This window comes from Microtus oregoni, unplaced genomic scaffold, assembly GCF_018167655.1.
Source record: "Microtus oregoni isolate MIOR12 unplaced genomic scaffold, Mior012 000073F_001, whole genome shotgun sequence".
Classification (NCBI taxonomy): domain Eukaryota; kingdom Metazoa; phylum Chordata; class Mammalia; order Rodentia; family Cricetidae; genus Microtus; species Microtus oregoni.
Window position 1 is genome coordinate 2,223,230 of NW_024543981.1, and position 72,089 is coordinate 2,295,318.

The window sequence follows — 72,089 nt, forward strand, 5'->3', positions numbered from 1 at the left end:
TGTTACAGCTTGTCTGCAGAGCTACATGATCAGCTCAGACTGGGCTTATGGCTCTTGTGCCATACAGAAATATGGGCCTACATGTGTGTTTGAGTGAGTGTACACCACATGTGTTTGGGTGCCAGCAGAAGCCAGAAAATGGGGTCAGATAACCTGGAGCTAGAGTTACAAGTGGTTGTGAACCAACCAGCATGGGTATTGGGAACTGAACTCAGGTCCTTTGGAAAAACAGTAAGCCCTCTTCTCCTGAGTCATCACTCAATCCCTCATTCATCTGTAACTTTATTATAAATCATAGTCTTCATTTAACAGATTTATTTTGTATTGAATATTTTTAACTCATAATCTTTTAATGAATTGCATAAATGCAGATGTTTGTATTTATTATTTAAATTTAAAAAATTAGGCATTTCAATGTTTCTCCAAGAAGCAGTCATTATTTGGAAAGCCATCATTCTCAGAGTTAAAATGATAAATTTGCTACCCTCTATTTCTGTGAGTGTAGGGAGGTTTCTTCTTTTTCAGCTTTAAAGATTGTCTTTATTCTATTCAGGGTGCCATTACAAAGGATCAAAGCTCGGTGGCTTCAAAGCACCAACAGGTATTCACTGTTCTAGAAGCTTACATATTCAAGATCAAGCTTCTAGATGGTTCAGTGCCTGGCAGATAGATATCTTTACTTTTAAATAAATGCCACCTTTGGGTATATCAAGGCTTTCTTTATAAAAGGGCTTTAATCTCAATCATTACAGCTGGACTTTTCTGGCCTTGCTTCTGAGTGACTTGCCTTTGCGCTTGACATTTCAAGATATGAACCCGTACTTAGCCACTCATGGCTGTGTAATTTGGGGTAAGTGACCTAACTTTCAGGCCTCAGTGCCTACAAAATGGGGATAAGAAGAGGACTTACTTCATCAGGTAATTTATAGTTCTGAATGAAACGATGCATGAAAACACCAGCATATTGCTTGGCTCATAGAATACATTAACACTCGTGAAGAGTTAGCATCCTTACGCGTAGTCTAGTCCATGCTCTCTTCCACTGTCAGGGTTTAGGATGTTTTTGGTGAACAAAACACATAGTAAAAAATAATTTTAAGGATACTTTTGTTAAGAGAGTCTGAAGACCTTCAGTGGTGCTGGTTTCCTGTTAATTACCGCTAATTCTCTAGCCCCAAAAAACAGAAACTATAGATTCTTTGCTTGTTTGTTTGTTTCTTTGTTTATTTTGAGACATTTTCTCTGCTTAGACCTAGCTGTACTGGAACACACTTTATAGACCAGGTTGGCCTCAAACTCACAGAGATTCACTTGCCTCTGCCTCCCAAGTGCTGGGGTTAAAGGTGTGTGCCACAAACCTCTGGCTAGAAAACTGTAGATTCTTAATCCAAACTATCATAGGAACACCTCTGCTAGTCTTGCTTCCCTCTGAAACTTCACAAGTCTGGCTTCCATCATCTATATTTCTTTAAACATTCTTAACTCCCGAGCTCCGTTAGAACATCTCATTATGCTCTAAGAACTCAATGTCCCTTCCAGCACAAAGTTCCAAAGTCCTTCCATACTCCCCAAACATGTTCTGGTCTGCCACACAATACCCCTGTCCTAGTTAGGATTACTATTGCAAAACACCATGACCAAAAAACAACTTGGGAAGGAAAGGGTTTATTTGGCTTACACTTCCATATCATTTATCGCCACAGGAAGTCAGTACAGGAACACAAACAGGGGCAGAACCTGAAGGTAAGAGCTGATACAGAGACCATGGAGGTGTGCTGCTTACTGGCTTGACTTGCTCAGTCTGATTTCTTATAGAACCCAAGACCATCAGCCCATGGATGGCACTACCCACAGTGGCCTGGGCCTTCCCACACTGATCACTAATTGAGAAAATAACTCTAGTTTGTGTGTCAAGTTGACATAATTTTAGCCAGCACAACCCCACTACATGGTACTAATTCCTGCTTTAGTTTTCTTCCTATGACCGTGATGAAACATCATTAGAGAAAAAAAAAAAGACAACTTTGGGAGGAAAGGGTTTATTTGGCTTATATGCCCAAATTGAAGCCCAGAATGAAAGGAAGTAAGTGCAGGAAATCAAGGCAAAAACCTGGAGGGAGGAACAGAAGCAGAGTCCAAATTATCTTGTTCCCCATGGCTCCCTCAGTTTGATTTTTTTAAATACAACCCTGGAGCACCTGCTCAAGGTTGGCACCACACATAATTGGCTGGATCCTCCCACATCATTCATCAATCAAGAGATTGCTCACAGACATGCATGTAGGCAATCTGATGGTCTGATCCATCAATTATGGTTTCCTCTTTCCAGATGACCCTAGCTTGTGTCTCATTAACAAAAATGTACATAGCATAGTCCTTAATGATTTTCTACCTGCTGGGGCTACTCATTTTTTTTAACTTTTTTTTATTGAGAAAAGAAAAAAAAAACAAATTTCCTCCTCCTCCCAGCCTCCCATTTCCCTCCCCCTCCTCCCACCCTTCTCCCCTTCCCCCCACTCCTCTCCCCCTCCCTCTCCAGCCCAAAGAGCAGTCAGATTTCCCTGCCCTGTGGTAAGTCCTAGGTCCTCCCCCCTCCGTGCATTTCTAGGAAGGTGAACATCCAAACTGGCTAGGCTCCCACAAAGCCAGCACATTACGTAGGTTCAAAACCCTGTGCCATTGTCCTTGGGTTCTCATCAGCCCTCATTGTTCGCCATGCTCAGAGAGTCCAGTTTTATCCCATGGTTTTTCAGTCACAGTTCAGCTGGCCTTGGTGAGCTCCCAATAGATCAGCTCCACTGTCTCAGTGGGTGGGTGCTCCCCTCGTGGTCCCGACTTCTTTGCTCATGTTCTCCCTCTTTCTGCTCCTCATCGGGACCTTGGGAGCTCAGTCCAGTGCTCCAGTGTGGGTCTCTGTCTCTGTCTCCATCCATCATAGCAGTATTATTTGTAATAGCCAGAACCTGGAAACAACCTAGATGCCCTTCAATGGAAGAATGGATGAAGAAAGTGTGGAATATCTACACATTAGAGTATTATGCTGCGTTAAAAAACAATGACTTCTCAAATTTTGCATGCAAATGGATGGAAATAGAAAACACTATCCTGAGTGAGGTATCCCAGACCCAAAAAGATGAACATGGGATGTACTCACTCATAATTGGTTTCTAGCCATAAACAAGGGTCACGGAGTCTACACTTGGTGATCCCAAAGAAGCTAAGTAAGAAGGTGAACCAAAGGAAAAGCATATAGTTGCCCTCTTGGCTATGGGAAGTAGACAAAATTGCCGGGGAGAAAATTGAGATCTTGGGGGTGGGGTGGGATGGGGGTAAGGGGAGATGGGGAGAGAGGGGGGAGAGGGGGAGAATGGGGGGAGCTTGGGGAAGGGGGAGGATTGGGATGAAGGAAGGTTGGATGGGGGAGCACGGAAGCACGGTTCTTAGTTAAGGGAGCCACCTTAGGGTTGGCAAGAGACTTGAACCTAGAGTGGCTCCCAGATACCCAAGCCAAGGTCCCCAGTTAGTTCCTTGGGCAGCTGAGGATGGGGAACCTGAAATGACTCATTTCTTATACACAGGTGTTAGAGTTTCTATATAGAATGAGAATCACAGATCCATTTACTTCTTTTTCCCTGTACTTTCTCAGTGTTTGTTTTTACATATATTGAAGTTTTTGTATTATTTTTGCATATTTTTATATTATTACATATTCAGGGGTAATTGACTCCATTACATAATGCCTAATAACTTTACTGACATGGATTTTCTGTAATTAATACAACTACTGTTTTTATTTCATTGGGTATACAGTATATCTTTTCTAGTTCCTTCCTTTCCCATATTTTATTTTTTAAATTTGTTTATTTTATGTATATAAGTGCTTTGTCTGTTGTATATATTTTTGCAGCACATGCATACCTTTTGCCCACGGAAGTCAGAGGAGGGCATTAAATCTACTAGAACTGGAGTTACAGCCGTATGAGGACACAGATCTTCTACAAAAGCAGAAAGTGTTCCTAACTGCTGAGTCATCTCTCTGGCCCCTCCTATTTTCTTTCTTCTACTTATGTATTTTTTAAAGATTTATTTACGTATTTTATGAATATTAGTGCTCTGTCTACATGTATACATCTACACACCAGAAAAGGGCATCCAATCCCATTACAAATAGTTATGAGCCACCATGTAGTTGCTGGGAATTGAACTCAGGACCTCTGGAAGAACATTAAATAATCTTTAACTCTGAGCGATCTCTACAACCCTACTTATGTATGCTTAATTCTACTGTACCAAGAAACTTTGACAAAAGGAGTGTAAAGAGACTTTTAAGTATATATTATAGTGTTGCTATAGTAAGATATATTGTTATACAAAAGATCTTTCCAATGTATCTTGAGTCAAAGAAAATGAGTATTTTTTTTTTGTATAACATCTGTATTAGTCATGTTTCTCAAGTTTCAGGAGGCAACAAAAGGGCAATGACAATAGCCTATACTATTTGAGGGGTCTCTTAGATGTCCCTGTCCCATAACTCGAAGAGGGGTTTCCTTTTCCTGGCACTTGAATTTGATAGCCTTTGGCTCTAGGCTATAGAGGGCATGAGGGTGTTGTATTCAAAGATAACCACTAAGAGAACCAGGAATATTAATCATATTGAGGTGGCTCTTTAAATGAAGGAAATAAAATCAAACACCTGCATTCCATCTAGAAACCTGAAAGAGGAGGTTGTTAATGACCTGATGACCTTTTTTGCTCTCTGTAGGGACAGACCTCACCCTGATTCCCCAAAATGATTATCCCAAACTCTTCTCTCCCTACACTATTCCCCATCCTTAGTGGAGATGTCACGTGTACTTTATGGCCTGCTGACCTCTATGCTATCAGGCAAAGACCACACTAGATTCTAGGTCCTTTAGCCATAGAACCTACCATCATGGTCACATGTACTTTGCAAAAGATTTTCTATGTAGTCACACATTAAGCTTTATTATATATATGCATGGAATTGGACTGATTGTTGCCGTGAAACCTTTACACAAATTGTACTGTGTTCTAAATATTCTGACAATGAACCATCTGGCTTTAAACTCCATGGATCTGATCCAGGTTGAGGATGTCAATCTGTACCAGGTTTTTATTTTCACCTCTCCATGCTGTTTGCTTCCCTGTATAACACTTACAGGAACCCCCTCCAAGAGAAATGACAAGGAAGCAGCAACCATGAAGTCTCAATAATATGGTTGCCTAAACAAGACCTATATAATGACTATATGAGAAGACATAACAAGGAGGATGAGAGAAAATTCACATGGCCCTGCTAACTCCCCAATTAAGAACTAGAGGCAATCAATGGCTGCTGGCGGAGGGAGAATCAGTTTTCTCCATGAATAAGCTCACTGACAGGTTATCCCATCCCTAGTGGGTGGCCCTAAACACAACATAAGTACATATGAGAATGTGAGGGAGAGACGACAGGCACATGCACATGCGTGCGTAAAACAATTACAGAAAAGGTCAGGAATTTGAAAGAGATTGTGTGAAGGTGACATAGGAGGAGATGGAAGGGAAGGAAAACAAATGATGTAAAACCAGTAATCATGTATGAGAGATATAATGTTTTAAATAAGAAAAGAGAGAGAAACACCAGTGCTTTCCTAGTTTTCTTTTTATTCAAGCTGGGATCTCAGTCCATGGAATGGTGTCACTCACATTTGGGGTGCATCTTCTCTTTTTAGTTATTCCCTCCTGCAAACATCCTCATACACACACAAAATAGTAGGTTTTCCATAAGAACATACTACTATAATAAAAGAATAAGATATTCTTGACCTTAGAAATACTATATGTAGCAAAATGATCCGTATTCAGAATATAAATAGTTCGTGGTCCTGGAACTTTCTACTGTATCCTGCAACATTCTTATTGCAAATTTGAGCCTTCTTCCCTTAAAAATCGAGAATCATTCTTGGATGAACAAAAGCGACAGTAAGAAATTTATTAAAACAGCTGGGCAGTAGTGGTACACACCTTTAATACCAGCACTTGGGAGACAGAGGCAGGTGGGTATCTGTGAGTTCAAGGCCAGCCTGGTCTACAAGAGCTAGTTCTAGGACAGGCTCTAAAACTACAGAGAAACCCTGTCTCAAAAAAAGAAACACAAACACACACACACACACACACACACACACACACACACACACACACACAAAATGATTAGATCAATGCCTTCATGAAGGATGAGGCTAGGGATTGTACTCTTCCCACTCGACATGCTGCTAGATAAGAATGATGAAATTGTCAGAAGAATAACATCATCCGTGACCAATTTCAGAACTACAGCCTCAAATGCCCATGAAGTTTAGTCAGAGACTGCTCGTTTGTTTCCCAGCCACCCAGATCTGAAATAATCACACAGAAACTGTATTATTACATTACTGCTTGACCTATTAGCTCATACTTCTCATTGGCTAGCTCTTATATCCTAAATTAATCCATTTATATTAATCTGTGTATCACTACGTGATTGTGGCCTACCAGTAAGGTGTCATACAGTGTCTGTCTTCTGCAGTGGCTACATGTCTTCTCCCTGACTCCACCTACTCTCTTCTCCTCTATATGCTTGGAATTCCTGCCTTGCCCTATTCTCCACTGCAATAGGCCCAAAGCCTAATACACATGTATTCTTCATGTGTAGCTGTTGAAACCATCTTATTTCAGTCCTCACAACCTTAAGTCCTGAAGTTATGTTCCTTAAATTCTCTGTACCATAGCACCAATCCTGGAAATTTTCAGTACAGCCATGTTTTGCCAAGTACTTTCCATATTCCAAGAATCATTTTCTTTTTCTGGACCTCATTAGCTGATCTAATTTGAAATCCTGACCTACTAAACAAGTCAAACTTGAGCTAACTAAGACAGATCTCTTCTTTTGCTTAGGAAGGAGACTGAGGTGTATCTTATGAGAACTTCCAGTAATAGCTTCATTCATTATCAGCCTCAGAAACCCTACGAATGTGAAAGCTTCCTAAACCAGTTCTCTCTGAGAAATCAAGATTTAAATCAAGATGTAAAGACTTCCTGCTTTAAATGGATGGAAATAGAAAACACTATCCTGAGTGAGATAACCCAGACCCCAAAATATGAATATGGTATGTACTCACTCATTAGTGGATTCTAGCCATAAACAAAGGACATTGAGCCTATAGCTCGCGATCCTTGAGAAGCTAAGTAATAAGGTAAAGCCAAAGAAAAACATACATAGAACCTCCTCAGAAATTGGAAGCAGACAAGATCACCAGACAAAAGCTGGGAACATGGGGGTGGGGTTGGGTGGGGTGGGGTGGGGGAAGGGAAGAGGGGGAGAAAGAAAGGAGAAGAAGAGGGTTGGAGAGAGCTTGGGGCAGGAAGGAAGTGGGAGGAGGGGAGGAAGTGGAAATTTTGATTGGTGTTATCTATTAAGTAATAAAAAAAATAATCTGCTTTAAAAAAGACTTCCTGCTTTATGTATTTCCAGTTTCATGAAAAGGAATGCTGATAAACAGAAGTGTCTGAGTCAATGAGTTCCAGTCAACTCCAGTGTCTTCTGATGCTTCATCAGAACAAGGCCCACACCTATAGAACTCAAGACTGTATCCCAGGGCCCAGTGTGATGCATTGTTCCAAGCAGATTATTCAATAAATGTGTTCAATGAATGGGTCAATAAAACAAGTACAAAAAGAAACTATTTATTGTTTTGAGACCTGGTTTGAATGAAGCTTCAAGGAATAATGAGGACATAGAAAGACTAATTCATTTTTTGTTTGGTTTATTTCAGTGCCAAGGATGGACCCTGGGTTGCAGCATGCTAAGCAGTTGCTCTACAGCTGAACTATGCATCTTGCCAAAGGCAGTCATGGCAAACTGCTTTAAAGTATGTGTGGGCTTTGTTGTCTAAACTTGGTATAGAGAGAAGGCCTTACAACAGCTTTTGATAACTGTAGAAGAGTAGGAGGTCTCAGGGGACAGGGGTAGCATTATTATCCTAATCATTTTGTTGTGTGTTAGATAAGGAACTAGCTATTTTTTGTTGCTACTTTTCACTAAGTCACCACAATGTGCTCATCTTAGTTACTTGAGCATATATATAAATATTTATACTTTTTTGTCTATGGTCCACATTGCTTTTCATTGGATAGTCTGTGCATGGTTATATACTGAGACATAGAATGAGATGCTATTGTGCTTTGTACTACTCTAAGATGTGCTGGTTTACTTTTATATCACTTTAAACTCTTGTATTAGTCAGACCTTATGTTGCTGGAGGAATAAAATGTCATGACCAAATGCACGTTGGGGAAGAAAGGGTTTATTTCATCTTTCAGATTGTAGTCCATCATTCCAGAAAGTCAGGGCAGAACCTCAAGGCAGGAATCTGGAGGCAGTAACTGACACACAGGCCATAGAGAAGGCTTGTACCTTTTTATAGTACTCAATACCACCAGCCAGTAGTAGCATTGCCCGTAGTGAGCTGATCCCTCCCACATTAATCCTTATCTAGAAATCTGAGCACATGCTTAGCCCCATGCCAGTCTAGTGGGGGGGGTCATTTTCTCAGCAAAGTTTTCCTCTTCTCAAATAAATCCAGCTTGTGTCAATTTGAAATAAAAACTAGCCAGCATTACATTATTGAGTTATCGTGATTCTGCATTATGTTTAGGTTAATTTCAGTTCTCACTTTTTAAAAAAGGATTCAATTTGTTATATATTTATAGTTATGTGTAGGTTTCTGTATTTGTAGGTGCGTCTGTGAGTGTAAGTGCCAGAAGAAGGTTTCAGATTTCCTTGAGCTTGATTCACAAAAGGTTGTGAAACACCTGACATGCACGCTGGCAACCAGACTTGGTTCCCCTGGAAAAGCAGCAAGCTCTCCTACCCACTGAGCCATCATCTATTCAGACCCATTCTTAATCTGAGGGAAATCTAGACACTAGGAAGCTGGACATGAAGGGAAACACACAGTAACCAAACCACAACTGAACATCTTTCATGTTTTGTACAAGTCGATCTGAAGATGACTCAAAAGAAATAAAGGCAGAAGCATTCAGAGTTTATCCATTTCCAAATCTGTGAAGTCCATTCTGTTTCTTCCCCCCACCCCCTGAATCTCACTTATGTCCACTCATTTCAGTTAAGGTTGAGGGACTATCTTCCTGTGCTTCTAATACCCACTTAATTTTGTAATTTCTTCAGTTCCTTTCCCAGGTGTAGGCGTATGAAGAAGATATAAATAGTGGATGAGAACTTTAGTGTGGTGGCACACGCCTGTGATATCTGTACGCTGGAGGCCAAGGCAACCATACTGCAAGTTCAAGGCCAGCCTGGGTAATATAGCAAGATTCTGTCTAATTTTTTTTTAAGGAATAGAAGAGAAATAAATGAAAAGAGTATTTTCAACTTTCCTCTAAACACTTAAGCTTACTTAGCCTGTTACATTTTCATAAATTATTGCTAAAATAAATGTCAAGTTTACAGCTAAACATATGAACATTATAGGAGCTAAAAGACCTTTACAACAAAATATTTTTATCTTAAAAAAGGGGGAATTTAATTTCCAAATTAAGTCATTTAAATTGTGTCAATGTTCCAAATGCTGATGGCTGAGTTTCAGTATCTATAAAGCACCTTCCAGCTCAAAGAGTCTTTGATATTAATCTAAAATATGAAATGTGGACTTGGCTAGGGTAAACTTGAAATGACAAATAGTGTCCAGCAAGGAAGGGCTTATGAAAGGGTGATGGTGTGTGGTCTGTTCGGGTTGATGACACAGTGTGCAGGCAGGAAAAGAGTGGCACCATGCCTATGTGTGTGCACATGTGTTTTCAGAGTTTCCACTCAGGGGTTTGTTCTGTTGTCCAGATAGAAGCAGACCTATTACTCTAGGCTCCCACTGATGTCATTCAATATATGGAGACTTCTGCCAAAGGACAAAGTGTTCCCATAGCCTCATGGAAAGGACAGACTCCTCTCAGTATACAGTTTCTTGTCTGAACAGTTACCAAGCACTTATTCACCTGAGCAGCTTTGGGGGATGAAAAGCATTCCTGAGGATTCCTTCCCTTTCACTAAAGCCAAAGGCCCAGTGGTTTCATTTTTCTCTCATCCACATTTGAGGCTTTATAGACCTATTAAGGTCAGGATTAGCAGAATATTCTAGCAGACGGCAAAGGGCCTGACAAGATTTTCCTTTTTCCCCTTTCATGAGGCTTCCTTGCTCACCTCAAAAAAGCTTTGGGCTTGGCTTCTTTTCTTATGCCCACTGCTTTTTCAATTTGCTCATAAATTTTTCAACTATGAAAGCCAAGTTAAAATTGGGATCGACAGGGAATTAAATGTGGCTCCCTGTTTAGACTTCATAGAATACTAATTTTAAACTAGAGGACATTCAAACAATAGACTAGAGACGTCAACATTAGTTATTTATTTAGTGCTGTAAACTAATGCTCGGACATGTTTCTTCCATTGTATTTTCTCTGGTTTGAAACACTTTCCCTTCTCCACTGCTTTTATTTGTTCAAGTTTGCTGACAATCACACATTTGAATAGTGCAGTTCTTTATTGAATTATTGTCCCCTGCTTCTATCTCTGCTTTTCTTTCTTTCTGCTCCCGAAATGAAGTCTAAGAAATTGACTTCTGAGGAGAAGGGGGGCCAATGTTTAGGAGTGAACTGCTGAACCTTTGCCTTGCTCGCTCTTGATTTATATATTTAAAACACGTCTCTGGCCCTTTTAAAGAGCAGATCTGGAAATGCTGTTGAGGATAACTTTGGCATTAGCACACTCTTCTGAGGCAGCATTTGCAATGACCTCACTTCTGGAAAATGTGGCTCTTAGGATAGCACTCACACATGCCTTAGGTTGCCTGAAGGAAGCGTCCTAGGATATTCAATAAACAATATGTGCTTTCTCTATCCTCATGTCTCCAGACACTTCTTGGTGCACACAGTGTTTACAAAAGTGACTTCAAGAAGGCTTGAGTAGCTGAATTGTTGAAATAAGAGACAATTAGTGTGTGTGTGTGTGACAATGTGGGGGATTTTTTTTTTACATTTTTATTTTAGGAACATGCCCTAGCATGCCCAGTTTCTTCTTTAATTCTTCAGTGTTATCAGAGCGTGTGAAACATAATCTGCCAGTTGTTATAAAGTAGACGAAGCAATTCTAGGCGTCATTTTGGAGAACTTATTTTCTCATGTCTTTCTGGCTTTCTCCATGTCAGGTCATTCTGTTAAGGAGCAAGAAAAGGAGAGAAAAGTAAACAAATTAAAATGTCTAAATTATATTAAATTAGCTATAAAGTGACTTTCTTTTGTGCCAGGAAGAAGCAGAGGTTCTGGGATAGCCATGGATACACATACAATTCTAAATAGTAAAAATAATATGGAATTGGTTTGTTGTTGTTGTTGTTTTCTGTTTTTTGTTTTTGTTTTTGTTTTTTTTGAGACAGGGTTTCTCTGTGTAGCCCTGGTTGTCCTGAAACGAAACTCACTCTATAGACCAGGCTTGAACTCACAGAGATTCACCTGTCTCTGCCTCTCGAAGACTAAGGTTAAAGGCAGGTGCCTGGTATAATATGGAATTGCTAATCATAATAAATATATAGAATGATTAGGGTTTCTAACTTCAAAATTCCTTACTATATGGAGACGATGCTTAAACAAGGCATCCCCAGAGAAAGGCAAAGGGCAAGCTATTGCAAATGTTAAGTATGGATCTGGAGCTTAGCATTTTAATGTCCTTAGATGCTGACAACAGCCCTGGTAGTATAATTTTAAAGACTAAGCATAGCTAATGCTTGGTAAACTAAGGCACGGAGAGGTGAAGTAGCTGGCACTGAGCTGGAAAGCAACAGAACTCTGATCCAAGTCAAAGTTGTCTTCCTGTCTAATATTCTACCTTCCAATTGTTTGTTCTTAGGAAATACCTAAAGTGTGATCATGTGTTCGAGGGTGCCCACGTGTGTATGTGCATGTGGAAGCCAGAGGCTGATGTTGGGGATTTCCTCTGTGGCCTTCTACCTATTTTTTGGGCTAGTCTTTCATTAAATCGGATCTTCATGCTTGTAGAGCCTGAACTTTAATTACTGAGCCTCATCCCCAAACCCTGCCCGTCTTCTCAATGTTTTGACACCATAATTCTTGTGTCATGATGTTACAACGTGCCACATCATTATTTTAAATTTTTCTTGTATAAATTTTAGAAAAGGTACAAGACACAAAATTATACATGGATCCGGAGGGTTTTATTTTTTTCCTTTTTTAGTTAAAACAATTTACTTTTCATTTTACATACCAACCCCAGTTCCCCCTCCCTTCCCTTCTCACATCCCCATCTCCTTCCGTCCCAACCCCCATTCACTCCTCAGAAGGGGTAAAGCCTTCCTTGGGGAGTCAACAAGGTCTGGCATCCCAAGTTGAGGCAGAAGCCCCTCCCACCCTCTATCAAGGCTGAGCAAGGTATCCCGTCATAGGGAAAGGGCTCCAAGCAACAGTCCATGCACCTCGGATAGGTCCTAGTATCGGCCCAACAGATCAAGCCACATAACTCTCACTCTCTCACTCAGGGGGCCTAGTTCGGTCCCAAGCAGTTTCCCCGGCTGTCAGTCCATAGTCTGCAACCTCCTACTAGCTCAGGTCAGCTATCTTCACACCCCTTGTTAATATGATCCCTCCTCCCTCTCTTCAACAGAACTCCAGGAGCTCAGCCCAGTGCTTGGAGTCAGAGGTTTAACTTAGTGGTATAGCCCTTGCCTAGAGTGTGTGAGACCCGGAGTTTAATTCGCAGTGTGTGTGTGTGTGTGTGTGTGTGTGTGTGTGTGTGTGTGTGTTAAAGAGAGAGATCGTACATACCATGGCTCAGTCTTATAAAATATGTAGACAAAAAAATGAAATTGTACTCCAAATGACAGATTCCTTTTTCTTAATCTTGCTGATTTAATGACTTCTGCATCTATTAAGGGCTTCTTCACTTAGCAACCGTGACCTTATTCTAACAGCCAGTTTGTAACCTCAAGAATAAAAGAAGTCCAGGCATGGCAAATACATGCCTTTAGTCCCAGCACCCCCAGCACTCTAAGACGTGGGAAGATCTCTGAGTTCGATGCCAGCCTGGTTTACATGGCAAGAGGTCAGCCAGAGCTACATAGAGAGAATGAGCCTGTCTCAAAAAAAGAAAAGAGGAAAGAGGAATGTTTTTCTTGTTTCCCCCTCCTCTCATGTGGAGGAAGAGGAGTGTTTTTCCTTTGCACGTGTTTGTGTATATGGTACAAGTGTACTATGTGTATGAATGTATGTGAAAGTGGGTGCAAAATAGAAAACATGAGTACAACAGGTACTTGTGCACATTAAATACTTGGCCATGTCAAGCACCATGGGTGATCATGGGAATCCTCCTCCTCATTGGCTCTTCTACCTTATTCTTTTGAGTCAGAATCTCTCTCTGTCTCTCTCTGTCTCTCTCTCTCTGTCTCTCTGTCTCTCTCTCTCTCTCTCTCTCTCTCTCTCTCTCTCTCTCTCTCTCTCTCTCCCTCCCTCCCTCCCTCCCTCCCTCTCCCCTCTGTTGATATTTTGAGACAGGGTTTTTTCTGTAGCTTTGTAGCCTATCCTGGAACTCACTCTGTACATCAGGCTGGCCTCGAACTCACAGAGATCCTCTGGTCTCTGCCTCCCAAGTGCTGTGATTAAAGGCTTGAGCCACCACCGCCTGGCTAGTCAGGGTCTCTTTATCAAACCTGGAGATTGTAAACATGGCTCCTTTCCTGATCTACCTCTCTGCCTCCCAAAGCTGGAGTTACAAAGAGTTGTTGGTCTCACTTGGCATTTTCATGGGTTCTAGGAATACAAACTCCAGTCTTCTTGTTTGCACAGCAAGTGCTTTCTCTGCTGAACTCCCCTCCCCGCTAATAGAATTTCTGACCTGTGAACTTGTGTGTGTGATTCTTCCCTTCTTTTCCAGACCTGGCAGCAGGATTCCGTAAAGGGCACACAAACCAGGAATATTTAATACTTCTTTCTTTTCCTAATCGTGTAAACTAAATTACTTAGCAGTTTTTACCTCAGCCTCTTCATTTGGAAATGACGTTTCTTAGGTTTTCATAACAGTGATATAAGAAAGCCTATATTATTAGCAAAAAGCTGCAAGATGAACACAATGTGAATTGCTATTGTTCACTTCTCTTCCAATATTGGAAGGAAGCTTGAAGATTTTGATTTCCACTCCCTTTCCAAACTTGCAATCAGTCACATTTCCTAGGTCATTAAATATTATTGTGTTAGTAGTTAGTAATGACAGGTAAATCAATTGCCTTGGAGGCAGGATCGAGACTGTAGCTTTGGTGTAACTTTGTTGCCTGTCCTGGAACTCACTCTATAGACCAGGCTGGCCTTGAACTCACAGAGATTCACCTCCCTCTGCCCCTCGAGTGCTGGGATTAAAGGTGTGTGCCAACACTGCCTGGTCAAATTGATATTTTTAAAAATATGGTTCAGAGAAAGTATGTATGAAAATGCCACAATGAAATCCATAACCTTCAAACACATTACTTTTTCACTAACCATAAAAACTAATAAAAGAAAAATATCTAATATAAGGGTAAAGAAATTGTAGGAATAATTGAACTGTTCATTCTTTGACATATATTAATTTCCCTTGAGGATCAGAGACTAAGTATATTGTTAATATCATGGTATTTATGACCAGGGGAAATGATGAAATAGTTACAAATAATTTATGCTAATTACAAAATCGTGATTCTACTATTCAACAATAGAGAAATATCCAATACTGGTAAAGAAAGATTTTCAAAAAAATTTTCCTATGTACACCTGCATCTAGTAGTGCATACTGTCATTCTACCACTTGAGGAGGGTGAGACAGGAGGATTTCAAGTTCAAAGCTTGCTTAGGGACCTCAATGAAACAGAATTTAAAAAAAAAAAAGAAGAAAAGGAAGAAAGAAACAGAGAAAGTAAGCTTATACACCAAACGACTTTAAGAACGAGAGAATGAACCCTCCCCAGGATGAGCCCTCTAAATTGTTATCTAATACCTAGTGGTCATCCCTGAAATAGTATACATGCAAGTGACATACAGAATGAGCAGGAAAGGTTTGAGGGAGGAAAGGGAGGGAAACTTTTTGTAATGATACTGTAATTTTAAAAACTAAGAATCTAAAACAAAGCAAAACAAAACCCAAATTAAAACAAAAAAAAAAAAAAACACTGTCAAAAAGAAATAAACCGAGAGAGAGGAAAAAAAAGTAGTAAAGGAACCTGGGTTTAATCTTCATTACCACAAAACCAAACAAAAAGATTCCTATGCTCTAGTCTTGCCCTTTTTACCAATTTGTCAGCAAACTTTAGGTGATTCTTTTCAGTTCTGTGTCTCCATTGCCTTTCTCACTAAATCAGGAAGTCATCTAGCTTACCTTACAGGGAAGCCAATACACATAAAAAGGCAAGAATGGTGATAAAAGGACATTAGAGAAGAAAGACGCATATCATTTACTCCTTACAAGTAGGTCTGATTAGTTTGTGTGTTTGTGTGGCTGTGTGTGTGTTTGTGTGTAACACTTATGTTTCAGTCTTTTTACCACAGCGCCACAACTTAATTTTAAAAATTGGCAATATTCAATGGCAGACACTATATGAAAACCTCTTTGGTGTATTGCAAGATAAGTCTGCTTTAGTTGATGGACTGATATGTTTTGAGTAGCCTACCAAAGACTTGGTAAGAAAGGTTCTTCTCCTAAGCATCAGGGTTGTTTGGTTTTGAGACAGGGTCTCAGAAAGCACACTGGCTTCCAATTTTTCATAAAACCACCAAGGCTGCACTTCAAATACCAATCCTCTTGCCCTCAGTTCCCATGTTCTGGACTTACAGGCAAGTGCCACCAATGTTCACAGTCACAGTTGGGTTTTAAATGATCTCAAACAAGCTGTCCAGGATCATAGATTATTTTTCCCATTAAACCTGTCATCTGTTTCAAATGCACCAAAAAAGATCAGTAATAGGTTCTAAATTCAGGAAAGCATCCATGGTGCTCATGGCTGAGTCTGAGACATCTTTTGTGAGAAGCAATAGAAGAAAGCACTATTTCTGCCTCAGCTCAAGTGAGAGCTTATGTTGAGAAGCATAAATGGAAAGACTATGAAATAGGTCCCCCTACTTTCTGAGTAGCTAGAGATACACACAGGGAATGGTCATTATGTAACGTAACTGTCTTTGTTTGAGGGGTACAAAATAACATGGCCCGGTGGCGAAGACTTTAACAGTCCTCGATTCCTGTATTATTTTTGTCACTTACAAGGTATGCCACTTTGTTGACTAATTTTGTGTCAGTTTGACATGGGCTAGAGTCATCTGAGAAGAGAGAACCCCAATAGAGAAAATGCCTTCATAACATTGGGCTGAAGGCAAGCATATAGACCATTTTATCACTTACTAATTGATGTGGAAGAGCCCGGCCCATTGTGTGTAGGGTCACGCCTGACCACCATGGTTATCTTGGGTTCTATAAGAAAGTAGACCCAGCAAGCTATGAGGAATCAACCAGTAAGCAGCACTCCTCTATGGCCTCTGCATCAGTTCCTGCCTCCAGGTTCCTGGCCTGTCTGAGTTCCTGCTCTGATGAACAGCAAAATAGAAGTACAAGTCAAATAAACCCTTTCCTCCCCGACTTGCTTTTATCATGGTGTTTCATCACAATAACAGTAACCCTAATTAGTTCCCTTATCAGTAAAATAGAGGATAATCAATCCCAAAGGGATGATTTGACAATTACATAATTCATGTGGATAACTTTTCTTTGCTTGGGACACATAGCAAGTGTTCAGAATCTCTTAATTCATTACTTTTATGTTTTATCATTATCATAGTGATCACTGCCAGTTTAAAATTTGGAGTTTCTCCAGGTAGAATTTTGGTTTGGCTCTCACCAATTTTCTCAGAACCAAAATGTCCCTAACTACACCTTATGCCTTCCTTGTATCTTTTAGTTCATACCTCTTTAGGGTCTTCTGGAAGTATTTCATCTCGGACTGACTTGAATCACCATTTTTTTTTCTATCATGAAGCTTATGTGATATTAAGTAATTCCTTATGCCTGGGCACTGCTGGAAGTCACCAAGCAAAGGGCTGAATTAGAAGACCTCCTGGACTCCTTTTCTGGAGGAGAATCTGTAACTCTAGGAGTCCGTATTGGGGGGAGGGGGGTCAGGACTGCTCAGTGATGAGTGACAGCTCTGTCTGAAAAGAACAAAGAACTCACTGAGTGTGCCAGAGCCCATGTTGAAGATCACAGGATCATGAATTACAGCTCTACTACCCTCTGGCAGGACAGGAAAGGAATCTCAAGACAAATTTTGCTGGGACAGACATTATGGATTAAAGGCTCACATATTTGTGACTTGAAACTAGTCAGCCCATCAGACCTTCATAAGTGCCATCAGCCACCCCGGTTAATTTGGGGGAGTATTCTCAAAGAGAAACAAAAGTGGGAAATTTTAGTTAGACAGTGCTTCTGAATCTTACACCCTTTTCTGGCATCTATGATAAACAGTTTACCAGATGATTGAAGCTATCGTATTTCAGAATTTTTTTTTAGGAAAAAAAAATCATGATGGAATTTAAATGCTATCCTGTCTTACTTCATTTACCATCAACTGGGGGTTGCCCAGCAGGAGAAATGAGATCATTTCCCTCTGAGTGGCAAGCTGAGCTTGCCCACATTCATTCTTCTTCCCACGTCACGTTTTAGCATCAACATGTCAGCAGCTTCTGAGATGTGCCAAATCTGGGGAGACAAGGGACTGTCACCACTGTGAAGGAGACCCTCCCATCTCTGTAGCGACTCAGAGCAGCTGCCTTTTCTCTTGTTTTGTTGTCAGATGGTGGGAGGAAGTTAAATAAGTTTTTCTGCTTTATTGCCTGGCACAGGGCTTGGCTAACATCTGAAGCTGAGGAGCCCAGTAGCTAGCCTACCTGATGCATTCCAAACAGTCATTTCTCCTATGTATTCTTTTTAATAAAAGTACTCTTTTCCTTCCTTCCTCTCCCACCCCTTTGACAAGGTCTCATGCCACTTAGACTGGCCTCAAACTTGCAATCTAGCAAAAATGACCTGAACTTCTGATCCTCCAACCTCCACCTCTTTAAGTGCTGTGGTTTCAGAGAAGCACAACCACACTGAGCTAATCCCATGCTGGGGATTAAACTCAGGGCTTCTTGAATTCTTTACAACTGAGTTCTAACCCCAATAGCCTGCATCTTTTTTCTTGATTCTGTTTCTTAGACAGTTCTGTCTGCAGAGGCTAGTCATCTTGGGAGGGTGAGACAGTTGTCCATCATTCAAAAAACCAGAAGCAGGGTTGATGACAAAAGTCAGCATGAGAGCATTTACCTAACATGATTTTTACTCTTAAACTCTGCACTACAACAAAACAAACAAATCCTAAAACCCCAGCATCTGAAAACAGCTCATCATTGTGATAGCAAATGGCCATTGTCAACTTTACATCTTGTCAAACTTAACCCACAGTTCTCTCTCTTTAAAAATGAGATTTTTTTTTATAGTTTGGTGCTTTGCAGAATAATGTAGAAGTACATTTACATTTTGAAACTTCACACCTTAAACAGATATCTACAGTGCTATGCACATTTCTGTATCCCAATCTTAGCTTCCTCCTAGAAAAGAATTTCTATCAGCCCTTCCGTATACAACCCTCTCAACTTTTTGTTTTGTTTTGTTTTTGTTTTGTTTTTTTGTTTTTTTTTTTTTTTTTGGATTTTCGAGACAGGGTTTCTCTGTAGCTTTTGGTTCCTGTCCTGGAACTAGCTCTTGTAGACCAGGCTGGCCTCGAACTCACAGAGATCTGCCTGCCTCTGCCTCCCGAGTGCTGGGATTAAAGGCGTGCGCCACCACCGCCCGGCTTGTTTTTGTTTTTTGAGACAGGGTTTCTCTGTAGTTTAGGAGCCTGTCTTGGAACTCACTCTGTAGAGCAGGCTGGCCTCAAACTCAAAGAAATCTGCCTGCTTCTGCCTCCCCAGTGCTGGGATTAAAGGTGTGGGCTACCACCACCTGGCCCTCTCAGCCTTTTTAAAATTTACTTTTATACCTGTATTTCTTCCTTAGATTTTTTTGGAGGGTCTACTGTGCAGCCCTGAATAGGCCAGAACTTGTCATCCCCATTGTTCTCCTTCTTCTTTAGGCCTACTCTTTATATATGTTTGTACGTGGACTGTATGCAACAAAAACTGATTGTTGGGTGTCCCCAGTGGAAGTCTTCTTAATGGAACAGTAGTTCACCACTAACATCTTACCTACTTCCAGCAGTGAACTCCCATCCTACATTCAGCAGAGGGCAAATGAGTATTTCAACCAGTAGGCATGTGTTTGGACATCTATATCCAGCTCTTATGTTCCATGGTCAAAGACTGTTGTGTCTAAATTCTTTATTATCCATACTGTCTCCTCCCACTAATCCCCAGGATACACATTAAAGTGCTCTTTGTTTTTTAACCTGAGAGCAAATGGAGACTCTGGAAACAGGGATATCTAAACCCACGATTGTGTTTATAACAGATATTGTGGACATACAAAGGTTTTGATTTGTAAGGGATGTTAAAGTCCTCCTCAGATTCAGACAGAAAATGATCAAATTGAGACTAGAAACAAGGTTTCCTATCTCTTAGACGTATTGATACGGCATGACCACACTGATCCACCAAAATTGCTTTCATTATATTACTAAGAGGGATATGCGTTGGTGTAAATATGCCTGCCCCTTTGTCATATATTGAAACCTTAATTTCCAGTGCTTTAGTCTCCGATGTTGGAAGGGGTGCCTCCTGGGAGATGTTTAAGTCACAGTATTCTGGTCGAGTGAATAATTAATGCCTACATTATACATGCATTCCCTACATAAAAAGGAGTGGTGGAAGGAGTTTGGTGCTCTTTCTATGTGTTCCGTCTTGTACAACTAATGTGCCCTCTTCTGAACACAGCAGTAACATAACATCTTGAAAATATATACTAGGCTCTTGAAACCCCAAGCCTGCCAGCATCCCAATCTTAGACTTCTCAGTCTCAAAACTAAAGACCCATAATTTTATAGAGTTTTGTTGGCTTGTTTGTTTGAAGGAAGTATCTCAGATAGCCCAGGCTGGCCTTGAAATGTTCTGTTGTTCTTGTTGACATTGTTTTACATAAATATCAAGTCTGTAGTACTTCATTTTAGCCATGCAAAGGGACTAAGACAGCAATCAGAGACAAGGATATTGCAGATGTAAAGCATAGGCAATAAGGCACCACCAAAGGAAAAAAAAAAGAACAGCAGAGGAAGGGGGTGCAGTCAAAGGTTCCCCAATAATCCTTTAACTGTGTCAAAAAAAAACCCAGCCTTACATGTGGTAGGGACCCTGTTTAGCTTCTCATCTCACTGTGTGAAGTCCTTCACTGACCACCCCCAGCCAACTATTTTGATTGATTACCTAGAACTTGTATATCTTAGCCCATATACCTCTACTAATTATTTCTATTTTGTTGTTTGTCCACTCATGCCCCAAATCATCCTAGTCCCAATTTCACACCCCACCCTTTAACACGAAATATTGAACAAACAAAAACATGGCTGCTTCCAGTAGCTTGTTTTGAAAACTTAGGGTCCTTGCTAAGATTTTTTTTATTTACTAATCCCTTAATTGTATCCAGTCCCCAGCCTGGCCACTTTCCCCCGTGAAATGTTTCCTTTTGCTCTGCTGCTTCTCTGTTCTTCCTGCCACTATTTCTGCCCTGGTCCATTTAGCTTGGGTCGCTGCTGCATCCACCTCACTGGTCTCCCAGTCTGTAGACCCACTGCTTTTCAGGGCAGCTCAACCTGCTTTCACCAAACTCAGCTTCTTTAGTTTGCTCATTCCTTGTATTGATCATCAGCTCAAAAGCCCTCAGTGGTTGCCTGTTTCTTGTCATTTTTAATTTGTCTTGTCAAGTGGGAGAAGGTGTCAGCTTATTCTGTGCGGTTCTCCATGGCAGATCTAGAGCCAGTAGCCAGAGTTCTAAGGAGGTCAGATTTAGCTAATCAAAGGAAATTCCTCTGAATAGCTTGAGATGCTGCACAAAGAAGCAGCTTGCTAGAGAACTGGACTTCCGGCCCCTGGGGAGGTGCATAATCAGGAGCTGGGAACTACTTGTCAAGGATGTTGTAAAGACAATTCATACTTTCAGGATGTGGTGACCCACTGTTGACCTTAAAGATGATGATACCTGCATGTTTTTTTTTTTTAACATTGGATGCATGCCAGACTTGGAGATTTCATGTTACCTCATTTTTCCTCATATCAAATCGATGCTCCACAACATGTGGAGCCCTATTTACAGCTGGCTCTGCATTAATGATTAGCTGCACAGTCTGGATTCAGGCTACAGTTGGCATCATGACTCTGCCACTTACTGGATGAATAACTTCTGAACAAGATGCATTTCCTATTTTATGTCAGCCTCCTCATCTTTACAATGGGGGTTGGATAAGAGTACCTAGTTCTAAGGGATGTTATGTAGATCATATCATAAGGACCATATACTGTACATAAAGCTCTGTTTAGTGTATAGTTTATTTCATCACTCACTATCAGTTTTATCTTCATTAGATGATATGTTCTTTGTGGGAAGCGGTTAAGTTATATGTCTTCTTATATATTCTTTATTTTAGGCTGCCCAATAAGCTTTCTTTCAGTGAGTACTTATGGCCAATGATAAAATGCCCACTTGATGAAACTACTCCGTGAAACCTAGCTCCTTCTTTTTATCCCCATCCATCAATCCCTATTGATCCTCTCTCACTCAATCCAGGTTAGCCTCCCTCAACCACCTTTTCCTTGGCAAACTCTACTTTTATTGGTCTCTCAGAGACATGGCTAGCTGGTGATTCAAAGACATAGAGGAACTTGTGCTTTCTAGTTGCTAGCCCCAGTTACTAAGTGGATGGAAATACCTTAATGGATAACCTTGTAATCTTCGCTTCTATTGTTTTGATGTTCCATCATTCTTCATGTCTTCCTTTTACACTGAACGTTATATATTCAACTCCCATCTTGCAGATGTCAGAGCATTTCCTTAGTGCAGCTCATTGTTTGCTTTATTTGTGAAAGTTACATGAAATACACACAAAATCTCTCTCTCTCTCTCTCTCTATATATATATATATATATATATATATATATATATATATATATATATATATATATATACACATACATACACACACTCATGGTATATATGTGATATGCATGCACACACACATATATACATATCCCTTTGCTATCATTCTCATCTTGTTTTACAAACATTACATGTAGCTAGTGGGAAGGGGCCACTTTCCATTTTAGCTCATACAAATTAGTAGCTGTCTTAGAGAGGATGCTTTTGAAGCCAGGTGCCACCACTTTGCTTAATGCTCCCAAATGTGTAAGCCTGAAAATTATGAGTTGTTGGAATCAATTTCCTACAAACAGCTGAGCTACACACAGCTTTTGTTCTGTCAGTGATTGTCTCAATTCCTGAATGGCTGTTTCTTCCAGACAGAAAAAAAAAACCCTCATGTCTTATAAAGAAGGGTCATTATCTCACAGAGCCTAGCCTGTGATTATAAGGTTTGCCAAGTTTCATCCAATGGAACGACACTTGGTAAACTATATTGCCAATTGTTAATTTTTTCCATATACTTTGACCATAATATGCCAGTTAATTATCCTTATATCAGTTAAAGCATATTTTATTGAGATTCAAAATTAGGGATTTGGTTTTGTATTCAACCATACAAATGCTGACTGACTATTTACTCTGGGCCCCAGTCAAGTCCTTTTACAGATAAAAGCAGTATGAATATGGAACATGGCTCCACGTTGATTCTTAATTTTTCTAGCGATGAAGACAAATGTCACTGAAAGACTCAGAGATCACATGAACTTCAGTGTATGTTCGCCATTGAAGTTAGCAGATCCCCCAGAGAATGATGGCATTAGGGCTGCTCCATCTGCTGATGAATAGAGCATAAAGTGAGAGGAGGTTCTTTTCCATTCACTAAATGCACCATGTGCCAGGGTTGGTCTGAGCAAGCTGCGGCATCCATTTGTCTGTCTACCAGTGCTGCTACCTGCATGTAGCTCATTGTCTCTCAACTCACCTCTCCCTGTCATATACACAGACCAAACACATAGACGAACCTACCGATACACTGGAGCATGAGTGTGTATTTATGCGTTCTGAGTATCCAGAATGTCCACATGCTAAACAAGTTACTCTATTACTGGGCTATGCCTCCAGTCCCTTTTCTCATATTTTAAAGCAGGCTACAGTTTTTTCCTGGTCCATGTAATGGAGTTGATAAAAGGTCTATTTCCATCACTTGGAAGACAGATACTGTCACTCTCTCTTTCTCTCCTTCTCCCCCCTTTTCTCTCTCTCTCTCTCTCTCTCTCTCTCTCTCTCTCTCTCTCTCTCTCTCTCTCTCACACACACACATACACACACACACACACACACACATCTGGTGGAAGGAAGGAAAGATCTGTTAGTGTAAGGGACACTAAATGTTTGGGTATCTGACCTACAATACCCTCAATTTCTTGGTCGTATCTGCCCACTCTGGGTTCACTGAGCAGCTATGCAATTTCAATCTGCCTTCTCAGTTCACCTCACCTCACAAGGCAGAGTTTCTGGTAGGGAGTTGCCAGACTGCCTTGCCCTGAAATTGTTCCTGCAGGAAAGCAGATGTCTGGTGTCTCTTAGCAATTGAAGTGTTACTGAGGCCCCTGGCCAAATTCCACTCAGCCCCGAGTTGATGCCAAATTCTCTGCAGACAATGAGTCTTGGGGGATGTAAGGAAGAAACTATTACTGAAGATTGGAATGTGTCAGCCAACACAGCTTGGATAAAGCTTTGCAACATCACAAAGATTTGACTGGCCAGAGGAGGGTAAAAGAACAATCTGAAAATCAGTAGGAACTGGTCAGTGTGTTTGGTGATGTAATAATACATACCACAGAGATTTGGGCCTGTTGTCTTTGTTGATATTGAAGTCAAGCCAGGTAAACTCAAGCCAAGTGTTTTCCACAGCTGCATATTAACTTATGACTAGTAACAAGTATCCAGATAGATGTGACAGCTTGTGGTATAAAGACTGAAAATTTAAGGCTCTCTGCTAAAATTGTATCAAATCACCCTTCTCACAGGTCAATGGGCAGGAGGTGAGGAAGTCTCACAGGCACAGGCAGTGACTTTGTCCTTTGGTAATTCATCCACTAAGTTGGAACCTTTTTTCCTAAGTTTTCTGCCTATAGCAAGTGCCTCTTAGCATTTTCCAGAAGGTGTGGGAAAGGAGCCAGCATGGCTACAGACTTACAGAATACATTTTTGGTGAAGATTCCTCTTGCCTGTTACCTTTCTGCATGAAAAACCACCAGCAATTTTAATTGTTATGGGTTTTTGTTTTTGTAGAAGATCCTGTAACTTTGTTGGACAATGTAGTTCACTCTCATTATTTTCTACTGTTTTCAGTTTTGAGACTAGCAACAAATCATAATAATGAATAACTTATGTCATATTGGCAGATGAATTGTAGGCAAAATCAAAATTGAGAAAACTCTAGCTAGGGCTGAATATGGTCTCAGTAACCAGTTTCGAATACAGCATCCTACAGGAAGAAGGGAAATTCGAGAGCCACTACCTCTCGAAATTTTTCAGATTGTAAGATGCCACATCAAAACAATTGTATACTTACTACTCTAATGAAATTCAAAAGATTTGATTTCCAGTTTAGGTACTGGGAGTAAACTACTTTTATCTGTGCCTCAATTTACTTGCCTGGAAATGCATGTGCTCATTTGTTTTGATCCATCTCTGCACTTGTAGGGATCCACTTACAACTATATTAAATTAACTTGATGCCATGAAACATATCAGAGGTTTGGAATCACCTGACCTAACAATCTATAGCTATATAAAATAATTACATCTCTCGAATTGATTTCTGTCTGGTACAGCAATTTTGAATAAATAAATTTGGCTTTGCTGCTATCTTATACTCGGCATCTGAAGCTGTGTTTCTGAGGTTTAGCTTTTTTAAGTGCCGCATCCCCAGATATAACATCAAGATCCAGCCTGGATTAGAGCCTGGTTGCCTAGAAATCCCAGACATGCAGGAAAGTGGTGTCAATGAAAACCCTTCATTCTCCTTCCGCTTATTCATAAAATCCTCCCTATTACCCTTATTATTTTTCTGACTTGCTCATGTAGACCTGGACATCCTTGATGAAAGTGACATTTAACAGTTCTTACTCCCTTTCCAATGCAAACAAAGAAAGTAAAGGAAGAATAACTTTGTTTCTGAGTCCTCAGGTATCACCCAGAAGTATAAAGAACCATGCATTTCTTGGGTTTTTAGTTGTACTTTTGATAGTACCATTATATAGTGAAGCTTGAAGCATTTTAAATGAGCAATGCTTCTATTAATGCATTATACATTTATTTCCTACTTTATAAATTATGCTATGGAAAAATGTGGCACTGGAGTCTTTAATGAGACATAATTGCACCATTTGGGGTAGAGTGATGACACAATACTTGGTCAAGGTCAAGGTAGATATGAGGTGTCCAAAGCAAAGCCAGAAATAGACCCAAAGCCCCGCTGAGTTCAGTTTCATTTATGCTTCCAATAAACCACAGTCTCTCTTTCTTCTGTACGTTTTAAGTACAGTGGTTTGCTATGAGCATAGATATTAGGCAGGCTACAAACCTATGCAACCACCAAATGGCCAGAGCCATTAAAGAGGGCTTGCTGTGGCAGAGGAAAGAATCAATGCTCACGGCATTGTCAGTATCAAGGCTAAGAAGTTCACTTTAGAAGTAGACATTCTTAGTCCATGCTTTTCCATCTTCAGGCATTTTTTTTTCTCTAGATGAGAGCATGACTTTTGTTGTTGATTTCAGACAAAGCCATATTTTGAATGAGAAAATCATATTGTCTTAATATTCGTGCCCAAAACTGAGGTAATGAAGTATGGAGTTCATTTGTGAATTGTTTTGAATGGCCACAGCCCCTTGAAATTATTTTTGTTGGGAACTCCAGTGAGCATTCTTTTAAAATAGCCATGCTGTTGTAATTGGCAAACCTCTGGGGCAGTATCTTGGAAGGGAAATAGTGTGTAGTGGGGAAGGAATACTGAATCCATGGCCTGCAACCTGAATTATCTGTTTCATCTGCCATATTTTCACATTTGAAATTGCCTCCAGATGGGAAGACAAGATCTTAGAATCTTTAATTGTGGAAAGCATGTATTAATGTTAGACATCAGGGGGACATTAGTTTTCCATGGCATCTTTTGTATGCCTGTCTTTTATTACCTGTTGGTTCAAAATGCATCTCATTATTTTTTTATCATAAGATATAGCTGACATTTTTTAACATTTCCTTTAAGGTCTTTTGGAGGAAGTAATTTTTTCTGCTCCAAGATCATAACATATCATTTGGTCATATTTCAGGCCTCAAGTTTATTTAAGAGAACCTGCCTTCAAAGCCCAGAAAATCCCAATATGATTCCCAATCAACTTGAAAAGTTTAAATTATTAATTACAATGATTAGACATGTTCTTCATTTTCTAAAGACAAATGCACCCTCTGAGGTCAATCAGCATTAATGACTGAAGTCTTTGATTACAGAGGAGGGGTGGAAGAACGTCATTTCTGATAGGTGTTGGTTATAATCAGAAAGGCAACCTCTATGAATAGAATTCAGTTCTAAAGTGTTCAGTCTTTCAAATGCCTTCCAAGTTTTTCTTTCTCTCAGAAAATGCCTCGAATTCCACGCCTTTCTTCTAAGCTCTGAAAAATTTGCCTTCCTAGGACCCCAGGGGTAATTGCCAGGGGCAGGTTAAGACAACCTTGAGGTCAAATACTGCTGTGAGTTTTTCCATTCCTGTGGAGCCCTAAGAAGAGACTGTGGCTGCCTCCATTCAGTGGGAAGTAACAATGACTCAAAACCAGTGTAATTGCATTGGGAAGTTAAATAGAAAGAGCTTTGGGGTTTTTCCATATTAATTTTCCCAAACTGGTCTGTGCAAACTTAAGTGGATATGATACCCATCACAACTTTTGTGTGTTGTAGAACATGAGGCTGCTTTTTAAAAATGATTTTTGTTGAGATTGTAATATAACTGAATCATTTCTTTCTTCTGTTTCCTTCCTCCAAACTCTTTCACATATTCCCTCCTCTTGGTCTCTTTGAAATTTATGGCCTATTTTCATTAGTTGCTTTTACATACATATATGTATACACACACGCATACACATTCCTAAATCCATAAATACAACCTGCTCAGTCCATATAATATTACTTGTATGTACAATTCTAGGGCTGACCATTAGGTATTGGCTAATCAATTTGTGTGCTCTACTCTGGGGAAGACTATTTCTCCTCTCAGCATTCTTCAGTTGCCAGTAGTTCTTTGGGGTATGGTTGAGGCCTTGCAGTCTCTCTCCTGTCTACTTTAGCAATCTATTGTTGTTGTCATTGTTCAGCTCCTTTTTAGTGAATTGTGTTGGTGAGACTTTATGGGGGTAGCATATGACTTTCCTAGAAGATACAATATCACAACGAACTCCCCTGGCCCTTGCAATCTTTCAACCTGGTTTTCTCAGTGTTCTCTGAGCCTTAGCTTTGGGAGTTGAATTGTAGATGTATTAGTTGGAATTGGGTTCCATAACTTTGACTGATTATGGTTTCCTGTAATGATTTCAATTTGTTGCAAAAAAAAGTTTCTTTGATGATGGGGAAGACTACACTTATCTTTGGGTATAAGGACAGATACATACAGGTTGTGATTATAGATTATGTTGGCCTACTAAATTATTGGTTGTTGATTCTCCTCCAATTAATGTGACTTTATCAGCACAAAGTAGTTGACTAGATTTCCAGTATACAGCATGGTCTCCCTCTTGTTGAGTGGGTCTAAAGTCAATTAGAGAGTTGTTGGTTACCCCCAAGGTATGAATACCACTACTATGCCTTTAGGATTATCATGCCATGCTGGTTGTTGTTGTGGTTTATAGGCAGCAGAGTTGGGTAGGACTGTTGGTTGCTTCATGAAGCTGTTGTTTGCTCATGGTTCAGAAAAGTAGTATGTCTGTAGTTCATACAATCACAGTAAATAACATGTAAACTATGTAATAACATACATAGTTTTCTTCCTTGAAACCAAATCTGGTAGGTGAGCATGGTTCTTACAATTTTATCATTTGTTGAAATGCATCTTATATTTTAAATACATTTTGTCCCCAATATTAACAGAACCTGCCTTGCCAGGCATCATAATATAACTATAATGAGAAAAAATGCACAAGGCTAATCAAATACTTTGTCCACTTTTAACAACTTTGGAAAGGTCGTATTGTGCTACTTTGAAATAATTCTCACTGTTAAATTCATTGAAAATTGATAGCATGTCAAAATATTGTTGATCTTAGCAAATAATAGAGTTGAAAAACATATACTTATGATGTATGCACCAAAGTTCAAAAGCCCTGTGATATTCAAAGATTATTGGTGAGGACTATTTTCTCTTCTTTTTTCTGTTTTTTTGAGACAGGGTTTCTCTGTGTAACAACTCTGGCTGTCCTCAAACTCACTTTGTAGACTAGGCTAGTCTTAAACTCATAGAGACCTGTCTGCATTTGCTTTGTGAGTGCTGGAATAAAAGGCATGTGCCACCACGGCCTTGTCTCTGGTAAGGGTTTTTAATGAAAATAAAAAATTAAATTTATGCCCTGGCAACACTGAAGGACACATGGGCAGCCTGTATACAGCAGTTCTGTTGAACTTGTCTATATTGGATTTCATGGTCTAAGTTGAGGATGATTGACCAGGTTTCTTCCTCAAGAGGGCACCAGATTTGATTATAGATGGTTGTGAGTAACTGTGTGGTTGCTGGGAATTTAACTAAGGACCTTTGAAAGAGTAGGCAGTGCTCTTAACCGCTGAGCCATCTGGACTAGAGGAGTGACTCAGCCATTAAAGGCTAGGCTCACAACCAATTTTTAATAGCAAAGTGGAAAATTCAAGCCATGCAAGTTCTAGTTACTTATTTATCATTAGCTGCTAGCTGCTGGTTGCTGATATATTTTATTGCTTTATTTCTTTCATTATTTTGTATTTCCAGGCAGGATTTTATGTGTCCATGTAATCCCCTGCATCTATATCCCAAGTGGTTGAGATCACAGACATGTGTCATCATGCCCAGCAAACATTATTATATACATATTGTACAAATGTTTAAGTATAGTTGTTAATTTTTTTCCTCCGAGGTTAAAATAATAACTAGATTTTATGTCTGTGCCTACTTCCCTCTATTTTTGTCACCTCTAAATATTTGGGTTTATATTTCTTTCTTAGAATTCCAACTCATCCTGATTACTAAAATCAACATTGGGCAATTCTTTGGTCCAGACAATCTTTGTCACTGTTTCTACATGTACCAATTCATTTTATCTTCACAATAGCCTCGCACAGCCTGTTCTATAATCATCCCTACTTTACAATCGAGAAAACTGAGCTACAATGAAGTTAAGCAATATGTCCCAGGTCACATGGCTGGAAGTGTCCTGTTGATTTACAAACAGAATTCTTCACCAGCAGAGTGTGTCTCTTCTCTTGGAACATATGATGGTATCATTGTCACTAAGCTCTTTTATACCAGAGTCTTTTTATCATACAGTCTATATAGCTAAGTCTTCCCTCATCTCCTTACCCATATGCATATCAGAGTGATGTAACATGAAGGGGCCTGCTTGTTGGGGATTCTGTTCTGCACGGTACCCCACAGTCGGCAAGCCCCAAAGAAAATCACATAGAGATCTCTATAAGTTATAAAGCTGATTGGTCCATTAGCTCAGACTTCTTATTAGTTCTTATGACTTATATTAACCCATTATTCTTAACTATGTTAGCCATGTGGCTCAGTACCTTTCACAGAGGGGCAGATCACAGGTTGCTTCTTTGGAGTCTGGACAGGACTGGTGGGAATGGGCTTCCTTCTTCCCAGAATACTCCTGTTCTCATTGTTCCACCTCTACTTCCTGTCTGGTTGACCTGCCTATACTTCCTGCCTGGCCAGTCAGCACTTATTTAAAACATGATCGACAGAATACAGACAATTCTCCCACACCACTTCCCTCTCTTTTTAAAAAAAAAAAATCCATAGTCCATTTTTTGGGAATGTGGGCATAGTATTCCAGCCTACCCCCTGCTGGTTGGGGGTGTTGATAATCTTTTTTTTTTCATTTTTTTTTTTTTTGGTTTTTCAAGGCAGGGTTTCTCTGTAGCTTTGGTGCCTGTCCCAGAACTAGCTCTTGTAGACCAGGCTGGCCTCGAACTCCCAGAGATCAGCCTGCCTCTGCCTACTGAGTGCTGAGATTAAAGGCATGCACCACCACTGCCCAGTAGGCACTGATAATCTTATGGGGACCTACAAAAGTCATCAAGTCCTGACTGGAGTATCCTATGAGTCATGATCACCTCAGGCAGCATCTTGAATCTGTTCTTGATGTAGAACTCTGACATCTGGGCCATATCTGTTCCTATTGGAGATTTCTCAGGTGATCTTCCTTGGTCAAACCTGATTTTTCTTAATTCAGAATGAATCCATAGTTTTTCATTTCCTATGGAAACAAAAGCCAAATCTCTTCTCCAAAGTAAAATAGCTTTTTACTTTAATTTTGAAGTCAAGGTATTTTCAAAATATGTATCTTGGATTAGTTCAGCAGCATTTATAAACAAATATCTTTTAGCAGCTGTTGCTCCTTCCTCAGCATTCAAACAATTCAAAGAGAGCATAATAACATAGAGTATCAAGATTCTCTATTTTCCATCTTTATATGGCTTTACCTTAACCTCTATTTCTTTTATTTTTATTTTTTGACTTTTTGAGACAGGTTCTCTGTATATCTTTGTCCTGGAATAACTCTGTAGACCATGCTGTCCTTGAACTCACAGAGATCCACTTGCCTCTGCCTCCCAAGTTCTGGGATTAAAGGTGTCCACTACCACACCTTGAATTCACAGAGGTCTGTCTGCCTCTGCCTCCCAAACTTTGGGATAAAAGGCATGTGCTACCACACCTGGAAGTCACAGAGGTAAGGAGAATTGTCTGTATTCTGTCAATCATATTTTAAATAAACACTGATTGGCCAGGCAGGAAGTATAGGCGGGTCAACCAGACAGGAAGTAGAGATGGGATGAGGAGAACAGAAGTATACTGGAAAGAGGAAGCCCATTCCTCTCAGCCCAGCCCAGACCACCAAAGAGGCAACATGTGACCTGCCCGGCTGAGAGAGGTACCGAGCTGTATGGCTGGCATAGATAAAAATAATGGGTTAATATAAGCTACAAGAGCTAATAAGAAGACTGAGCTAATGGGCCAATCAGTTTTATAACTTATGGAGATCTCTGTGTGATTTTCTCTGGGGCTTGCCGGCTGTGGGGTACTGGGCGGGACATTAACCCCAACAAGCCAGCCCTCATGTTACAGAATGGCAGGCCCCTTATTGTAACAGAGTAAGAAAAGCATTCACACATTTATCTTGTTCTCTAACTCCTGAGACCTTTTGAGGAGGACTAGATGTATAGACAGAGTAACATGTGATTCATTTTTTTTGGTCTAAAATTATTTTTAAAACAGGCATTTTTAAAATAGTATAAGTGATTTTTATAGTGTGTGTGTGTCAGTCTGGGGTGTACTTTTATTTGTACTTTTATATGTATGTTTGTATGTATGGAGGCTAGAGGTTGATATTGGGTGTATTCCATTATGTATTGAAATAGATCTCTTAGAGCTCTCCAATTCAGCTAGTCTATATAGGCAGCTTGTTCCAGGGATCTTCCATCGTTACTTCCCAAGGCCTAGGATTACAGGCAAGCTGCTGAGTGGCACTGCCATTTCTGTGGTACAGGGCTTCCAAACCTTGGTCCTCATGCTTTTGCAGCAAGGGCTTTATTCACTGAAGTAACTCTCCAGCCCCACAGCTGATTTTAAATCATCTTTTCTCTTTTGATCACTTCACAGTGAACCATTTCGTACAATATTCCATTTTTATTTCCTCATGTTGGGGGCCCAAATCACTGAAATGAAATTTCATTTTTATATACAGTAGTTCAATGAAGAAAACACTTTAATAAGCAATTGTAGTATTTCTATTTGGGGAAGGAAAGCAATGGGACTGCTGTGATCAATTTTGTCTGTTGTTCTATCAAAATTTTTTTAAAGGTTCATTTAAAGCTTATTTTAAGGATTTATTATGTATATAGTGTTCTGTTTGCATGTATGCCTGCACACCAGAAGAGGACACCAGATCTCACTACAGATGGTTATGAGCCACTATATGATTGCTGGGAATTGAACTCAGGACCTCTGGAAAAGCAGCCATTGCTCTTAACCACTGAGCCATCTCTCCAATCCTCTATCAAAATGTTTAGACCTATCCATTTACTTTGTATTTCAATCCTCTGGGTATATCTAATTCTTTGTTTATGTCTTGTTTAATATAGGTGCTCAGGCTGGTCTTCAATTTGCTTCATAGCAAAAGGTGACCTTGTACTCCTGCCTCTACCTCACAAGTACTGGGATGACAAATGTGGACCACTATATTAGATCTTGTGTCTGTAAGTCTGGTCCTTCTGGATGTGGAATCTCCTTAAGAACAGAAACTTATATCTGGATTCAACTAGAGACATTTCTCTATTTACACAGTGTCATGTACCATGCTTGACACATAGGTTTGAATCAATCAAATCAATCCCTCCAATCAAAGAAATGGATTTGCAATGAGAATTTAAATAACTCCAAAATCAAACTTTTAGGTTCTCATCAGTTCAAGGCTAGAAGTATGTCATTCTAATTGTTGGGCCAATAATTTATCAGTCTTTTTCAAGGCATTAAAAAGGATATGAATCTTGGAGTGAGCAAAACCTCATCATTTTTAGGTCATTTAAAGCTTCTGCTGACTTCCAATGGATCCATAGGGAATATACCAGTTATAGGAACGAGTACAAAGTTAAAAAAAAAACACACATATACACAAAAAAAAAACATAAAATGTGGTGGAAAGGGAGAATCATTTATACCTTAGTGTTCTTGGTGAGAATGGGTTATATATGCAGTAGTGATAAAAATAGATTTGAACTTGCCCAATGATCTCAGATGGGGCCTAGCCTGCCAGCAGGTGAGAACTGGGAGGACTTCAAGGGGCCTGTCTGGTCACTAACAGTATCAGGCTTGTGCACCTCCCCCCCCCCCCATTTTAAGGAAAATAGGGATGGAGAATTAGGACAGTTAAGGAAGCAGAATGGTTCATACTTCATGGAAAGACACATAAAGGAAGAAGGTAGATGGAGGAGATTAGGCTGATGCTGGAAGGCAGCTTGCCACCTGTGTCCATTGTGATGTCAGTGAGAAGTAGACTGAGGAGTGAGGTCTGTTTGCCACCTGGGACCATGGCAATTTCCAGATTAGGTTGCTGCAGAGACAATGTGTAGGTCTCTCGTCCTACAGTAACCAGAGGTTGTGCTGATATCCATGGCTCCTGTTGCCATTAGAGCCATACTGACTCCAGAGGACTGGAGCAACTCTTGGGGCTGAGTTAGGGTAGATGAGTTGTGCTACCACTGGGACCTTACTGATCTCGGTGGCCTTTGCCATCACCTCGGGCCATGGTGACAGCCAGGCCTAGGGTGATGCCAAGGATCATGTTTGTGCCTGTTGTCCTACTGCAGCTGAGGTCTATGTTGATACCCATGTCCCCATGGTACTAGCAAAGATCACATGAAGCTTGGGGTCTGGACCACATCCTGTGGCCTTGTTGGTGTCTAGGAGCCATGCTACCAATCAGGGCAATCCTGATTTTAGTGCATGGAGCTACCACTCACAATAAGTATGTCGACCAGGCTAAGCTGCTGCCAAAGGCCATATTTGGGTCCATAGTCCAGCTGAAGCCAGGGTCTGCATTGAACTCTGTAGCATAGGTTACCACTAGGGCCCCATATAGGGGTCTGGGACCTGGGCCAGAGCCTGTGCCATGGGTAGAGTCAGAGGCCACTCCATAGCAGGGGTCATAGAGATATGGGTGGCCTGTGCTACCACCCTGGATCAGGCTGTTAGCTAGGCCCAGGCTGCTACTGAGGGCCATGTCCGGGTCCGTGGCCATTAGCGATGAGGGTCTGGATTGGCATACATGGCTAAGGTTACCACCAGATGCCATGAAGAAGCCAGGGGTCAAACCAGCCTCCTGAGTCTGGGTTGGTGTCTGAGGACCAGGATGCAGCCATGTCTGAGTGGCCTGTGCTGCTATTCAATGACATTGCAATGTCTGGGCCTGTGCTGCAGCTGAGGGCCATGTCAGTGACTGCCGCCCCACTGCAGCCAGGGTCTGTGCTAATGTCCAGTGCTCCTGTTGCCAGGGTTGAATAGGCAATCTAAGGCCTTGGTGATGTCCGGTGACTGTCAGAACTATTCTCACCTAGGTTCCTTCCACCCAGACTCAGGATGTCATCCAGGCTGAAGCTGCTGCCTAGGGCCATGTCTGGGTTCAGCCACAGCTGGGGTCTGTGTTGGTATCTGTAGCTAATGTCATCTCAGGAGGCCTCAGTAATCATGCAAGGTGAAATCAGAGGACTATACTGAGACAAAGTTGGCCTTGCCCCCTCCTCTCAGGAGCAAGAGAACAGGAGCCTGCACGAGACAGACAGACAGAGAAAGAGAGAGAGAGAGAGAGAGAGAGAGAGAGAGAGAGAGAGAGAGAGAGAGAGAGAGAGAGAGAGAGAGAACCCACCCCACCCCTCACCACACTAGGGTAAACATACCCAGAGGACATGCATGTAGGAGAGCTGACTCTTCACACCCAAGGCAGGAGGTCCCAGTGGCTCAATCTGACATGTCTAGCTAACACCCAAGACCACAGCTGGGCCTTGGGTTGTCCCCTAGCACTACCCCATCTAGGTCCTTCTGGATCTCATGAAGGGTCCTGCACAATGATACCCATAAGATCTCAAAGACATGGGGCATTCAAGAAGAGCTCTGGTGAGGAACCAGGGAGGTTCCTGTACCAAAAACCAGAGGCCTTGAACCAGACCAAGGACTCATTGCAATGGGCAGTTGTCAGTCAAGTTGATGGGACAAAGGGGTATACTATATGGCACACTGAAGTCTCCAGTGCCATCAGGATAGATGAAGAGGTCATGGAAAGGCAGGAGAGAAGGAGAAGCAGAGATATTTTTGTTTCTGGTGTGGTATTCTTTCTGTTTAAGTTTATTAGTTTTTGTTGCTGTTCTTGCATTTGTTTGCTTGCTTGTTGACTTTGCATTGTTTTGTGGAGGTATGCAACAGGGATTAGGGGAAATATGGAGGAACTGGGATGTGAACAGAACTGGGGTTCTTGATGTGAAACCCCTAAAGATTCAATAAAGGAGTTTTTTTAAAAAAATAAAAAACAAGCAAACAGATTTGAGCTTAAAGGTTCAGAAGCAAGTTAAGTCATAACAATGCAGATGACTGGAAAACATATCAAGGAATTAGTTCAAAATTTCTAAACCCAAGTTCAAGGTCATTCTCATCTATGTAACTGATCCTCTGTCACAAAAAAATAATGAACAGAAAACAGTAAACCAAACAATGGAATGCAGTCTTAAAAGTGGACTCTTTCCCACTTTTTCTTTTTTCAGTTAGGTGTCTTGTGAAGCTGGCCTTGAACTTGCTGTGATGCAAAAATGACATCGAACATTTAAAACTCATGATTTCTTTACTTATTCTTTTTAATTAATTAAATTGGCTCATTTACTTTCTCATACATTTACTTAATGTATTTTAGTTACTTTCATTCCTATTCTCTTTAATTTCCCTCCGGACCCTGCAATATCCCCTCCTCCCTACAATTTGCTTTCTCACAACCATGTCTTTTTGTCTTGTTTTGTGAACCACTGAGTTTATCGAAGACAATCTGCATGACCAGGCTTCTGGCATCACCAATTGGAATTTTGTGGACTTATTCATGGGTACCCAACCAATGACTCAGAATGTTTTAGTAGCCAATAGTTTTTCAGGGAGGGGTAGGGTCCCATGAGCTCCTCCCCCATCTAAAACTGACTATTGATGGGGCTGATCTTGTGTAAGCTTAGTGCCCTTACTCAGAGCAGCTGGAAGTTTATTATTGCAATGGGTGAGTAATGCCCCAAAGATGGAATTTTCCAGCCCTTTTCCCCATCGTCTAGGTCTTACATTCTTTCTGTTCCCTGTCTTTTATGATGTTCACTGAGTCTTAGAGGCCATAATATAAACGTCTTATTTAGGGTGGGACACTCAATTGTCACTCATTCTCAAAATCTTGAGCAGTCCTGAGCCTCTATACTCAGTCCTGTTCAGCGTGAGAAGAGAGGTTTTTCTAATTAAGGTTGAGAGTAATATTTGCCTATTAGTACATCTTAGTTAGGGTTTCTATTGCTGCAATGAAACACTATGACCAAAAGCAAGCTGGGGAGGAAAGTGTTTACTTGGCTTACGCTTCCACATGACTGTTCATCATCAAACAAATTCAGGATAGGAACTCAAGCAGGGCAGGAACCTGGGGGCAGGAGCTGATCCAGAGGACATGGAGGGATGCTGCTTACTGGCTTGCTCAGCCTGCTTTCTCATAGAACCCAGGATCACCAGGCCAGAGATGGAACCATCCACAATGGGTTGGACCCTCCCCCATCAATCAGTTATCAAGGAAATTTCCCACTGAGTTGCTTTTAGTTAGATCTTATGGAGGAAAATTTTCAATTGAGGTTCCCTCCTCTCAGATTACTTTAGCGTGTTTCAAGTTGACATAAAACTATCTATCACAGAGCATAAACATAAAAATTTAGGAGGCAGTTTGATGTTACATCAACTTAACTTTAAAAAAAGTACTAAGTTCACCCCTAGGGCTTATGATTTCCTGAGTCACTTTTTTTCTTTTGTAAATCAAGTTTTTACAGTTCCAGGCATGGGTTCCCGTGTAAGCACAAGCTAAGAGTGACTGATTATTTCTATAATAGCTGTGTCAGTATTATACAAGTGGGCACATCATGGCTGGTATGTGTTATTGAAGTTTATAGAGTTCATAGTTTGTTAAGGCAATTGGTGTCTTTTCTCTTCTAGCAGTGTGCATAGAAACTTTCTAGCAGCTAGGACATTTCCAGTTAAATTCCAGCTTGACATCTCTACATATTGCAACCTAGGTGTGTGGTATCTTCAGCAATAGGTTCAGTCTTATTACCTGGTTTTTGTGGGAAACCAAGAGAAATGACAAGAACTTATGCTGTTTTGGGGTCTTCTGCAACTTCCTTGACCAACAATTCATATGGAGTTATTTCATGCCTGGTACTGGGGTGGCTTTTAACTTTTATATTTTTTGTGAACCTAGCTTTTAACTGCTGAGCCATCTCTACAGCCAGCCTTTAACTTTAGTCCTCCTGCCTTCACCTCCCAAATGTTAAGATTGCAGACATGAACCATCATGTCTGGTTTCTGTCATGCAGGGAATCATATCCAGAGGTACGTACTTATCAAGAACACACTCTCCCAACTGAGTCACATCTCTAGCTGGGGGACTATATTTTTAATGTTCACTTTATACTACCTCCTGATCAATTTTCACCTATTTTACTGACTGAATTATGTCAACAATTTGAAAAATCAATATTTTTTTACCTGCTCAGTGTCATACAGAATCTTTGGTAATGGAGCTTTATTTTCTTTTTATTTGTCTTTTTTTTGTTTTTGTGACATGTTAGGGGTCAGACCCAAGGTTTGGAATACTAGTCAAACACTTTCTACTCTCAGCCTCAGTAGTGGTATTTTAAATTCAACTGTAATGCAAATTTTACCATCAGTGATCTTTCAGTGTACTATGAACAACAGTGATCTAATGTATAATTACTTAAAAATAAATAAGCAAATATTCATCACCACCCAAATACATTGGCTTTCTACGTTGGGTAGAAAGATCAAGCTCTATCACCAATTTATTTAAAGGTATGTAGACCAGGTTAGTGAATAGTTTCATAACTGGTCCAATGACAATCAGAATATCTAAAATATATATCCTGAACATCAGGCTGACTGATTTACTTTTCTAAACCATACCAAAGCATGTAAAATTCCACTGATTATCTTAATGGTTGCATCTCCAAAGCCAATTTATTTATTTAGAGACAGAGTCTTATGTAGCTCACACTGGCCTGCAACTGACTATGTAGCAATGAATAACATTGACGTTCTGATCCTCTTCCTCTGCATTCTGAGTGTTGGGAATAAAAGTGTGGAGTAGAAGTATACACTACTGTGCTTGGTGTATATAGTGCTGGGCTGTGTGTGTAGACAAAAGTTTCTGTCCTGCCCGGTCCCACGGCCATTCAATCTCAAATAAACACACAGAGGCTTATATTAATTATAAACTGTTAGGCCTATTGTTCAGGCTTATTATTAACCACAAGCTCTTACAACTTAAACTAACCCATAATTCTTGACTATGTTTAGCCACACGACTTGGTCTCTTTTCGCAGTGAGGCATTTTCTCATCTTTCTTCCTCAGTGTCTGACTGGTAACTCTGTCTGTTCCTTTCCTCTTTCCAGAATTCTCCTAGTCTGATCACCCTGCCTATACTTCCTGGCATCAGTGTTTCATTAAATCAATATGATTGACAAATTTTTACAGTGTGCAAGAGCATTATCCCACAGCATGTGTGCATGTAGCATAAACCCTTTACCACTGGAGCTCCAAAGCTTTAGTTGTGAAAGGAATATCCCCTGGTTCACTGAGTGTTTTGAAAAAATTGACTTTGGATTAATAGTTCTTTGCAATCAGTTTGTCTTCAAAACAGCAAAACCTTTAATTCTGTTAATTCTCACTTTCTAACCAGGCCTTACATAAACTCTAGCATTAGTTCAACTCTACGTCTGTTCAGGAGTTAGAGGTTTGTGTCTGGTAGAGGAAAAGAAATACTGAAACCTGTCTGTTTTTTGGAGCTTGTCTCCTAGTTAAGTATAACATGAAAATATATTTCATGATAGTCTCCTGTTTAAGAGCTTAAAGTGAACTCTGTCTACATAGAACCTAGTCAAAGTTCGAATGGATTCAGATCATAAAGAAAAGCCTTGGTGTGTTTTGGCAGGTGCAGAGTGTATGGGGGAATTCTTCCAAGTCCAGTCAGTGTACTCTGCAAGGGACTATCCAATTCCAAGGGTAAAATGTGGGAGCTGCATGTGCTTGGGAAACACAGTAGCGTCTCCTCCAGCCTCATCACCCTCCAGCCTCACAAACCTTGGGCCTCTGCCAAACATACACTGGTTGGGGAATAAATGATCTGATCTGTTAACAGTCTGAACCATGTAACTTAACCTGTTGAAAGAACAACGAAAAAAGCAGGAATGAACATATCCTTCTTACATCACTTTCAGGAAGATTGCCCACTACTGAAAGATTTCTGTGTACAAGTCTGTTCTTTAGATGCACACATGCACATAATCAAAGACACAAGCCTTTGCTCTCCAATACTGGCACCACTGATCTGAGCCTCTCATGTGTTTGACGGGCTGGCTTCTGTAATTGGCACCAGACGCTGATGGCTATAAGTACTTTGCATTTGTTGGTGTTTGCTTTGCCCTTCAACCCAGACTGCTTGCTGGCACTGCCTGACTTCCGATCACATGAACAGCAAATGTACAGATGAATATTCCATAAAATGGTTTGGGGAACTGAAGCAGATGTGCCTGTGAGCATGAGTGAGAGAACATGCAGCAGAGAGCAAGGCTGCCGGTAGGTGGGCCCACACAAACTGGACCAAAACCTAATTATCCTTGTGAGACATGATAGACTCCAGAAGCTTCCCTCATTTTCTAGGTACAGTGCTATGCCCCTCCTTGTCTCTCATCACCCCTACTGAAAGATTAACTTCTCTCACTCTCCATCTTCAACCCTCACTCCTCCCCAACATTTATGTCATCGCTCTCTGTGTCTCCGTTGCCTTCTCTCTCTTGCACTCTCCCCGCTCCTGTTTCGCATATACACTGTGCCTTATACTAATCTCTTGAGTCTCCGAACACCTAATACATCGCCCCCAAATCTATCAGCTTTGAAACTATTCCAAATTCCCTAAATATTACCTCTCAGAAAATTGTGAGAAACCAGTCCTTGCACACAACTCTGTAACCAGCTATGTGCACTTAACTGAGGACTGGGACCCCATAAGCCTTCTGAATCCTCTCCAAGGTGTCTCTGCTTCCTGGCATCTGCTTTTACCATTGTTTGTCATCTACAGAGTTGTTTTGTTTTGACATGAAAAGGTTGAAAGGTGAATAGCTCTGCCCTAGTCTTCTGAACATATCCTGTGTTGTTCACCAGCTCTAATCAGTTTTTTATTCAATATTAAACAGACAGAAAGGTTATAATATGGGGAGTAAATAAAATTTCTCTGCACTATGATGCTGCTGCCAAGAAATACTTGAAGTTCACATTTTTTGTTGTTTTTTTTTTTTGACTTTTCATGCACACACACACACTAGTGTGTTGACATTTGAACCTATGGCCTCCTGAAAGTTAGGGCTTTCCTTTTTTTACTCTTCCTTTCTCTTTCTTTGTGACACCAACATCTTTTATAGCTCTTAGAGCCCAGACCAAGACAAATGTGAAGTACTGAAAGGATTGATTACAGGCTCAGTCATCTCCTATGGGTTGTGGCTCAGCAAGGACTCAGGCATACAGTAATTAAGAACAACATTATTGCTGCCTGCTAGACATTAGTTTTTGTTTTAGGAGTTTTGCAAACATCATTTCATTTAAATTATTACAGCCATTTAAGAAGCAGGAAGTGAAATTATCCCCTCTGCATAGATGAAGAAACTGAAGCACGGAAACGCAAACTGACTTGCCCAAAGCGACAATTGATTTGTGGGAACTGACAGTGGGAATATTCAATCCTAAAGCAGTTTGACTTTAGAGTTAAAAAAAAAACCTACCAACTTTGCTAAATAATGATCCAAGTCTTATTTAGGTAGTGCACCCCTGTAGCATAATTGCAAATTCTTTCTTTGGCCAGTTCTTGTGCTACTGTACATCTTCAAGGCTCCCCCTTTCCTTCCTTCCTTCCTTCCTTCCTTCTTTCCTTCCTTCCTTCCTTCCTTCCTTCCTTCCTTCTTTCCTCCTCCTCCTCCTTCTTCACTTTCAATAACAGGAATCAAAATGAGGGCCTTCTGCAGTCTAAGCAAGCCATGTAAGGCTCCCTTGGATGTTCATTTATATTTAATGATACATGGAAAAGAGAGGGAGTTGGGAAACAGCGGTGATTTACCAAAGAACGTCCACTCTCTGTGACCCTCACAACTCATGGTCTTCTTATTCAAAATATTTAAATAAAAGATTTACTGTATTTATATGCATCATTGTTTAGTCTACATATATGTATGTTCATCTACCCTATAACCTCATGTGCGTGTGATAACTTCAGGGGTCAGAAGAAGGCATTGGATCCCTTGGAACTGAAGTTATAGATGGTTGTCAGTGACTATGTGTATTCTGGAAACTGAACCCAAATCTCTGCTGTAGCAACAAGTGTTCTTAACTGCAGATCCATCTCTTCCAGCCCCAACAGATAAAACTTCTCTGTTGAGAATTATCTGAAGGATGAACACTACCACCTGAGCTACCCACAAAGCTACATCTCCAGCTTATTCATCATCCTCTTGACAATAATACTGTCACTTTTTTTCTTTTCTTATATGGGCTAAAAAATCCCAGATTTCTCTAGGGATTTAAATGAGATCTCTGAAGAGTTCCACATTATGGATTTGTCTCCATGTCCACTTCAAGAAGAGTCTAAAGACTACCTTCTTTAGAAGCGCCCAGATCCTGATAGAAGTGCAGATCCCAGACCATTGGACCAGATGTCTTGCATTTGAGTCCACATGCTCTCATTTGTAAAATATTCTTCCACTGATTGTCATGCACATGGACATCTGGCAATGAGCACTGCCTGGTTTGGCCTACAGAAGGAGGAACTAACTGCCTAGTGTACCTGCTCCATTGCAAATCCCCCATGAAACTTTGGATGAGTCAGTTAAGATCTCTGTACTTTAGTGTTTTCATCTGTAAAAAGGAACAAATGTCCTCCCTACATCCTCTCAAGCCTGCTTCCAAAGGTCCCTTAGAGTTTTATAGACATAGACAGTATTTCCATTGTTACCGGTGGAGGAAGAAGAAAATATTGGGAAAGAAATACTGTTGCTAAAGACTGAAGAAAAAGTTCTCTTCCTTTCTTTTTTTCCTGGACTCCATACCGTGGGTTATATTGTGGGAATGCCAAGTTATTTCTAGTTTCTACCCACCTCTGTGAGCTCCCTGTTCACTGATAAAAATGAAGAAGGTCTCTGTCTTCTGCAGTGTTACTTGAGGGAAGAGCTGCATAGGCAACCCTATTTCTGATCACTGCTCAATGTGGTACTGACAGACATTGGATCTTTCCCTTTCTTTATCTAGAGCAAATGTAATTAGATGATAGTCATACGCATACTAGCATTGAGAAGCAAACAGCTAGTATTTCTGGTGCTCATTCATGGTTAAACACGGGACTTGGACATGCTACAGACAATCATGTGAGAAAACAGAGATTCATTTTTGATAGATTTTTTTTTCTCCAACCAGTAGTATGCATTGAACTCAGTGCTTTACACATGGCAGGCAATTGTCTTACCCCTGAAGGGCACCCACAGCCTCTGAGTAACTTGTAAATAATTAGCATGCATTCCTCACAGTTCTGTAGACTCCGAACAGTCTAGGACTGAAGCATTAGGAGGTTCCATTTCCAGTGACAGCTGCTCTCAGCTTCTTAGCTAGAGCCTTGCTGCTGTAATCTCACAGGTGGAAGGAGTCCACAAGCCACCCCAGACCTCTTTGTAAAGGTCACAGATCCCACTCATGAGTCAGGGGGATCCAATCTCCCTCGACACCCCTTCTCTTAGTGACACCACATTAAGGATTAGATTGCAGCATGAAATTGAGGGAGGACATTGATATTGAAACCACAGCAGCTGAGCCCAAACATTTGTTTCTGATATAAACCAAGTTGCATCGCCTAGGTCTGTCCCATAATTCTCGACTTTTCAATTTTGTGTGTGTGTGTGTGTGTGTGTGTGTGTGTGTGTGTGTTAATTTAAAGTTTAGTTTATGTGTACAAGTGTTTTGCCTGCATGCATGTCTGGTCACCATGTATATGCCTAGTGCCCTTGGAAGCTGGGTGAGGTGTTAGATCTTCTGGAACTGGATTTGTAGACAGTTGTTGGCTTGTATGTCAGTGCTGTGAATTAAAAGCTGATCTTTTGGACGGGAATAGTATTCAAAACCACTGAGCCATCTCTCCACCCTTCTCTAAAGTTTTGGTCAAAGTATTTCTATAAAGTATATCAACAAATTTGTGATTCAAATCAAGTCAGGAGTTGTGTCCACACATCTGGCTTTCAGTTTCTGAATGTATAGGTAATGCCTGCCTCTTGGGAAAAAAAGTGGGGGGAGGCACTGCCCATTCTTGTCCATTCCTGAGTGTTCTGTCTCAATGACTTTCTACTCCACCATTTTGGCTTTCTAACTAGAGGACTCATTTCAACTTGAGCAGACATAATAATTGAAGTGACCCAAAATTCACACAGGTACTCCACCTAAGAAAAGAAAATACTGTGTGAGCCATCGGAAAGAGAAGGGCAAAAAGAGAGCAGACAAATGAAGCTATGGGCAGCAGTTCAGTCAGGCCACCCTCCTGAAAGCCAGCCAGTGGTAGTGAGGCCACAGCTTCTCTGCGTTTCACAGTTGCTCTGAAGTCTCTCTCCATGCAGCTTAGTCTCCATCTCGTTAGAGGCCTAGATGAGTCAGTTGCTTCCCGGCTGCCAGCAGAGATTTGGCCAACTGTTTGAAAAACACTGTCTGCCCCAGACCACACTTGTTTTTATTCTCTGCCTGTTGTCAGGGGCCTCTTCTGAAATTGAACACCTCAGGAAATCAGACCCAAATGCCAAGGAGTTTCTTCTTTCTGATTCTTCTGCTCGCCTTTCAAAGGCAATTAAAGCAAAACAGAAATTGTTTGCGGCAAATGGCCTTTCTAGTGATGTTGAAAGCAGACTGCTATCAGGAAATGATCTCTCATTAGATCCCCTTCAGATCAAATGAGAAACTGTGGTGTGCTAGCAGGCTCCGCAGACATTAAAGGCGAAGCTGAGGCATGCCATAGCTGAACTCCCCGTAGATCAGCTTGTTCAAAGATGCAGGTTAAAGGCAAAGGCAGACAAGCATCTGGGGAAGAGATGGAGCAAGAGCCACAGCTGTAAGCTAGCTGGACTCTGGAACACCACCACTGGCTTCTGAAAGCTCTCTGGGAGCTGCAGGACCAACTTTTTAAAAGAGAAAACTGACCCTGGACGTGGGCTTCCTCCTGCAGCAATGAACATGGGATCTCTGTTGGAGCCCAGCAATTAAGAGACTGCTCTTTGGAGTCATAATGCTTGAGTTTGTAGTTCAGGACAGCACCACTGATTTCTGTAAAGTTAGGTGGCTCAGTGACTTCTCTGTGTCCTACTTTTCTTGTTGTAATACAGGGTCATGCATAAGCCTTCTCTATGAGGTCGTGAGATTGAGATGACGAATGAGTTGTTATGGAAGAGTGGTTCAGATGGTGTCTATGTCTATGATAAACCTTTAAGAATATTATTAATTGCTGGGCCAGGAATGGCTCAGTGCGTAAAGATGCTTACCACTGCCTGATAACCTCAATTAAATCGCTGGAACTCAGTAGAAGGAGAGAGCCAACTCTAGGAAATTATCTTCTGGCTTCCACATGCTCTCATGGTATGTGCGCGCACACACACAAGAAAAATGAATGTAATAAAAAATTAAACATAAAAATAGAGAGATGGCTCCACAGGTAAGAGCACTGCCTGCTCATCAGGAGGACCTGGATCCAATTCCCAGTACTTACATTGCAGCTAACAACTGTCTGTAATTCCAAGATCTGACATCCTCACACAGATATACCTACAGACCAACACCAATGCACATAAAATAAAAGTTAAAAATAATAACATCAACTACTATTACTGTTTTTATCTCAAAGACATTATAAACAACATCACTCATATGCCTGATGGCAAAGTGATTGGGAGTCTACCACTTATTAACTGTAAACCACGTTTCCCCGGCTTGTGAAAAAGAAAAGAAATAATTTTACACACTGTGGAAGGGTGTTTTAAAGATTAATCACCTATGTGGTAGCCAGTGCCTATAAGTGTAATCTGGTACTCAGGGGGTGGGGGCTGAAGCAGGAAAAGTGCACATTTAAGGCCAGCCTGGAAGCTTGGTGAGACTCTGTCTTGAGATAAAATGTTAAGAAGGGCTTGACAATATAGCTCAGTGATAGAACACATGCTTAGCATGTGCAAAGGGCTTAACTTCAATTCCCATTGGCTCAAGAATGTGGGAAACTGTGTAACATGATCAGTGCAGTGGCTAATTCCTAGAAAGTGTTAAATATATGTTAACTAATAATATAGCATACTTAGGACTCCAGTGACTCCAGAAACCCCATGGTTGCTTGCTTCTTTGGTGTGTTGTTGTTGTTGATGATGATGTTGTTGTTGTTGCTGCTGCTGCTGGTAATGACTCTATTTTAATGGCATATCATATTTGAAATTCATCTTGCTTTGAGGTCCACTACCAAAAGTGCAGTCTGAAAAGCCAAGATCTTTACATCAAAGCAACTCTGAAGCATTGAAAGTGTCCTCATTATCACTGTATTAAGATAAAAAACAATTTTACTGAAAAAGGCAAGAAATAGAAAATCGAGCTCCCCTCTGCTTAACTCCTAGATGCTTAAATGATCTCAGCAGTTATCTGGGTCAGTCAGCTGGGAAGCTAACACACTGGAAGCAAAACCATAATAAAGTGGCAATTAGCAGAGGCCTTCTTTTTAATGAAAATATTTGGTTAGTTGTCATGCTTTTGGCCCACTTAATAATTCCCTATTTTAATTTTTAATTTAATTTATCCATTCTTAGTGTGAGGGCTTTCAGGGTATTTCTCATTGTGTAACTCAGGCTTGTCTTTTTTTAATATATATAATTTATTCTTTATTTATTTACATACATTTAAATAAATATATTTAATTTATTCTTTGAGACCTTCATGTATACAATGCATTTTGATCATCTCTACATTATGTCTTTCCTGTAACTCCTTCCAGACTCCCCCACCATGTTCCCTTTCAAACTTCATGTCTTTTTGTGGGCTTTTCTGCTTTCTTTTTTTAAACATTTGATCATTATTTTTATTATTTCATCATCATCATCATCATCATTGCCCTCCTGTCAGTCCAGTTAGTGCTGCCTATATGAACAAGGGTATAAGACCATTCACTAGAGTGGGAGCAGCTTGTGAGGGACCACACCCCTGAAGCAAAGTGACCCCCCCCTCCCGCAGCAGACAGCAATTGCTATGCTAGTGCTTTGCACTAGTTTCTTTGGGGGAGCCAGAAGAAAGCAGTGTGTCACATGTGACGGTGGGACACACATCTGAATGGGCCCCACAAGTTACCCCAAAGAGCCAGGCACCCAGTTAGCTATGGTTCACAGACCTCGCTAATCCTTCCCGCAGGCTTGTCTTGAACTTGCAATCCTCCCACCTTTGCCTCTTGAGGTGCTAGAATTACAAGTTCATAACACTACTCCCAACCCCTATTTACCCTTTATCTCTAAGGTAATGAAGTTTTGGGTGAAAAGAATAGCAAGAAAAAGAGTGCCCAGGCACTCTTTTATGACAGGGTGCTCTGGCATGCCTGTAATAGTCTCAGAAGGCTGAGAAAGGAAAATTGCTTGACCCATGAATCTTCAAAAATGGCCCAGATACTATATGGAGACTTTATAAGAAACCCAAACCAAACCAAACATGCTTACCCTTCCCCCCCCCCATATCAAATGTGGGCTTGTCTTTCCAGATAAGATACTCTGAACCTGTGGAAAAGAGAAGTCAGTCCAGGACACACGTATAATCCTACAAGATGCAGATTCAGGAAGATTGGGAGCTGCAGCTAGTCATGGCTATGTAACAAATTTTTGGCCAGCCTGTGCTACCAAGTGAATCCCTGTCTCAAGTTATAGAAGGAAGAAGAAGAGGAGGAGAAAAGGAAGAAGAAATCGAGTAAGAGCCACACCAAACAGTTGCACTGCATCTGTACTTCACCCACACTCTAGCCTGGTCATTTCTTGGGAAACATCATGATATAGAAATAGGCATCATCCCTACCTTTCCTTGCATGTATTCTGCAACATGCGAAAGAGTCCATGCTATCCTATCTTCTCTAAGTGACACATGATATTAAGTTTGAGGAGGGGGGCACTGCTCAACCTCCATCCTGGAGCCTCAGAGAAAGCTAGACCCTAGTCTACAGATTCTCAGAAGTGATTATGTATTATGTTGCTGGAGAACTTGTCTCTATCATTTATCAACCTTGCTGTCTTAATTACATTTCTATCACCGTGAAGAGACACTGCGACCAAGGCAACTTATAAAAGACAGCAATTAATTTGGAGGCTCACAGTTGCAGAGGGTAGGTGAATCTGTGGCCATTGTGACCATGAGCATGGCAGCAGCAGGCAAGTACAGCTCTATGAATGTAGCTGAGGGCTTACATGTTGAGACAACAACCACGAGGTGGGAGGAAAGAGAGTTAACTGGAAAATGGCAAGGAGTTTTAAAAACCTCAAAACCCACCCCTAGTGGATGCACATCCTCTGACAAGACCACACCTCCTAATCCTTCCCAAACTGTCCACAAAATTTAGACTAAGCATTCAACTATATGAGCCTACTGTGATCATTCTATTTTGAACAGCCACACTTACCTTTTCCTCAAATTTCTAGTTTTATATTTGTCAAGGAACCCCATTTCTTGTGGCAGTGGACCTGTGAAGTCCATACTAATGCTCTCTTTTTTGTTACTGAGTTTGAAAATGGTCTTAAAGTGGCTTCATGCTAGATACAGCTCAGCCATAGAAGGTTGCCTAGTACAAGTCCCGTTTAACCTACTTGTTCTCACTTCTTTCCTATTAGCATCTTTACTAGTTCTGAGAGCATAGGTAAAGTTAAATCCCTTTAGTAGCCTTGCCTTACTTCCTGCAGACAGTCATTAGCTAATTGTTCTTTTATTTATTTTTAAAGGAAAAACATGAATATGTGCAAGGGTCATTTTTCTATTAGTACTTAGAATGACAAAACACTATTAAATGGATTCTAAGCTTTTTGGTTTGTGGTGAAGGAGGTTAGATTTGGAGAATTTTAATAGTTAAAAAGCACCCATCAATACTTTCATAGTCATTGTACACAACAGCCTGTGAGCTGCATTTCTTAATTTCTATTTATTGTACACAGCAGGATTTGGAATAGAGTACTCTGGAAGAGTATGTCTGTGACTCAGCTTTAAAACCTACTATGGGGTTCCAAGTAAAGCTTGTTGAACTTCAGTGGCAATGGTATTTGCAGACTGTGTTGACAGTGTCTGTGTGTTGACAATGTCTGCACAGAGGCTTCTTAAGGATACATGGGGTAGGGAGACAAGAAGATTGAATCTCAAAGGTAAAGTATCTTCCAGCTCTGTGGATCCAAAATCCCGAAAGCCAACTTACTTAAGGATGAGTCAAGCCCCAGAATAGCTCTCAATGATTCAAATTTGTACTGCACCAAAATCTTGTATTGCACTCCACTGTCTATTGTTCTCTGTCCAGACCATCTCCTTGGTTAGGATGTCCATTCACAGAAACACATCACTAGTTATATCCTCTATGGTGGTACATATATTTGACTGATAGGAAATCAGGGTTAATTGGCTGAGGTAGCTGTAAGAGGTCTTTTTAGCTGTTCTACCACATGACCTATTCTGTCGAGACCTGTACCCAGTAACCTGAAGTCAGTGTATCCTCTCCTTGGGAAGTGCTGGAGGACACATAATAGAAATAACTTATAACAACTGAATTATCTGCTTTCCTTGCCAGCAATGTTAATTTAGTCAACACATCCATAGCACTCGCAACTAAATTCAGATTTTTCTCACAATAATTCACCAAATTTTCTAACTCAGAAAAAAACATGGTAGAGCAGGGGTTACTGGGGTTGGAGGCCAGGACCCTCCATTATGCTAAGCTCATGAACTACCACTGATCTGTACAGCCCAGCTCATAATTCTTTTTTAAAACTTAGATGCCCTGTTTTCTCATGTACCCTAATCAGGATGAGGACTGACCTCCTTTGGGAAGTCCTTCCAGCTGTCACTAATCCTCCCATAATGCCTGAAAATTCATGTTTCCAACAAGCAAAGGATTCCCTATTTAACTGAATTCCTGTGGCATCTTGAGGACTAAGCAAAATGAGAGCAATAGTTAAGGCTTGTGAAAGATCAACAGCTTTGTAGGAGGGAGTTCAGAATGTCTAGCCCACCAAGTGGTAGGCCATGCAACAGGACTGCTGTCTGGTCACTCAGTTGACTACTAATTATGCTCTAAGCCATTTCTATTCCATGCACTTATCACCCACTGCTTTCCTTTTCATTATCCCTGCCTTCCTCAGGTACCTTTAAGCAGTATTGCTCTACCAATGTTATAGCATTGATACTGTTCCAATCATTCATTGGTGACTACAGGGTGGAAAGCATTTTTCTTACTGTCCCCAACTCTGTGGATAGCTTTCCAAATCAGTCTCCATACTACTTCTTTTCCCATCATAGTGCTTCTCCAAAAACCATTCACGAGAATTAACCTGTGCCCTACTGCAACTTCTCAAGAGAGGGAACTCACTCTCTCAGAATTTGTCAGAATAGATATTATGACTGTCTTGATATTTTCACAACCATATGAATTTCAAATCATTGGGTACAAGATACATAGACATATCAAGGATTTAAAACAGCATTATTGAGGCCTGGGGTAGGTGGTTGGCTCAATCAGTGACTTGCTTGTGCAGGCATGAAACCTGAGTTTAGATTCCCATTACCCATAGGAAAAAAAGCTGTGTGTGGTAGAATGAACCTGTAAACCCAGAACTGGGGAGGTAGAAATGAGTGGATCCCTTGCTGGCCAGCCAGGCTCACAACATTAATGATCTCCAGGTTCAGTCTGAAACTCTGCCTCCAAAACTAAGGTAAAGAACAACTGAGGAAGACTTCCTACAGTGACGAATGGCCTCCACATACACACACATACATACACATACTCCAACATTATTGAACAAGAAACTCCAATAATTGTGAGAAATTGGAAAGACAAACATAATTTATGTAATTACATCTGTTTAAGGAGTGTCATGCAATGGAAAGAGAACTAAATGAGCAAGAAGTATAATAGTCATAAATATAATCAATTAAATGTATAGATAATTGTTAGATATATATGGTTTTATTCACTTATTTTACACAAGGAACCTAATATTTGGCTCTTTAGGGATCATGTCCAGTATGGTCAATAAACTTGTTTTCAGTCAGCTTCATGGTTTGGTCCATGCTCACAATTCTGGTGTGAGGGCTTATGCCTAGTCTTATTGTATCGTGTTATGCTGTGTTTGGTTTGGTGTCCCTGGGAGGCCTGCTTTTCTCTGAAGGGAAACAGAAGAGAAGTGGTTCTTGGGGAGAGCAGATGTGAGGGAAGCTTGGAGGAGAGTTGAGAGAGGAAACTGCAGTCGGGATGTAATATATAAGAGAAAAATAAATACAAAAAAAGGACAAAACTTAACATTTCAACTCACATCAAGGATCCACAGTAGGTGTTATGCCTGCAACATCCTTGTTTTTGTCTACATTCCCAAGAGAAGCTCAGGCTGGCTCTCTGTGTATTGCTTAGGCTAGACTTGAGCTCACTATGGAGCTCAGGCTGCCTTTGAATTTACGATCCTCCTCTAGTCTTCCAGTCTCCAAGGTAACAGACATGGGCTTACAACTTTGTGGGAGCTCATGTCCTTTCACATGTGGGGCTCAGGGATGACACTCATGTCTGAAGACTTGGGAGTTACAGACTGAGACATATCTCTGCCCCAAGTTCCCTCCTTTTCCTCTCTCATTCTTCAAAAGCTAGGAACTTTGGGAGTATCAAAGGAGATAATAGTGTCAAATATTTTTCCCTGTTCCAATTTGTTTCATTTTTCCTGTTGCTGGGCAATAAATACAGGACCTTGCAAGGACTAGTCAGACACTGGAAGCTACATACCCCCAACTCCCCTAAATGAATTATGTTACAGCTATAGAATATTGCCACAGAAATAGGTTTTTGATAGTTCAATGACTAGAAAACATAGTTCATATTTAAAATTGCATTCCAATGGAATTTTTACCTGAAAGGTGAATACAGACATAGAAATAAAATTTAGCTCCTTTTGTTGAAGCAAGGTAGGTGTGTCTATTTTTCTACAGATTCTGTTTTTTACTCTCATAGCATCTTTGTAATATCCTGTTCAAAACTCAGCTTCCCATGGAAACATGGCTTGAAAATCATTTATGTTATGTACTCTATGCCCTCACAGACAGATGGGCCTAAGTTCCAGAGAATGATATCAATTTGCTTTGTGCCATCCTCCTTAGACAGAAAGAACTGGGATTAGAAAACACACAACTTATACACAGTACAATAATCTACCGTTTCTATATAGCAGTAATTACAGTTGAGAAGTACTATGTTGAATAAAGTGCCTGGATACTTTGGATTCATGTACAGTGATGTGAGAGGTACAAGTCTAGACTGTCTGACTTCTGAAATTACTTCTTTCGTGCCATAGTGTCGTTTACACAGTAGATGTTAAATGTATGTCAATTCTTTTCCAGTCTTACTGGAAATGAGAAATATTTTAATTCAGGGAAGTAAAAGAACCAGAAAGAGGAAACTAAACACTTGGCCATTGAATCAGAACAGATGGAGAGACAAACATGGAGTTACTATTCCTACTCGTAATTACCTCCCCAATTTTCCACTCTTAGCATCCCCTCCCCCCTGAAAATCATCCACTTGGATCTTCAAGTCAATGTACTGGAGAGCTGGCTCCCTTCCCACCCCAGGACTCCATCCAAACCTACACCCACACAAGCCATGTGTCTACTCCCTCCTGTATCTCATTAATGGTGATGCTGATGATCCAAACAGAATGGGAAAACAATCTTTAGGAAGAAGACTGTATGCCTGGATCCACTAGGCTGGGTCACAATTTGCCTGTCTGTGGAAATTCACTCTGATGAAAGAGAGAATGCTGCCTCCTATCTTCTCACTATACAGCCTGTAACAAAGCTGCATTTGAGCTGGACTTTTTCCTCTCCAAAGGACTTTTGCAGATGCTATCACTTGTGATCCTTAGAAGAACCTTCTAAAGGTGGCAGAGCAGGTTCCCTTAGTATCCAATGCATTCTACTATATGCCAGGTTGTGTGCTCTACTCTGGATGAAACATCTAAATAACGTGAATGCTTCATCCTCCCATCTCAACCCAAATGTCTCTCCCCACACACACAGAATGTAGCCTCACCCCTTCCTGATTCTCTTTTTGAGTATGTGTTCAGTGTCTATGTGTGAACGAGTGTGGAGTCCAGAAATTGCATTAGTTACCTCCCACAATAACTCGCCACCTTATTATTTTGAGTTGAAATCTCTCATTGAATCTTGAGCTCTCCCATTTTGCTTGACTGGCTAGTCAACTAGTGCCCAGAACCTTGTGTTCTCCACTCCCAGGCCTAGGATTACAGGTGTACCCATTACCACCAACCATAAGTTTCCTACATCGGTTCTGGGAGTTGAAAACAGGTCCTCATGCTTGCACAGCTCCCCCATTGTATTCTTCATAGAACTTTATCACAGTCCAATCCAATTGCAGATTTAATTTATTTGTCGTCTGGATCTTCTGTTTGCACTGTAAGCTCCAGGAGATTGAAGATGTTACAGTCTGGTAAAGGGAAACAGACAGACACACCCAGAAACATAATAAACTAGTCCGGATGACTTGGCAGGAGTTTGTTTAGAGCAGGGGCCTAACAACAGAGGAAAAAAATTCTCTTGCTATGTGTCAGAACCAGCCTCCCTGTGGGGGTTAACATGAGCTGATTCGTGAAGCTCATATGAAGGCCATGCTCCTGAGGAGAAAAAGCACCAGACAGTAGCATGGAGGAATGAAATGACAGATTGTGTTCTGGACTGTAAGTATTCTGGTCATTTTTTGAATGTCTAAGAATAGAGTATGTGGATTAGTGAGAGAAGAATTTGAAGAAAACAACTAGTCTGGACATGGTGTGTGGTTCACACCTGTAATTTCAATATTTTGGAAACTGAGGCAGGAGGAGTATTGAGAGTTTGAAGCCAGCCAGCACAAAACAGTGAATTCCAGGCTAGCCTGGATTATAGCATGAGACCTTATCTTCAAAAGAACAAAAACAAAACTACAAAAGAGGAATGGGATTCTCAGGAGGACTTTGAGTGTTGTGCTATTCAATGTACACCTCACTCTTTTCACAATGATAGATCACCATGATGGACAATTTTCATTGCAATTACAATAGTCATCAACTACTACTAATACTTTTAGCTGAGTATTTTTCATGTTGTTTTCAAATATTTTATTATAGAAGCATCCATATATGAAAAAGTAAGATGAATACTATCATGAGCTTAGGTATAGTCATTATTCAGCTTTGACAACTATCAATGCATACCAGTTATTTTCATGTTTTGTCTCTACTGTTACTAATTTTGTTGTTAATGACCATGGGCTTAGGACCTAATCCATGCTACAATGCTGAGCTTCACCACAATCCCTGATGTGGAATGTCCTTCTGTATATGTGTTGCTTTTATTGGTTTATGAATAAAATAGTTTCAGTCAATGGCTTAGCAGAGTAAAGCCAGGTGGGAAATCCAAAGAGAGATACATAGAGAGAATAGGCAGAGTTAAGGAGATGCCATGTAGCTACCAAAGGAGACAGAAGCCGGAATCTTACCTGTAGGACACAGCCTCATAGAGATACACAGATTAATAGAAATGGGATAATTTAAGATGTGAGAGTTAGTTAAAAATACGCCTGAGACATCGGCCAAACAGTGTTGTAATTAATATAGTTTCTGTGTGATTATTCAGGTCTGGGCGGCAGGGAACAAATGAGCAGTCTCAGTTTACACATTGCTATTTTCTGTTGATAGCTACAGTAATGTATAGACTGGGTAAGTTAAAAAAGAAGAGGTTCAGTTTGGCTCCTGGTTCTGGTCTAAGGCTGAAATTTTATAGCTGGTGACAGTCATTCTTCTTTGCCCCTGTTAAAATATTAATTATGCCATGCTAGAGATTGAAATTAGGGCATTGCAAATGACAGACAAGTGCTATGGCTTAAACTATATACCCAGGTTCATTTGCTCATCCTTCCTTCCTTCCTTCCTTCCTTCCTTCCTTCCTTCTGTTCTTCCTTTCTTCTTTCCTTACTTTCTTTCTATAAAGAAAATATTTGGCAGGGTGGTGGTGGTAGCACATGTCTTTAATCCCAGCACTCAGGAAGCAAGAAGATCTCTGTGAGTTTGAGGTCAGCCTGATCTGTGGAGTGAATTCTAAGACAGTCGAGGGGGATACAAGGAGAAAGCCTGTCTTGAAAAACAAACCAAAACCCAAAGAGAAAAACAATTTGTTTTATTCTGAATTGGACTTGCTAAGTGGTCCAGGCATTCTTTGAACTTGTGATCCTCCTGCCTCAGCCTCCTGGGTCTGCATCACCAGCCTGGGAGATGATGGCCTTCTTGCTAGAAGACTTCCATGGTGGTATGATTAGAGCCAAAAAGCTTATATGTGACCTAACAAAACTGGATTTTATAGTAGATTAATCCAGGAATGAATTAATCCATGCAAGCAGTAGAGTCCTAGGCAAAACTGAATTTTATAGTAGACTCATTAATCCAGGAATGAAGTTACGCAAGCAGAAGAGTCCTGAGTGCCTCTTAAATGGACTGTCTTGTCTTACCTCCACTATCAAACAATAGGCATTAAATTTCAACATGTTTCTGATGGGACTGCATTCCACATCATCTGTGACTACTACATTGCACTAAGGAAAGCTATCCTCCCAAATTTAGTGAAATAAAACAAGGCTTTGACCATAGCCCACTATCCAGGGAGCTAGGAATTGAGTCACTTTGTTTCTTACAGCACCAGCTAAGGACCACTCAGCAGTGCTCTGCTGATAAGAGGTTGGCCTGGAGACCCAAAGAACTTCATCCTCCATGAGGTACCTTGATGGAAATGGAATATCTGAATGAAGGAATTTGGCATGGTAGTCTCTACATTGACATTTTACAGTCATGACCTCTTCTGCCCTTGTTTTAGAAGACATACAATGTCCAGTTTGCTACATTGATTGTAAGTTATCTGCATTCTTAGACTTTTACCATCAAACATCTGTCTGCCTCTTCCATATTGTCCCCGGCCCCATGGATTGTTCACAACTGAATAATGTGTGTTGCCTTTCCATCTGCAAAGCTTCTTACATATGGACTCACTTAGTCATCACTCCACACTTACAAGACAGGCATTTTAATCAACATTTTAAAAATGAGGGAACAGAAACCGAGATCCATACCTATAATCTTGGTGTTTGGAAGGTTAAAGCAGGAGGATAAGGAATTCAAAGCCGACCTTGGCTACCTTCTGATTTCATGGCCAGCCTTGGCTACACAAGATGACATTTTATACTTTTTTCCTCTTTTTCAAGTTACAAAGCTAATAAGTGTTTCAGTTCAGCACTTTGATGTTTAATTTACAACCTATGCCCTTTCCATATTGCAGTTTTATAATGGGAGCTCCTGGGGGATTATAAATAGTGAAGTATACAGTCATTGCCTACTGGAGAGAATTTCCTCACTGTAATATAGAAGGCATATTAGAAGGAGTCAGAATGGAGACAACCCACTCCAAGGATGTAATTAGTCTAGGTAAGTCCCTCCCAAATTTTAATGTGCAGATGAATCACCTAGAAATCTTGTTACAATGCAGATTCTGATTCAGCAGGTCTGGAATGAAACTCAAGATTCTTTCTCTAACAAGCTTCTGCTTGGCTGAAAACCACGTTCTGCATAGCATGGGTGTTAAGGGGGTGGGGGATGATGGAAAAGCAGAGTAAAAAGACAGGATGTCTAGGAATGGTTTGTCAAGATGTACCACTCCCATTTCCAATGGTTTTATAGGGAGCGCTACCTTTCAAATAACTGCATGCCTAGCTAACAACTGTGAGCATTCATCTTGACTGAATTGAGAGATACCTAGAGGTTAATAAAGCACAGCATCTGTTGGAGTGATTTCTGGGGAGGGGAAGAGCCACGCTGAGTGCGAGCACCACCTTCCCATGGTCCTGGTACTCAGATAAAAATAAAAGGGAGTCAGGGTAGGAGAAGGCTAAGGTTGGCAGGCAGTCTCTCTGCTTCCTGGTCACCAGGAACTGGAGAAGCTCCTGAACCACACAATCTCACCTCTTTGTCTGCTCCACATGGGGTATCGTGACTAGAGACTGAGCTCTCTAAAACCTTGATCTAAAACAAATCTTTCTCTCAAGCATGTAACAACAGAGACACACACAAAAGTAACCAAGGACAACTAAACTAGGACTAGAACACATACCTGCTGACTTCTCAGCCAACTCATGGGCTACTAAAGGGAATCCTAAAGTGTAGTCGCAAAGTATGGATTTATTAGTTGACCCTACCAACAAACAGCATGTACTACACGTTTCAACTTGCATTTGTTGTATTTGAAATTTATTGTCCTTATCTATCTTTAAATTCTCTCTCTGTGTGTCTCTGTCTCTCTCAGTGTCTCTGTCTCTGTCTCTCTCTCTTCTTCCTTCCCTCCCTCCCATAAATCACCTGGAACCATTCTTCCGTCAAGAAGTTGATCATATCACTAAAAATCACGCTTTCTTATATAAAGTTAAGTAAAGCAGAATTTTCAGGCGTTAACGGGAAAGTAGGCCCTACACCCTACATGGGCAGCACACTAGAGCTGACCCTGGTGCAAGTGAGCCAGCCCTATGTGCATGAGAGCAGGAGAGCTGGGCCTGTCCCCAACACCCCTCCCCATACAGTAGTAATCAGGAGAGAGGGCCCTACACCTTGCTTGGGCAAAACAGTAGAGCTGGCTCTGGTGATGTGAGTATGGGGGATCTTGACCTGAGGATCTGAGAGTAGGAGAACTGGCCCCGCTCTTTGCTATAGGTTGCATTGGGTGATCTGGCCAAGACAATGCTGGAGAACTTGCTGGAGAAGTGACAATGAGGGAAAGCTAGCAGGAAGACCAACTCAGCTACTACCCAGGCCTGTGAGTTGGCCCAATATCCTCCAAATCTATGAAATGTTGAAGCATGTGAAGGGGACGAATCTACAGATCCAAAACAACAGCATGACATAGGACAACAGCAGGATATCCTAAAGGAGCCCCAGTGAGAGCCTGTTTTTGGTGGTGTAGCAGAAACAAGAGACCTTGAGTCAGACCAATCACTCATGGCAAGGAACACTTGTAAGTAAAGATGAACGAACTAAAGGGTAAACTGTGTGACTCACTGGGTCACACTACAGTTTCCATGATGAGTTTCTTTCCTTTTTTGTTTTTGTTTTGTTTCTTTGTTTGATTTTGGTTTTTCTTTTAAATTTGGTTTTGACTTTTTGGGGTGAGGAGTTGTAAGGGCAGAACAGCAGATTTGAGAAGACAGGGAGATAAGTGAGATTGGAATGCATGATGTGAAGCCCACAAAGAATCAATAAAAGGGCCCATGCCTTTAATCCCAGCACTTGGGAGGCAGAGGCCAGAGGATCTCTGAGTTCAAGGCCAGCCTGGTCTACAGATTGAGTTCTAGCACCACCAAAGCTACACAGAGAAGCCCTATCTTGGAAAACAAAAACAAAAAATATGAGGATATCCAGGCCTGATAGAGAGTAATGGCCAGCCTGTGCTACAGGAAACCTCACAAATTTAAAAAAAGATACATTCTTGATAAACTTTACAGTAGAGTTTTCAAATGTTGCTTGTTTTACTTGCGACATTTACTTAAATATTACATATAATTATGATTATATTTATAGTATTTTACTTGATAAGTACTTTATTGAATTATTGCTGAAATACTTTAATACAGCTCCAAACAATGTGCCATTTCTAGATATATATTCATAAGAAATTGTATTTTTCTTCTTATTATAAACACAAATGGCTGTGAAGCTCACACAGCCTTGGAGGCAGGAGAGGAGGCCTGGCTTTACTTAGTTCCCCCACTTGCTAGCTACATACTCATGGATATGTTGTTAAACTTCTTGGCTTCAGACTTCTTTCCAAAACAACAACAGGAAAACCAATGAGACTTTATTACTTTTCAACATTAAAATTCTCTGACTCTGCCTTTTTCTTCTAGGATATATGAATTTTAAAAGAGAACAAATGTTTCATATCCCCTGGTTACCTGGGAAGGGAAAGAAGCTGGGGGCAGCATTAGTTAGAGCTGTGGGGACAGAATATTCTTTTGGGGGTCTCAACATTATCCCATTATATTGAGCAGCTGCCAAACTATATTTACTGAAGGCTGTTCTTGAGGACAGCTGTCAAGTGTGGCTCTGAGAAAGGCTAGATAATTCTACCATGCCTCTAGTTGCCCGTTAGCTTTCAAAAGAAAGTTTTTAAATGGCCCCAAATCATCTGTCTGAATTAAACTGGGAAACAGCCCCAAGGAGAAACTACTCTCCGACTTCCTTCCAATGTCCATTTCTAAAGTATTCAAATGCAAGTAACTGCAAAATGTTTGTTCATTTTTCTGTAAAAGCGGTTCATGCTAAGTTAGGGACAGGCTAGTTTGGGAAAGTTGCGTGCTGCCCTCTGCTGGCCTGCGTTGAGGAGAGCAGCTTTTCAGACAACAAAAACAACACCCCCCCCCCCCCCCATACAGCAAGGGCCTCAGAGGTACAAGCCAGAATCAACATAATTTTACACACAAAAATTGCTTACTTTTTTACGACTTAAGTAAAAGATGATTCTTTCAGAAATATGTAAAAAGTAAATATGGAAAAGTACAAATTTTCCATCACTTCTCAGTTCAACACCTTGGTGCAATTCATTTTTTCCTCCTTCACCTCTTTCTTTTCTTCTTTCTTTTCTTTTTTGGTCCTGTGTTGCTTATTTGTTTATTTTGTGTTAGATATTGCTAGATAGCTGAGACTGGCATTGAAGACTTTTTTTCTCCCTGCCTCAGCTTTAGAATACCGGGATAACTGGGAGACATCACCATTCCCAGCCCCCAATCTTTATGTGTTTATTAATGTATTGGATTGAGACAGGTTGTCCTGTATCCAACGTTGGCTTAGAACTTCCTTCTTAGTCTTGAAGTTCTGACTCTTCTGTTTCAACCTCTGAAGTGCTGGGATTTCAGATGTGTGACACCAGTCCTACTTCACCCAGGGCTTTGTGCATTCAACCAACATAACTATATTTCCATGCTGGAATGATGACTGGCTTTAAGTCTTGTGCAGGCATCAACAGCTACTGTCAGTACATGAGGGCAAAAATCCTGTCATATCCAGAAGACACTGCTGCAAGCTGATATCCTTGACTTCTCACTTTAACAATTGTTCTGCTCTCCTAAGATGTCCCTCCAATCTTGGAGGATTGGGTGTTTTAGTATTTATTGTCAGCTTGACACAACTTATCTTCACCTGGGAAGAACCTCAATTGATTAATTACCCAGACCAGACTGTTTGTGGCTGTGTGTAAAATAGTCTTCATTAAGGATTGATGTCGGAGGGCTAAGTCCATTGTAAGGAGCCCCGTCTTTAAGATGATGACACTGGACTGTATCAGAAAGCTAGCAAACTACGAGTCAGCTAGAGAGCCAGTAAGTAGCATTCCTCCAATGTTTTCTGCCATATTTCCTATATGAATTCCAGCCCAGACTTCCTCCAATGGATTTTAACCTGGAAGTATATGCTTAAGAATCCTTTCCTTTCCCATCCTCTTATTGGTTATGTTTCATCACAACAGAAAGCAAATTAGAGATGCAATATAGATGTTCCACTTATGCCTGGATTGCTAAGATCTTTATATATTTATTTATTTATTTATTTATTTTTATTGGGAAAAGGAAAAAAAAACAAGTTTCCGCCTCCTCCCAGCCTCCCATTTCCCTCCCCCTCCTCCCACCCTTCTCCGCCTCCTCCCACCCTTCTCTCCCTCCCCCTACTCCTCTTCCCCTCCCTCTCCAGTCCAAAGAGCAGTCAGGGTTCCCTGCCCTGTGGAAAGTCCAAGGTCCGCCCCCCTCCGTCCATATCTAGGAAGGTGAACATCCTAACTGGCTAGGCTCCCACAAAGCCAGCACATTAAGTAGGATCAAAACCCCATGCCATTGTCCTTGGCTTCTCATCAGCCCTCATTGTTCGCCATGTTTTCACCAACCCTGCAACAGACAGAGGTCTGATCTCCAAAATATATAGAGAACTCAGGAAACTAGACTTTAAAATGCTAATTAACCCAATTAAATAATGGGGCACTGAACTGAACAGAGAATTCTCAACAGAAGAAGTTCAAATGGCCAAAAGACACTTAAGGTCATGCTCAACCTCCTTAGCGATCAGGGAAATGCAAATCAAAACAACTTTGAGATATCATCTTACACCTGTCAGAATGGCTAAAATAAAAAACTCCAATGATAGCCTTTGCTGGAGAGGCTGTGGAGGAAGGGGTACCCTCATCTATATTTATTTTTGATAGCTCTCTTATGGTCCAGTTGTGGGAACCCAAAAATGAAGCCTATTCCACCTTGTCTAAATGTTAGAGAATTTTAAATGAAATTGATCTCTCCAAGTTGTTGACAACAGGTGACTGCAAGATATCCAGACCTAGGGTGTAGTTACTTGGTGTTTTGTACATCAAGCTGGCCCATAGAGGTAGATCTTCTCCACCTCACCAAAGATCAGAGAATTCAAGCATGCTTCTGCTCCTTCTTTTAAAATAGGAAGTTTGACTTAGGGAGTAGCTGCCTGCGGGATACTTGGTCTATGATGGAGGAGGGTCAGCTGTCTATGTGTTACTCTCACTGGTTAATAAAGAAACTGCCTTGGCCCTTTGATAGGACAGAAAATTAGGTAGGCTGAGTAAACAGAACAGAACGCTGGGAAGAAGGGAAGTGAGACAGACGCAATGGAGCCAGCCGCCAGGTCAGACATGCTGAATCTTTCCCGATAAGCCACCACCTCATGGTGCTACACAGATCATTAGAAATGGGTTAATCAAGATGTGAGAATTAGCCAATAAGAGGCTGAAACTAATGGGCCAGGCAGTGTTTAAATGAATACAATTTGTGTGTTGTTATTTCCAGGGCTAAGCTAGCTGTGCAGGAGCTGGGACAAAAAGCAGGCCAGCCTATTGCTCCTTCAACAGGTCTAGGGTATCTTCACTGCCCAAACATCAAATACTTTTCTCAGGAATTAATGACTTGATGTCACAAGAACTGAAACAACTAACTGTATTGTTGTTCTTTGTGTCATGTTAAGGAAGTCTTTTTGCCTTCTCCCCCTTTTGTATTGGGATATAAAACTATATGAAAAATAAACGCAGGGGAACTCAGAACTTGGAACTGAGAATTTAACATTCAGTATTCAGAGTTGCCCTCCTAGTACTATCCCGTCTCTGTATTTCTTTCTTATTTCTGTTCCTCATACTTAACATTTCTTTTCTTCTTTTCCTTTTTTTTTTTTTGAGAAAGGGTGATGGAGGAAGGTCATTGGTTAAATAAAAAGAAACTGCTTGGCCCTCATTGGTTAGAAGATAGGTGGGAGGAGTAAACAAAACAGAACGCTGGGAGGAAGAGGAAGTGAGCTCAGACTCCACAGCTCTCCTCTCGGGAGCAGACGCCTCAGAGAGACATCATGCTCTGCTCTCCCGGGCGGATGCACGTGATGAAGCAAGCCGCCAGGTTAAACATGCTGAATCTTCCTGGTAAGACCGGTTCTCACAGATTATTACAGATGGGTTGATCGGGATATCAGAATTAGCCAGTAAGGGCTAGAGCTAAAGGGCCAAGCAGTGTTTAAATGAATACAGTTTGTGTATTGTTATTTCGGGCTAGCCGAGCAGGCGGCCGGAGTGCTGGGAACGCAGCCCCGCCGCCCTTATTACTACAAAAGCTCTTTCCTTCTTTTCTATCTCTCTCCTGAAGAGGTAGTTTCTAATCTGCTTTACTCCCTCCCCTTTTTTCTCTCCCCTCATTCCCCTTCTCCCTTCCTCTCCCCTTTCCTCTTCACTTACATAACCCAGTAAATAAATATCCAACCTCACTCTTTATGGCATGCCTATCTTTCTCTGTCTCTCACCTGCCATAATACCTCATGCTGACCTGCTGAGGTCTCTCACCCACCATTTGGCTCCCTGACTGGGACGTGCAGTGCCTTGTGGCCTGCTGCTTGTTGCCATCACTGGGAGAACGGCACTGTTTTATTTCTACTATTACAGAAGTCCCCCCAAAAAGGTGGCTCTCAACATCCAGTGACTTGTTTTAATTTATTCATTGGTCATTAGGTCCCTCATGAATATTAATATTGTCAGGAATAGCTTAGTAAAACAGCTTTTGTTTCTTCTGCTGTTTTCACTTAATGTCAAAGTTTCAATGAGTCACACAGAGTAAGAACATTTTTCAATTCTTAGAAATATACTGGTTAAGTAAAGTTTGCCAATTTATAGCACAAGAATCACTTCAGTGCAGTGCTCTCACTATAGCCTTTCAGCATTGCATGGAATTATTTTAAGATTCTAATAGGAATAAAATTGTGCCCTTTCTATTACATGGGTTGACATTACAATTGCAATATGTGGGTATGTGTAAATATTTTTGCATTTTATGCTTTTTCAAATTTCTACAGTGACCATGTATTAATTTTGCACCAGAATAAATATTCTTGTGCTGGAGATGCAGCTCACTTGGTAAAGTGCTAAGCTAGCATGCACAAAACACTAAGCTTGGTTGCCAGCATTCCATAAAATGGTTTATAGCACACACCTGTAGCCCCAGCACTGGAAGAAGGTACCAGACAGACCAAAAATTCAAAGTTATCCTGGGCTACATAGCAAGCAGGAGACCAGCCTGGAATACCTGAGATCCTGTCTCAAAAAATAAAAATACTTTAAAATCTTTCACAATAAAAACAATTTAATATAATTTTTGAAAAGAGGACATGCTCTCTCAAAAGTATTTGTCATATGAATGGTATTAGCGCAGGGAATGGTGGTACATTCCTTGTACCTAGGAGGCAGAGGCAGAAGGATTGACACAAATTTGAGGCCAACCTGATTTCTGCACATTATCTTTCTCTGTAATAAGAACTAGGTCTTTGTAATAAACATAGAATCAATGGTTTAGACATCAAATGAACACACTTGTTTTTCAACACAATATTATAAATAATTATGGGTCATTACTGTTAATCTAAAAAATAGTGCCAAAGTATAGTGTTCATTTTCTTCTGTCTCCACTCTGCATTTAATTGTGCATATACAAGTAACTACTAAATGTGAGGACCAGAGTTGTGAAATTATTTTTAAAAGTACTAGTTCCTTATTTACTTTTTATGTCACTGGTAAAAATACCCAGATAAAAGCAACTTAGGGAAGAAAAAATGTATTTTATCTCACAGTTTGAGATCACAGAGAGGCATGGTTATGAAATCACACATAGCAATAGGAACTTGAGGCAGCTATGGATGCTTGTGTTCAACTCATTTTGTAATTTCCACACAGTAAAATCACAGCCCAGGGAGAGATCTTCCAGTCACAGTGGGCTGGCCTTCCTACCTCAATTAACATAAACATGACATTCCCCCCCAGGCATACCCAGAGGCCCTCTTTCAGTTGATACTAGACCTCATAAAGATGACAAATGAGATTAACAATCACACCAGCCTTATACAGAAATACCACATAATTACAGTACCACTTTGTAAAATACATAACCATAAGCTTAGCTGAACATGGGGGCTGAGGTCCAAGTTACACTTTGATGACTCATTGTGTCAGGACCATTATTATTTTGGACTTCAATTATCAGTGGTCAAGGAAAGAATCACATTTATATTTAAATATTATCATTGCCTACTATGCTTAAAGCCCTGGGTTCTTTGCGTTAATTACATTTTTAGTTGTATACACATAAATAAATAAATAAATAATACTCACATACTTTATTATTTTTCATGTGTTTACAAAGATGATAAATTTAGAATTCTGACAAAAGTAAGTTTCCTTTTATGCTACAGTGTAAGTTTCTACAAAATGTAAAGGTATAAAAGTCTACTATTTTAATAGCAATATAGCTAAAGTCGCTCACAGGAACTGACTTTTGTGGAAAGAGCTTTCTTACCAGTTACATAGGTTCCAGAGCTTAAGGACTACAGTAAATAACACTTTTCTCTAACGTGAGAAAACCATGTATTTCTAAAAATAGCTGTTTTCCTAAAACAACCCCACTTAAGCTAGCTTTCTTCTTGTTCATCTCCTTGTTCTTTTATGCAAGCAGTGCTAAACAATTTTTCTTCCAACTGTTTAATATCAATCCAATCCTGACATCAAAACCTACCTAAGAAAGTACTTTAATAAGAACAGTCCTAAGTCCAAATTTCTAAGAAAATATTTATGCTCCTAAGTCTGGTTCAGTGCTATTAGCAGAAATCCTTGATAGGAAATGACAGTTCAGTCATCATGTCTTCTGAGTCTATGGTTCATATTGTTTATTCTGGCATGTCCCAAATTCCTCAGTATGGTGAATCTAGTGTGGAGTGACAGATTAGTCTGTGAAAGAGACAAAAAGCTTTAAGTTTGGGAGTTTAGCAGTTTATTAAAATACTCTTGAATTTGGTTATTAAAAGTAGAATAGGGAGCCAGTTGTGGTGGCACACACCTGTAATTCCAGCCCCTGGGAGGTGGATGAAGGAAGACCAGGAATTCAAGGTCATCCTCAGCTACAATAATACTGAGTTATAAGTCACCCTGACTACCTGTGGCTGTTAGTCAAAAATCCAAAGACAGACAGACACAGAGGGGGGGGGGGGAGAGGGAGGGAGGGAGGGAGAGAGAGAGAGAAAGAGAGAGAGAGAGACCAAATTAGGGAGTCAGATCTGTTGGTACGTGACGCCTATAGCTCTATAGCTTCCGTGTGTCAGCAACATGGACAAGGTGAAGACAGGAGAATTGGAAGTTTGAAGTCTATTTGGACTACACAGAGAGTTCAAGGTCAGCTTAGACAATTTAGTGAGACCCTGCATTGAAATAAAGTATTTCTAGACAAAACGACATATGATTTTAATCCAGAACTCAGGAAAGCTGGAGTGTCCCTATGTGCCCGAGGCCAGACAAGTCTACATAGCCGGCTCTAGGTTAACCTGGGCTACACAGTAAGACACTGTCTCAAAAAATAGTAGTGAAGGGCAGTGGATACAGCTCCATTTCATTTTATATAAGGTCACAAAGCCCAAGTCTATTTCCCCATCTTTCAGACACACCCTTTACAACACCATCTCAAAACCTAGGTCAGAAAGAGGGTTAGTGCTGCTCTGAGCTAGAAGTCATTTATTTTCTGTTTTCCACTTAAGATTCACACACATACACACTCTTTTCCTTTTCTTTGACTTTCTAAGACACAGTCTTGCTATGTAGTTCAGGATGTCCTTGATCTCTCAATCACCATACTACCATACCTTACTTATAAGTTACATACTTCTATGCATAATATAATCAGAACACAGATGGAATAGTGTACTTGGATTATTTCACCCCATTGCTAAGTGAAGAATGGCATAAAATTCCTTTAGTTTCAATTCCTTATAAAAAGTCTTTAGACATGCATTAGTTTGCTTTTTCACTTTAGTACACAGTCTGGTAAACATGGATGATTCCTTTGTGAGGATCATATTGAACATTTATGTAGCTACAGGACTAAGTATATGGGAATATGGACTAAATCATGCTATGACTGAGGTTTGTTTGAAAGTCTGGAGAGATGACTCAGCAGTTAGGACCTGAGTTTATTTCTCAGCACCCATATCAGGTAACTCACTAGTGCCCGTAGCTTCAGCTCCAGAAGATCAGGCACACTCTTCTACTTAGACACACACACACACACACACACACACACACACACACACACACAGCAGGAAGGCAGACAGACAAGACATAAATACATATAAAAATAAATGATCATGGTATGGTTGGTTCATTATCCCAACTTCCTTTCTTTCACAAAGGTAGAAGACAGGAAAAGATTTCTTGTGTAATAATTTTTCCTATATATAAAAAATAACATTATATATTTCAAGTTGACCTAAAATAAACATGGCTTCCTTAACATCTAGTGAACAATCAATTGTGTAATTCCACTATAAGTACCTGATTATTAAATGCTCCGATATTGAAGTTCAGTCTTACTCCTTTTGGATGACGTGGATAAGTCCTAATTGAGGTGTATCTACCATTCAGGAAATCAGCATCAACTTCATATCTCCATAAACTGCCAATTAAAACATAATAATTAATAAGTAGATACAGTGGCCACTAATCAGATGATCAACTTTGAGGCCTTCAACTTAAGTGTCTGTAGGTCTCATTTCTAAAGGTCTAATTGAAGAAGGTATGTGCTTTACCACTGAACTATACTCCAAACCCTAATTTCCTTCACATCTTTATGTAGCACGTATTCTAATTGGTCTTAATAATAAAAACACAGAGTCAGCTAGCAGGGAGAAAGCTGAAGGATCAGAGAGGCAGAGCGGCCAGTTATTTATCTCTACCAATGCTCAGACAAAAAGGCAATCCTGTCCCAGACTACCTCCTCAGACTGCATCTTTAGACTGGCTGCTGCCTCAAACTGCACTGAGCTCCTGACTCCTCCCACCTTATATTCCTCTCTCAGCCATATCACTACTGTCTCCACCTCCTGGTGCTGGGATTAAAGGCATGGGATTCTAGAGTGCTGGGAACACCTCTGTATGAGCTGTTTCTTTTTTAAACAGATTCAATATTGTGTAGCCCAGGGTAGCCTTGAGCTCACAGAGATAAATCTGCCTCTGTTTATGGAGTCCTGGGATTAAAGATGTGCGCCACCACTGCCTGGCCTCTTTGATTAACTATTGGGTTAGCTCTGTACTCTGATCTTCAGGCAAGCTTTATTTGTTAGATTACAAACAAAATATCACTACCCCTTTAGATGAGTTTTTACTTGCTAGATAGGAACCCAGTTTTACTCTGCTTTAAGTATTGTATATTTGTAACAAAAGTAATTGCAACTTTCATAGGAAGAAAACGGATTTGTGATTGCCTTGGACTAGGATGGGGAAAAATATGGGGAAGGGATGGTCCGAATGAAGAGTCACGTATAAAGAGTATATAATTTTAGGGAATGACAGTGAAAACGTTCTAAAATCAGACTATGATGAAGACTCCACATTTTTTAATATACTAAAAGCCACAGAACTGTGCAGTTTAACTACATAGTATAAAAATTGTAGCTTAGTAAAACTATTAGAAACTGTGGCTATAATCCTAACACTCAGGAGGTACAGGCAGAAGAATCAGGAGTTCATGGATATCCTTGGCAACATAGAGTTTGAGGCCAGTATTGACTATATGAGACTGTCTCAAAAAAAAAAAATCCAAAGCAAGCAGCTGCTTGCTATCTTCACCACTAGGCCTACCTACTTTTCTGAGTCCCGACTTTAAAAATGTAACCTTCCCTTTCCCCTTTTCTATCACTTTTGATAGTGGCTAAAATCCCGAGCTTGCTCAGACAGTCTGAGGCCTACTCTTCCACATGAAGTTTATAAATATGCTTGTTTTCTTGGACCTTACATCAAAAGACATCTTCCTCTCTTCTGCTTCTCCATCTTCCTCCTCCTGGCAGCTGCTGAGATTTACAACTTGTCTGCCCTGTCAGTATTTCTTTTTTCTAACTCATAAAATGGTCCTTATGTTTAAGCAAAAAGAAGAAAGTTACAAAAATGTTAGCTGGAGGGCTAAGGGTGCAGAACAGTGGCAGAATACTTGATTAGATTGTATGAAGCCCCAAGTATCATTCTCCACACCATAAAAATCCTAAATCAAAATTGAATTAAAAGTCAACGGGGTAGCACAAACCTAGACGCCCCCAAACCAGGAGAGCAAGGTGAGAGGATCCCAAGTTTAAGGGCAACCTGGTTACATAGAAGGTAGAAACCATCCCATGATATCAAGACCTTGGTGTCTCCCTCCCAAGAGAAAAAATTAGTAGAAAACAATGTGGTAGCATATACGTAGAATACCCCAAACCAAGAGTTTGAGGCACAAGTATCTTGAGTTTGAAAGCAAGCTTGGATTTCTGTGAAATTTGTTGTGCCATGTTGCAAAGAAGTGTTCCAGAAAGGGTCCCATGGGTGGCTGCTAGTTGTTCTGGGTTATGTTTTACCTTATTAATAGCTCTTTCTGTCAGTAAACAGCACAGCATCTCATGTATCTTAGGCTGACTTCAATTTCATTAAATAGTTGAAGATGACCTTGAACTTTGGAAGGTCTTGCCTCTATCTCCTGAGTGTTGGAATTGCAGACATTAGCCAATAAGACTGGTATTATGCCCTTCTAGGGAATGAATCAAGAGATTCATACATGTAAGACAGTCAGTCTACCAACTGGTCTATACCCTCAATCCAAGGGGAAATTTTTTATTGGGTAGCTAAAATAGTATCAGGGAGTAAGTTAATCATATATAGTCACACTTTTCCATAATACAACAAAGGTCCAAAGGCTATGTAGTTGTCTTGATATTATTACTTGAGTGGTGTGGGAGTGTCATATATCAATCTGTTGATTTCATTGGTTAAGTAATAAAGAAACTGCTTGGCCCTGATAGGTTAAAACATAGGTGGGTGGAGTAAACAGAACAGAATGCTGGGAGGAAGAGGAAATGAGCTCAGAGGCCATGCTCCCCTCTCCCGGGCAGATGCGATCAATGAAGGTCCGACCCAGGATGGACGTAGGCTAGAATCTTCCTGGTAAGCGCACCTAGGGGTGCTACACACATTATTAGAAATGGGCTCGTTCAGGTGCGAGAGTTAGCCGAGAAGAGGCTAGATATAATGGGCCAGCAGTGTTTAAAAGAATACAATTTGTGTGTTGTTATTTCTGGTGTAAAGCTAGCCGTGCAGGAGCTGGGGTGGCAGGAACACAACCCGCAGCTCACACAACACTTGAGATTTTCTAGTCAGCAGTTCTATATAGATAAAGTGATTTCTATAATAGCTTTTTGTCTTGCTATAAATATTGTTCCTATTAGGTTTTGAGTGGCCCCAAACTGCTTTTTTTTGGGGGGGGGGGATTGAGAGTTCAGTAAATAATGAGATATATAATGGTTTCCTTCCTCCCTTCCTTCGTACACCCCTCTCCTTCCTTCCTTCCTTTCTTCCTTGTCTGCCATTCCTCTTTTTACAGCATTAGGCATCAAACTCAGGGCTATATATAAATCCAGGCAAGCCCTTGAACCGAATCCTTTAATGTTAAATTTCCACGTAAAATTATTGTTCATTTTCTCTGGCCTTTTCTTTTTTTCTTAATTTTTCCCTTTAACAACATGTACCTGATTTAGCCTAATGAAATCATAAGACAAGGTGAAAGGTGAAAGTTGGAATGACTGACACTGAGAAGGATGTGATTTTGGTGGAAATGAGTGTGTGCGTTATGTTAAAGATAGAACTGGTATCTTACAAGAGGGCAAGTTGGGTAGTTCAGATGTTTTTGTTTGCAGAATGGACTCTAGCTGACAAGCAGCCAGAAACTAGATTCTGCCAACCATTACAATGATCTTGGTAGTAGGTACCTCCATAGAAACTTCTAATAAGAGGGTACCCCAGGCAACACCATGATTCCAGGCATGTGAGTGTCTAGTAGACAAGCAAACCTGGATATCTGAGCTGCCAAACTGGGAGATGATGAATGGGTTCTGTTCTAAGTCGCTGTGCACAGTAAAGGTAGATGCCAGGCAGGCCCATTGTGGGCAAGTTTCCATGTGTATGGGGTGGTTGTGGTAAAAGGGCTATTCATCTTTTGAATGACTTTTTAGATGCCCCCAGCTTTCAAATCTGTTTGTTGTGCTACTGTTTTAGCTAAAGCTCTTAGAGAAACTTTCAGTCTGTGACTCATTCACTTCAGCTGACCTTGACTATACTTTACTGATTATTGTACTAAATTCTCCACCTAGAGGCAGTTGGCAGGGTTTTTGTTTTGTTTTTTAACATGTGATATATGATCTCTGATCTCAATCATATGATACATGTCTTATAATGTGTTGGGCTTCAAAGCAGCAGTTCTGAGAATGTCCTCTTTGAAGGCCAAGAACATTGGACAGAGTTCTGTTTCCTGGTTTCTTATTACCTCTTAGCCTTGCCTGGAAGCTCAGCAGGAGGGAGTGACTGAGACAGAGAGGAGGTTCCTAGACGCCTCCTATTGGGTAACCTACAGGACTGACCAACGTATTCCCCTCCTTATACCTCACACCAGTTTCTTTTCAAAGTTCTTAAAAATATGCCCAGAGTAGCATCTTGATGGTCCTCTGTCCCTGGAGACCCACTCTTCCTCTATATGGAACTATTCATTATTTCTTTTAAGCTAGCTCTAACAAAATACTTCTTCCTAAAACTTGCCTTCTGTGACCCATGAACTTTGCTCTTCAAATTTTAAGACACAAACTAGAAAGTCAGTGGCTTTGGTGGCTCTTGAGTTTTCCATGACACTAGCCCTCCAAGGCTAAGCTCATCAAGAACTTGTTCAATTAATAAACCTCTTTTCACTTTTTTTTTTACCTGGTTGTGGTCATCCTTTTCTGACTCATCAAGACTGAATCTACTGCCTATAGCCATAGTAAATTTTTAAGCAACAAAAGAAAGTGAATATTCTCGTGTTGCAAATATTAGACCTCCTTTGTACTTGTAGTTACTAAAAGACATTATAGAACAAGAAGGTTTTGTTCTGTTTTGTTTTGATAAAGGGTTTCTCTGTGTTGCTCTGGCTGTCCTAGAACTCACTCTGTAGACCAGGCTGACACTGAACTCACAGAGATCCATCTGTCTCTGCCTCTGCCTCATGAGTACTGGGATTATTGGTGTTTATCACCACTGCTTAGTCCCATAGGTTTTGTAGACACAAACTATTTAAATGTATCTTTGAACTTTTATTAGTTGTATGATTTGGGGAAGTTAAAAAAAAACAAAAACAAAGCAAAACAAAAAAAAAATCACCTTCCTTTTGATGTGGGAGTGTCATATATCAATCTGTTGATTTCATTGGTTAAGCAATAAAGAAACTGCTTGGCCCTGATAGGTTAAAAGATAGGTGGGAGGAGTAAACAGAACAGAATGCTGGGAGGAAGAGGAAGTGAGCTCAGAGAGACGCCATGCTCCCCTCTCCAGGGCGGACGTGAGAGCTCTGCTCTCCGAGGCACACGCGATGAAGCTCCGACCCAGGATGGACATAGGCTAGAATCTTTCCCGGTAAGACCGGTGCTACAGTTTATTAGAGATGGGTTGATCAGGATATCAGAATTAGCTAGTAAGGGCTAAAACTAATGGGCCAAGCAGTGTTTAAATTAATACAGTTTGTGTGTTGTTATTTCGGGGCATAAGCTAGCCAGGCAGCCAGGGTGCCGGGGACTCAGCCCCACCGCTCCTATTACAGCATCCTTTCCTAGAGTGGCACTCCATGGCAGAGTTGTAAATCTTTTTGTATGTGCACATGATCCTAGGTTTTATCTCTAGTAGTACCAGAAAAAACAACCACCCCTTCTTCAGTTTCAATGTATCACTCTGTAATATGGAAATCCTAATGCCTTACCACAAAGGAACACTACAGCTAAATTAAATTATGAATATAAAAGTGTTTACTTAC